The 72,089-nt window shown below is 32.1% G+C and overlaps 4 protein-coding genes across 4 annotated transcripts; 3 read left to right on the forward strand and 1 right to left on the reverse strand.

Annotated features, from left to right (window-relative positions):
- Window positions 1-27,559: 27,559 nt before the first annotated feature.
- Window positions 27,560-29,283, forward strand: LOC133790693 (phosphoenolpyruvate carboxylase kinase 1-like). Its single transcript, XM_062228432.1, has 2 exons — window positions 27,560-28,388; window positions 28,679-29,283. Exons 1-2 carry the CDS (start codon window positions 27,611-27,613, stop codon window positions 28,723-28,725), a joined length of 825 nt encoding a protein of 274 aa, XP_062084416.1. The 5' UTR covers window positions 27,560-27,610; the 3' UTR covers window positions 28,726-29,283.
- Window positions 29,284-40,227: 10,944 nt separating this feature from the next.
- LOC133790694 (serine/threonine-protein phosphatase PP1-like) lies at window positions 40,228-44,733 on the reverse strand. Its single transcript, XM_062228434.1, has 4 exons — window positions 44,228-44,733; window positions 42,069-42,628; window positions 41,221-41,496; window positions 40,228-40,572 (listed from the first exon to the last, which is right to left on the reverse strand). Exons 1-4 carry the CDS (start codon window positions 44,400-44,402, stop codon window positions 40,549-40,551), a joined length of 1,035 nt encoding a protein of 344 aa, XP_062084418.1. The 5' UTR covers window positions 44,403-44,733; the 3' UTR covers window positions 40,228-40,548.
- A 3,392-nt stretch (window positions 44,734-48,125) lies between these two features.
- Window positions 48,126-51,109, forward strand: LOC133790695 (uncharacterized). Its single transcript, XM_062228435.1, has 7 exons — window positions 48,126-48,460; window positions 48,750-48,893; window positions 49,486-49,553; window positions 49,654-49,704; window positions 49,794-49,853; window positions 49,951-50,400; window positions 50,773-51,109. Exons 1-7 carry the CDS (start codon window positions 48,301-48,303, stop codon window positions 50,809-50,811), a joined length of 972 nt encoding a protein of 323 aa, XP_062084419.1. The 5' UTR covers window positions 48,126-48,300; the 3' UTR covers window positions 50,812-51,109.
- Window positions 51,110-53,513: 2,404 nt separating this feature from the next.
- Window positions 53,514-53,843, forward strand: LOC133791377 (pollen-specific leucine-rich repeat extensin-like protein 2). The gene has a single exon (XM_062229305.1). The coding sequence runs from the start codon at window positions 53,514-53,516 to the stop codon at window positions 53,841-53,843; it is 330 nt and encodes a 109-aa protein (XP_062085289.1).
- Window positions 53,844-72,089: the final 18,246 nt, after the last annotated feature.

The raw sequence follows: 72,089 nt of genomic DNA on the forward strand, positions 1-72,089 counted from the left end.
CTTTTCTTTTTATATACTTTAATGAAAAATAATGAACATAATAATGGTTTACAAAAGTGATATAATTAAACTAAACACATAATCCTCACCAAAAAGAAAAAAGAAAAAGAGGTCATTTCCCTCCATAACAAACCTATATGAGACACAACATCTCTTACTTTACTAATCTAAAATTAGGCCATTTTGCCATGTCACAAATTCACTATCATTGAACAAGTCTTTTTAATTAAAATCTAATGTGACATTAGTGTTTGACAGAAGAATCTTAATTTTTTATTAAGAAGCAACTTAACACAAGAATCTTAATAATTGATTCTAGCCTGACACATAATCAAATACTTAAACAAAATTAATTAATTTGATACCTAGGATTAGTATCCTAACACATAATAATGTGTAACATGACGTTTATGACATCTATACTATGCATGCGCAAGTAAGATAAAGAAAAAAAAATATTTATATATATATATATAACCTTGTGGATGAAAAACAAAATCCAAGTGCTTAGTCATCCTCTAAATTAATTGCATCTATATATTATATTAATATTTTTTTAAGATAAAATTAAATATACAATTAATTCTTGCATGATTGTGAGATTATTAATTTTTTTGTAAAAAAAACAATGGAAAAAGACGGGTTATGTTTCACGGAATTTGTCTCATTTGATCTAAGAAAATTATACATATTTAATTATTTATATTATATATGTGTAAAAAAAAGTTCATAATTAAGTTGGAGATGATGTGACTATTAATATACATATTTTATAGCTCTACCGATCTATGAAGTCTGTGTCACACATTTTGTACATATTCTATAATAATATATATTTTTTATGATAGTCGGTTAGCATTATACATAATGGAGATAATATAGTGTTGCATGCAATTCTACTATATATACATAATACGTATATATTAATAAAACCAAATAATGAAAAAAAAAAAAAACTATTCTACTATAAGAAAACAATAAGAATCATGCTTTTTTATATTTGTTATGTTATATTATTTTATATAATATAATATTATATTAAATAATATCACAAAATATGATTTGTCACGATTTGTAACATAATATTGAGAGTGTTGACATGTGAAATTGACTAACAATCATATGTACGATATACGATACATTTTGAACGAAATAAATATAAATATACGACAGAGTACAAATATCTAAACAAAACACACATAAATTTATAGTGGTTCAATCATGTTCTGATAAACAGTAATAACCTAATCCACTTAGTATGTAATATTGAATCACATAATTGACAATTACAAAGATGAACTAAAGAGTTCACTCGTCACACAAGGATGTAGGAAAAACTCATTGCATGATCTTTATTTATTTTCATGCAATTTACATATTATCAAGCAAACATGCTAATTCCTAAAACATGCTCCTATGAAATTGATACAAATACAGAGTAAAGTAAAAACTTACATTACGCAGCGGAACTGGAACAACTCCATCCTTCAATCTCTCTAACTCTTGATTCCTTTCTGTAGCAGAGTATTATCAAGAGATTGAACAAGATCAGCAACACAGTCTTCCTCACCAAGCCTTCGATCAACCTAGAACTAGTGTGTGCTGGTTCTCAACACATGAGATAGAGATCTAGAAAAGAAGAAAAGATTGTGGCTAAGAAATGATTAGAGTGTCTAGGTTTTCACTTACCCAAATCAACTGAGACTGACTTGCTTATAAAACCCTAGATATCATATTCTTTATATAGGCAACTTAATGAGATTTATTTAAATTTAAATTAATTAAAAATAATAAACAAAAATAAAAGCCTTGGGTTGCCATAAATAGACTTGGGCTCAATCTCTTTGTTTTGAATTTAAATCCCAACTGGGCCTAAATTCAAAGTCTTTTATTTATTTATTTATTTTTAATTAATTAATTAAATCCTTATTCAAACTAACTAATTATAATTTGAAACTTGATTTAATATTATTTATTTATATTGATACAAATTTATCAATATTAATAAATTTACCCAAAGATTCTCATTTATTCTCTAAATCTCATATCTCTATAAATTTTCCAAAATTGACCTAGTCAACTTTTAAAATCCTAATTGATAATTAAATCAATTAATTGAGACATTCTAGATGATTTACTCAAAGGTGATGCGGGGACCATGGATCCATGAAATCAAGCTCCAACAAGTTACCGTAAATTTATTTACGAATAATTTCACTACCTTATTAATTCATCGTGACTCCACTATAGACTCGAAATTGAACTCTTGAATTCATAGAACGTATTTTCAAAACCATAAATATGTTATCCATTGTTATAACCATTTCAATCAGTCAATCCTCTATCGATGACTTACTAACGAGCTTGGTGCAAATTACCGTTTTACCCCTCATCAGTATTTTATCCTTAACTCCCACTAAGTTCCTTATAAATGATATTTCTGTGAACTTAATCACAGAAATGAGATCTCAATCACTTAACCTTTTGAACAAAGCAATTAAGGAAATCATCTTTTCACTTCTCATACAGAAGTTATAGATTTTGTTTCTATGAATAATACTGTCACTCAATTACACTAATAAATCTCCAAGATGTAAGTATGGGCTAGACCGTAGGGTAAGCTGGTAACGAACAAGTCAAAAGATTTAAATAATATAATTAGCAGAATATTATCACTCAGAATTAAGATCGACTTAATATATGGTCAACGTTGTGACATTGATTAGATTTGATAACAACGATACTTATTTATCAATTAATAATCAATATCGGTCCTAGTCCGATGTAACTGAATACATCCGATCTTATCTACTTGGTCGATGCCTTGGACATGACATTACACCCTGAATGTGTAAGTAGACCATATCGTAGATTGCCTAATCAGTGAAAATCCAATGCACTGATCTAATTTTGGGACTCGTTCTTTTGAACATATAATTACAACTATAATTCACTGTGACCTAGTCACTATAATTGTAACTATCCATATGTTCAAGATTTTATAAATGTTTGTATTATTTCAATAATCATGTAATAAAACAAGCAAGCAACACGGTTGTCAAACTAAATGATTTCTACTACTTTCATTGATAATATGAAATCGTGCTACATGTCCGACATGGTTTTATAAGGGCATAAAACCCAACAACAGATTTGCCCAAAAGTTAATTCAAATGATTGATCCCAAAGTCTCTCAATCCGTCCAAAAAATTCCCCCAAACGAAGCTCTGGGTCCTCTATTTATAGTACCCAAGGGCTGTTACATGATCAACAAGACTGGGGATCGTGGTTTGGTACACAACCATGATTATGAGATCCTGGGTCTTCTCGCCGTTTCTCTGGATCGTGGTTGACCATGATTGAAACCTTCGGGAAAACGCTAAATCTTTGTTGGTCCATGAGACTTAGGTGCTAGGCCTGATGGCCCTTTAGAGATTGGGTGCTAGGCATGTTGATCTTCTGGATGCTAGGCCTGTTGATTTTTTGGGTGCTATGCTTATTGATTTCAGCTTGAACGAACGTGAACTTTATCCAACGAAGTGTATTTGGGAGTTTAGGCTGACCACCCTATGAAGAATAAGGTGGGTCGACCACCCCGTGTGGTTCTTAGGCATGCTAAGCCGACCACCCCTAAGGGTTGGGGTCAGGTCGACCACCACTAGGGGCTAGGTCCAGACCGACTACAAAAAGGGGGTTTAGGCCTGGTCAACTTCCCTATAGGTATTGGACCTATCCATCTTTATTCATCGTTCTTTTTCAATACTTGTCGCTTTTTCCATGACTTGTGATGCCACGTGTCGCTTTCTCATTTGCCACGTCATCTTTATAATTTTGAGGGATAACATTTGCCCCCCAAGTTTATCGTATTGTGTCAAACATTACGGTAAACTTGATCTAGCCCGAGAAACATATCGTAGCAGTACTCTAACCACAAAGTCTCTCGGGACATTTCATTGTACTTTATCAACTATCGATAATTTTCTCAGAACGTATTTTTCAAGGATTCTAATCCTAAAAATAACTAGTTTTTCAAAGAATTCAACTCCTAAAACACATATTATGTTTTTTAAGGAATTTTTTTCATTCTTAGAAACGATAATATTTTTCAAGGAAAATTGTAATTCCTAAAAATAATCATATTTTTCAAGGAAAATTAATTTCCTAAAAATCTAATATTTTTTTCAAGGAATTTTGAATTCTTAAAAATGTAATATATTTTTCAAGGATATTAATTCATCAAAATACAAAATATTTTTCAAGGAATTTGAATTCCTAAAAATACAAGAAGGAACTTGAATTCCTAAAAATATGGTTAGCCTGAGAAGCTATAAGTAGGGACTCACTCATCATATCCCTAACCTATGCGCACACTTCAGGGAAATTCTGAGCAGTGAAATTCTCCAACTCTTCATCAACTTTGCGTATCTTCTCTTGGGTAAGTATTCTCTCCCAATCTTCACGTCTTTGATGAATTTGTTTGAATTTCCTTGCTTTGCTCTATTTTTATTTAAAACAAATGACTTATTTGAATAAAAAAACTTGTTTTTAATCAAAGATTGGCTTGATCCTTGTTTCTTTTTGCGTGATGCTTTAGGGTTTAGGGGTATGTAGGTTAAACACCCTTAGATTTTTCTTAGTCTGGGCGATTTCTAGGCCTACAAATCTCATCATAGGCCGACCACCGTAGGGTTTCCATAGCCTGGGCGATTTCCAGGCCTACACATTTCATCATGGGCCGACCACCTCTAGGGTTTCTCTAGCCTGTGCGATTTCTAGGCCTACAAATCTCATCATGGGCCGACCACCCTAGGGTTTCCAGGGTTTCAAATCTAGGCATAGGCGATTTCTAGGATTACAAATCCAGGCATATGCGATTTCCAGGGTTACAAATCCAAGCCTAGGCAACATTTCCTATGCCCTGGGCGATTTCCAGGATTCCCAGGCCTGGGTGGTCAGCCCAAAACTTAGCATAGGCTGACCACCATACTCCCTGAGCGATTTCCAGGGACCCAAAATCTAGGGTGGTCAGCCCAATCATAGGCCGACCACCTGGGACCCTAATTTTTTTTCCTTTTTTATTGATCTCCTCGGATCTTCCTTATTCTGTATGATTTATTTGAGACTTCAACCTTAGCCTTCTGAAATTTTTCTGAAGTTTGCATACTAGGGTTGTCAGCCTAAGGTGGTAAGTCGACCATCTATGACATTTCCTTCCTGTTTTGTAAGCTTAGGGCCTAGGCCAACCCTTCTTTGTGACTTCGATAAATTTTTCCTTTGATTTCTTCATTTTCTCTCCTTAGTAACGGATATTCCCCCAGAACCAACTCCAAACGAGCACTTGAGACGATTTAACTACATGCAATACTTTCTAACTATTGCAAAGCATTCCTCCAAGTCTTGAACATGACCAACATGTCATCGACATATACCTCCATATTTTTGTCGATCAAGTCTCGGAACATGTCATTCATTAAACATTGGTAGGTGGATCCTGCATTCTTCAAGCCGAATGGAATTAGCTTATAACCGTACAATCCTTGTCTGTCCAGAAATTGGTATGTTCCTCGTCAGAAGAGTGCATACTGGTCTAATTATACCGAGAATATGCATCCATCAATGAGAGTATTTCATGACCTGCAGTTGCATCAACCAGTTGGTATATTCTGGGTAGTGGGAAGCAGTCTTTAGGGAAGACCTTGTTCAAATCTGTGAAGTCCACGCATGTCCTCCACTTCCTGTTTGGTTTGGGGACCAGCACGAGGTTTGATACACAGTCTGAGTAGTAGGCCTCTCTTGTAAAACTGTTTCCTTGAGCCGCTCGACCTCCTCCTTCAGGGCTTGAGATCGGTCTTTGTCAAGCAATCTCTTATTTTGTTGCACCAGTGGGTAGTTTTTGTCCACATTAAAGACATGACTTATCACGGACGAAGAAATTCCAACCATGTCCTTTGTGACCAGGCAAAGACGTCCTGGTTCTTCTTCAAAAATTCTACCAACTGTGCCTTAATTTCCACCTTTAGTTCCTTCTCTACTTTGATTACTCTAGTCGGGTCTTCCTCATCTAGTAGGACTTCATCAAGATCTTCGACTGGTCCTACCCCCATGACGTCATCCCCAAAGTGAAGATTGATGTCGTTTCCCTCGCTTTGGGAACCTGTTACAATAACAAATCTTCGTTAAAAGGAGCCCTCAGCTCCTGTAGAGTGTTTTCTTCAACGTCAACTTCCATGTTGATAACCTCATCGGTTCCTTCATTCCCTTCGCAACAGGTCACCACCATGTTGTTTACGCATGGTCATTTCTTTACTTTGACAACTGACGCGTTATAGCATTCCCGTGCCTCCCTTTGGTTACCTTGTACGCATCCTTGCCCTGCGTGAGGAACTTCAAAGACACATGCTAGACACTATTGCGTGTAATGCCATTAGGAGGGGTCTCCCGATCACTACATTGTAAGATGATGAGCAATCTACCACCAGGAACTTTGTCATCACAATCTCGTGCCTAGAGGCATTCCCCACAGTGACTGGTAGTTTGATAATTCATGCTGGTGCTAGGCATTCTCCTGTGAACCCATATATATTACTTGGAAACAAGGTGTCAGGTCCTAGACAATGAGCTTCATCTTCTCAAGGGATGATTTGTAGATGATATATACTGAGCTTCCCGTATCCACCAAACATCTCTTCACTCGGGCATTGGAGATTTGAATGGTAAGGACCAAATTGTCATTGTGGGGGTATCTCACGTGCCTGGCATCACCCTTCGTAAAAGTGAGAGTTTCACTTTCATACTTCAGATTTTTTGGAGACCGCTCCTTGATTGCCATGCACTGGGAAGACTCCCCTACCTCATGTCTTAGGTTCCTTGCATATCGCTCACGAGCGTCGTTACGGATGCCTGCTATGTGGGCCCCCCCACATATGGTGTCCAATGTGAAGTCCACCGCCGCTGGCTCAAGGGGTGGACTCATTTGCCTTCGGAACTCTAGATTCTTGCTTGGGGTTTTAATCTTGACTCGATACCTCGAGAGTTTTCCAGATCAGAGGAGAAACTCTATCTCATCCTTCAATTGTTTGAACTTGTTTGTGTCGTGCCCCTAATCATTATGGAACCGACAAAACTTCTTCTTGTCCCTTTTTCCTTCTGAGCGCAAGGGTGGTGGCTTTCGGTATGGTACCTCCTGGTATGCTGCTAAGTAAATCTCAACCCTTGTTGTAGTCGGGATAGTGTAGTTGGTGAACTTGGGCTGGTAAGGCTGGGGCTTAGGCTGTTTGTCTGTTTCTTTCCCTTGCGAAACTGAGGGTGTAGGGGTGGTAGGTCTGCCTTGCTCTTGTCGGTACAATCCTACCCCTGAGCCTCTACTCCTACATGGCTCTGAGACTTTGAGCGACCATTTCCGTTTCTATCACGCCTCTTAGATTTCTGACCTTCCTCTCCTGTGTCGTTTCGTCTGTCCCTTTGGGATAAGGTCTTCGAGTTGGTAACACTCTTACTCCGAGAGGAAGTGTTATTCTTCTTAGTCATGGAGGAAGTAGTCTTGGACTGCACCTCTTCATCCTCTCTCTGGGAAAGTGGCTTTGAGAGCGTCCTTCGGGTTCGACTCCTCCTCTGGGACTCCCTGTTACTGCTGTCACACATCCTTGCTGCTTTGGCTTGAGCCTCCCCCATCGCCTAAGCAACAGCTTCAGCATTAGCTCAGGCTAACTAGGTAGTTGCCTCCAGGGCCACAACAGTCTCTTGGTGCCTCCGGTGAACTTCCAGCTCCCTCTGGATCATCATCTGGACTTGCTCATCTATCTCTCGTCGTTTCTATTCCATAGTCGCCCTTTGGAGGGCAATTTCTGCAGCAAAGGCCTACTGCCTTGCCAGAAATTGTGCCATCTCCTCTTGGTGAGCGTCTTGTGGACTCTCTGCATCAGGTTGATCTTCAACCTCCACCTGAGGGTTGTTAATGGGATCGACGAGATCCTGAGTGGTGGAAATCCTGAGTGTCATCTTCTTCGTCTGACTGGGTTTTGGAGGCATCGTAAAACTGATGAAAGTGTGTTTTTGATTTCGTACTCTTAATGAAAGCACCAAAATGTTGACATGTGAAATTGGCCAACAATTGTATATACGATATACGACACTTTTTTAATGATATAAATGTAAATATACGACAGAGTACAAATATCTAAACAAAACACACATAAATTTATAGTGGTTCAGCCATGTTCTTATGAACAGTAATAACCTAATCCACTTAGTATTTAGTATTGAATCACACAATTGACAATTACAAAGATGAACGGAAGAGTTCACTCGTCACATGCCCAGAAGTTAATTCAAATAATCGATCCCAAAGTCTCTCAATCCGTCCGAAAAAAATCCCCCCAAATGAAGCCCTGTGTCCTTTATTTATAGTACCCAAGGGCTGTTACATGATCAGCAATACCTGGGATCGTGGTTTGGTACATGATCATTGGGAGTGGAGATACGAGTCCACCTTCCCATGATTATGAGATTGTGGGTCTTATCGTCGTTTCTCTGGATCGTGGTTGACCATGCACGATTGAAACCTTTGGGAAAACGCTAAGTCTTGGTTGGTCCATGAGACTTAGGTGCTAGGCCCGATGACCCTTTAGAGCTTAGGTGGTAGGTTTGTTGATCTTTTGGGTCTTCTGGGTGCTAGGCTTGTTGATTTGAGCTTAAATGAGCGTGAACTATATATAGCGAAGTGTATTTGGGAGTTTAGGTTGACCACCCTATGAAGAATAGGGTGGGCCGAACACCCCATGTGGTTCTTAGGCATGTTAGGCCGTCCACCCTAGGGGTTGGGGTCAGGCCGACTTTTCCTAGGGGGCTAGGGCCAGGCTGATCACCCCAAGGGGGTTTAGGCCTGGTCGACTTCCCTATAGGTTCTGGACCTATCAATCTTTGTTCATCGGTCTTTTTTAATACTTTGTTGCTTTTTCCATGAGTTGTGATGCCACATGACACTTTCTCATTCGCCACATCATCTCTTGAATTTTGAGGGATAACAGAGAGTTACAAAATTAGACATATGTGTGTGTCAAAGTGTAACATATTTTGGAATTACAAATTTGTAACTCTCAAATATTACCCAACAATGTGTGTAGATTGAGAGTTACACATTTGAGATTGAATTTCACAAAACCATAATGTGATATGGTTGTTGAAGATATATTTTTAACCCACATAATGTGTATGAAGTTTACAAAATCAAGTGGGAAAGAGATTGGGACGTTTTGAAAAAAGTGCAAAAGTCGGAGGTTGAAAACAACCCACTAGTCGCGGCAGCTAATGACTGTGGCCGCGGCTTGGGGTCCTGGTAGCCAAATCCAATTTTGTCTTTTATCCAATTTGAATGGTTTTAACATCCTAAGTAACTCCCAAATTTTCATTTCAATTCCATAAACATCCAATTAAACACTAGTAACAACCATGGGAGTTGGTGGAATTTGAAATTCAAATGGTATCTCAAAACTCTATATATACGAGCCTAATTAATGCTCACTTGTAAGTAGGGATGGCAAAAAAATCTGGTGGATCGGGGCGAGTCGGAGCCTTGACTCGATGGGGCAACCCCCGATCCTGATATAAGTGGGACAAAAATGGAGCGGGCAAAGTTCCGACCCGACCCGCTAGCGATTGAAGCGGGTCGGATCATGACCTGATCTGGTTGTTGTTGTTTTTTTTGTAATTAAAGAATTAAAAAAAATCAATTACTACCATTGTTTAGGGTGATCCACGATCCAAATATATATATATATAATATGACAGTTTATTTAAGAGAGATAGAAGAGAAAAATAGTGTTTTGTTTTAAAGTATATTAAATTTTATTTTATTTTAGTATGCAAGACCATATTTTTAAAAATAAACTAATTTTTCTTTTATTAAATAAAAAAGAAAAAAAAAATCGTACCGGGTCGGTTCTGACCCGCTCCATCACATTCGGGGCGGGTTTGACCCGACCCACATCAAAAGCCTTAACGGGTTGGGGCGGATCTTTAGCACGGCGAGGCCGACCCGCCTCATTTACATCCCTACTTGTAAGACACATTATTTTCTATCTACAAAGCATTTGGCTGGAAAATAAATCATAGATGTTTGATAATTCTAGAGAGTTATTTCCTTGTGAGATCCCTTTGTGCTTAGAGAATACTAGGAAATAAGTTTTTGGACAAAAGTCTTTAATCTTGTTCAAGTTGGTGATCATAACTACTTTATACTTTGGTTGTATGAGTGTTCTTGTTATTTTTACTTTGTTTTCTATTTACTATTTACTATTGTTCTTATTTCTTTTTTCATGTTCTTCTTTGCTCTATATATTTACATGTACTATTTTGTTTAGAGTTTGTAATCTTCTTCTCTTCTACTTCTTCTACATCTTTTTTATTTATTTATATTTTTAGCAATTGAGTTGTAACTTTTATTTTAATCAAACACTTTATTTTTGTATTTGTTTCTTAAAATTGTATATTGATTTCTATATATTACATTGAATATTATATTCTCTAACATGTTAACCCTAAAAAAAAATAACTAGCTAGCTAGATTGTGTAGCAAAAACTATACCAAAAGAATCATGCTATCGATAAGGCATGACTCATTAAAAAATTGCATAAGATTATACCTTCCACACACCACACTTATGCGAGGAATGTTATAACTTGTGTTCATGATTCCAATTAAAAAATTATCTATATCTATAAATATATTAGTGGGATAAATTAATTAATTATATATGACATTGACATTATTTAATTGATAACTTTTCCTTATATAATCCTACTAAAATTATTTTAAAAAATATATATATAAAAATAATAGACAAGAGGAGAGCTAGAATATTTATATAGTTTCGACCTTCTTCATTTTCTTCTTTATCTATTTATTATTCTGAAATTAGTAGATAGGCCCAATTTCTGAGTTCCAATTCCTATTTACCCAATTCAATTTTTTTTTTTAAATATACTAATTTCAACGGTCCGCTAAGAATGGTATGACATATTAGGCCAATTTTTTTGTAGTGAGATTTACTAATGAAAAAGAAAAACAATTATAATCAAGTAAACTAAGAATCTTTCCACTAAGATAAAATATTTTTTTAAACCAGCATATGATAGTGATAAACAACATAATTAATGACCAAATAACCCAAAATAAGGTTATTAATATATATTGATATATTTAAACAAAACAAAACAAGCAGAAAGGTGCTTGGTGGCTGGTGTTTATAGGATACTACATTTTTCTTAGCAAAGAGAGTATCTGACTCCCAAAGGTAATAAAATAAAATAAAAAATAAGTGCTTTGTGAGCTGTTATGACCCTATTTTGCATAATTTGGGAGCTTCAGTACCTAACTGAATAACCTATTTAATTTGTTTTTGTAGTAACGTAAGTTAGGATATAATTATAAAAGCATTAACTTTAATTACTTTAAAAATATTATACATATCAACTAAATCAAGTTTTCCTTTTCCTCTACAAAGCATAGTTATTATTAAATTTCTTACTATTGGAGTGACTCCTCTTGCACAATACATAATTTATAGGCAATTTTGCACACAAATGTATATCAATTACATACATTGAGTTTTTTTTTTTAATGGGAACATACATGCATAAAATTTTCATTTCACATATACAGAATTATTACTACAATATTAATTTATTATATTTAAACTACTTAATATATCTCTTCTATATATAAAAAATGGGTAGATAACGAAAATTCTTAATAGTAACGATTTTTTATTTTTTTTTCTTATACTTAAAAATAATTTTCTTATATTTAACAGAATATTTTTATATTTAACTATAGATTATAAACATGATTTAAATTTAAATAAAAATAAAAATAAATAAATGATTTAACAAATTTAAATAAAATATTTTACAATGATATTTAAAAATAATAAAATTATACATTTTATAACTTAAATAAAATTTAATTATACTTAAATTTCACGTATTCGAATAATATTATATTAAACATATAATATAATGTAATCTACTATCAATTAGCAACAAACTTAAATTTAAAATTTACGTATAATATTAATATTATATTAAACATATAATATATAATCTCTTGTTGTCACTGCCAAATTCAGAAATTAGAACTTACATAAACTTAAACATAAATTAATTAATTAATATATGATATTTTTAAGATATTTTAAGATAATTTAAATAATTAAATCATATTTATTTAAAAATAATAAATGTATACATATTATTTTTATCTTATAAATTTGTGTGATAGTTTTTTTTTATCAAATGATTGGAGCTCTTGTTCTTCATCAAATTCACCAAAGGACATTGCGAGATACATTAAAAACTAAAAATAGTTGATGCATATATTCTACTGTCTATACTATGATTTTTTATATTTTTATTTTATTTGTATTATTATTTAAAAAAAATATTATTGTAATTTATATATATGTCAAATATATTTATACATACTATAAAACTATAATTCATTCTATTATATATATTTTTATAAAAAAAATGGTAAAACAATTTTTATTAAAATTATAAACAATATTTAAAACTTTAAAATTAAATATAAGTGACGTTGCTTCTACCTAATAATTATATATATAACTAGAGTTCCTCTATTTTTTTTTTCTTAATGTGGAGTCATACCTAACATAATTTTCATCATTTATTTTTCATGATGGGTGTGAATCATGATGATACAATTATGTAAAAATTTAAATTAAGTAATATGACACATAAATTTAATAATATACAATATATATTTTTTCTAAAAAAATATATACAACATAACTTATTTATTTTTGGGTTTATACTTTTTTGGACTCTGTGTTTTTTCCCATTGCCTGTTTGGACCCTGTGTTTTGACAAATTATTTTTTGGACCCTATATTTTGTAAAATGATTAAAATAGAACCCTAAACTTGATTTTGGTCAATGTTTTCTCAACTAAAATCACAAATAATTTACTGAACTAACAATTCAGAACAAAAATAAAATCATTCTGCTTAAAAACAGTGTTGTTATATTCAATTTTTTTTTCATCAAAATTGAGTTTAGGGTTCTATTTTAACTATTTTACAAAACATAGGGTCCAAAAAATAATTTGTCAAAACACATGGTCCAAACAAATAATAAGATAAAATACAAGGTCCAAAAATATATAAACATTTTTTTTTTTTTTTAGATAGAAGCCATCCAACATATAAAGCATAAAAGAATCAATTTATGGGCGGAATCAGCCCCTGCCCAAAAAATAGATATAACCTTCTTAATTTTTTATCATAATTGATAATTGTATGTAAAATATATTAAATTTTAAATAAAATATAATATAATTATATGTATTATCCCTTTCAAATTTAGAAGGTTCTCAATTAACACGAATAAAAATAAAATTTTAGATGATTAATTTGTAGAAAATGACTCTTCCAAACATTATTAGACTATATAATATTAGTCTTATTGAAGAAAAAAATGCCCACTAAAATAATAATAATTATCATCCTAACATAGCTATCCATTGTTTAAAGAAGTGATAAGAATTAAGAATCTATTGATCACACAATATTATAATATGTTGAAATAAAAGTGGAAAGTACTAGTTCTTGTACCCACACCTATGTAAAATATCACATGAATATAATGTTCCTATTTAGGGTGGCTAAAGTGATAATTGTCCTAGTTTTGTACCTTGCCTCGTCCGGTAATTAGTCACTCATCAAAGCCAATTCCACTAACTTTAAAATAACTAATTTAAGGGCTCATATCTTTAAAAAAGTTAGGTTTCTATAGAATCATATCTCTTATTTTATATCTTCATATATATATATATATAATTATTTTATATTAACTTCACTTTAAGCCTTATCGGTGGGGCTCTTAGTGTTTCTCGACCCGTGAATATTTTTCGACGCGATTTTTTTTATGACGGTGTATACTGTAGTTATTTAGAGCTTCCTGTAAATTTTTCAGAAAATTCCGAATAGTTTACAGTACCGAAAACTAGATTCAAACATATTGCTTTCCACACATATAAAAAAAAGTAGTCACTCATACAACAACATATTTGAACCTAATTTTCGGTATTGTAAACTATTCATAATTTTCTAAAAATCGCGTTGTTGCTCTAAATAGCTAAAATATACACGGTTATAAAAAAAAATCGCGCCGAAAACTGTTCAAAAGTCAAGAATACCAAGAACCCTATCGATAGGACTTAAAGTGAAACTCCTATAAAAAAAAATCTCATATATATATATATATATATATCTATTTACAAGATGGCAATGCTTTTGGTTCTATTGCCACTCTGTTCTCTTCAACTAAACATCATATATAAAGTTATAATCTCATAAAGAATAACAAAAGGTTAAAGAAAAAGGTTTAAAGGTTTTTGCTAAAGCAATTATTGTGGAAATACAATTGGCAATGATAATGAGTAAGTGCCCCACAAAGACTCACTTTTTACTCAACTCTTTCGTAATTGTATCACATCTATCTCATTCATATATACATATATGCCATGAAAGGACTTTGTCATTATCTTTTTTGCTTTCTCATCATGTAATTCTACCAATATTATGTCATATATAGCTAGGGCTATACAAATTTGAATTCAATATTCATGGTCGGGAAAATTATGAATTTATATTCGTGGTTATAGTTTTTTCTTCAAATTTTTATTCTTTTAATTAATAACATCCATTTCCCAAAAAACACATTAATTAATAACAAGAGTTTCATTAGATCAATACACCACTATCAATATCATCGGTAACTCGAGTTGACTAGCTACTCTGTAATCTATGTGCTATAACACTACTTAATATGACTTGTTTATCACTCATTTAATACTAATATGATTTGTTTATGACTCAAATATTATATATTTTTTAAATTAAATATAATAAAGTAGTTGTTATCGTATCATTTTTGAGGTTATGTAAGCCAATCTAAAGACGAGAAAATTAATAAACGAGTTAGGCATATCAACTTAAAAATAACTCAATCACTTCCAGGATAAATTAATAAACTTAAAACTTATTTGTTTTATTCTAAATTTTAATATCGTGTCTAACTAATTTTGCCGCCCTACTTGTAAAATTGTTGCAATACGGAACAATGAAATAATGGCATTTTCATGATAAAGGATTGAAAGCTTTTGCTTTTAATTTTGGAAAGAGAAAAGGCAAACAGAAATAACATAATAGAGTTATTATTGCTCATTATTACTAGACTGTGTCACGAGAGACACAGACTTTGTCATTATCGTTTAGAACAATAATAAACCTAGAAAAACAGCCCTGGTTTGGACCACCACAAAACTCCACCACCATATTTACAGTGACTAATCACTATTATAACATACTTATATATATACACTAGGTGCAATCAAAGCAACTTACAATGCATATTTTTTTTGTTTTATTTAGAAAATTTATTAATTTTTAATAATTTTTATATAAATTTTTAATAAATAAACGTTATTACACTACAAGAAAGAACACTGTTGCCGGCACAATTTGGAATTGCGTTGGTAAAATATACTTTTACCGGCGTATTTAGTGAAATAGTTACCTTTGCCGGCGCAACCCCAAATTGCGCCGGCAAAGGTCTATCAATTTTTTTTTTTAAAAATGAAACACTCTTGCCGGCGCATTTCACCTAACGCGGCGGCAAAAGTCAAACATGTATTTTAACAAAATGCACGTTTTCAAGAAGGTTGGTGGGTGGGACTTTTGCCGACGCGTTTCGTTGCGCCGAAAAAAGTCTAATTTTGCATCGGCAAAAGTTGGACTTATTAAAACAGTGTCGTTTTGACCTAGGGTTTTAATACTGACTTCTGCCGGCGCACTTTTAGACTTTTGTCGGTGCAACGAAACGCGCCGGCAAAAGTCATAACGATATCGGCAGCCGCCCAAGCCCTTCTTCCCCATTTTTTTTCTTCCTTTTCTTTTTACTCTCTTTCTTCTTCTCTTCTCTCTTTCTTCAATCCTCCACCAGCCGCACCCCGAGCCCACCCACCTCGAAGGCACCCTACCTCAACGGCCACCTCACCCCACCCGAGCCCACCCACCCCGACACCCACCCCACCCGGGCCCCCACCTCACCCTACCCGAGCCCCACCGCGAGCCACCACTGCCGCCCCCCTCCTCCTTTAAGTTGTCCATTGTAAGTTTTATAATATAATTTTGTATTTTATTTTATTTTATTTATGTATTGAATTTTTTTTTTTGTTTCTATGGAGTCCTCGAGCCACTGCTGGAGCAGTCAGAGAGGAACCACTGTCGGAGCGGAGCCATTTCACTCACTGTAATATTTTTATTTTTGCTTGTTAATATTTATTATATTGTATTTTGTGATATATGTATTTTAGTTAAAGTATGAACTTAAAACAAAATCAGATTAATAATGTATGTTTATATTTTTAAATTATTTTATATTAAATGTGATATGTTTGTAAATATGTACTTAATAATTTTTTTTGTATTAATAAAAAAATCAGTTTTTGTATATGTTTTTTTGTGGTTAAATATTTTTATATGTAAATTGATGTATTTGTTAATGTATATATATATGTGTTGTATGATATGGGAGTATTCTGGTTATATATGTGTTTAATTTGTAGGTTTTTAAATTTTTGGGATAGTTTGAAATACAGTCGTTATGCTGCCCAAATTTTGTTAGAGTTAGTAAAATTAATAAAAGTTTAATAATTAATTAAATAAAGGTTTAAGTATAATTAAAAAAATATATCAAACAAATATTTTTTAACTATAATTTAAATAAAATAAAATTACCAATCATAATAATTAATAATTAATTTTAACATTAATATTAGATGTTTTGTAATTGAAAAAAGTTTAAAATATAAATATAATAGAATTGTTATTAATTTAGTAAATAATCAAATACAAATTGAAGAATTTAATAAAATATTACAAAATGAAATTAATGTATAATTAAATTAATTTTAAAATAAAAGTAATAAATAAGTAAATGATTTTAAAAATTGTAATGATTAATAATTAGCTACATTTTATTTGGTAAATATAAATAATTATTTTTGGCAGAGATAGGATATTATTATCACTTAGTGATAGTTAGGGAGACAAACAGTCATGAAATATTTTGACTATCATTTCCCTCATTTTAAGACAATTATTAATATTTATTTCTGAATTATTTTTCTTAAAGATGGCGAGCGACAGAAGCTGGATGAGTGCGAGGAATCGTTGGTCTCTGGAGTATAGAAATGGTGTTAAGGAGTTCTTCGAGATCGCTAAAAATCAGGTGAACGATCGGGGTTTGGTTCGTTGTCCGTGCAAGAAATGTGGGAATGTTAAGTTCCAGCCTATAAATGCAATTTCGATGCATTTATTCAACAATGGCATCATACAGTCCTACAAAGTGTGGCATTACCATGGAGAGGCGCTGCCGCCGCCACCAGATGTGGTACGAGATCAGGATAGAGATGAGATAGCGGATATCCTGGAGGATGTTTACGCCGAAGATGACGTTCCCGCTGGAAACTATAATGATCCTCCCCAAGATGATGTTCAACATCGCAACAAGTATGACTATTTATTTAAGGAGATGTCAAGTGAACTATACCCGGAGTATTCCGCATTGAACTTCTTGGTGAAGCTGATGCATCTGAAAGTTATTAACAAGTGCAGCAATCATTACTTTGATGGTTTGCTGGAATTGTTAGTCAACGCTATGCCTGACGGAACAATTTTACCTAAGTCTAACTATGAGGCGAAGGCAAAGTTGCGGAGTATTGGATTGAGATATGAGTCCATCGATGCTTGCAAGCATGACTGTGCACTGTTTTGGAAGAAGAATGCGAATTTGGAATTTTGTCCCGTTTGTGGTGAGTGTCGCTGGCAAGATAATCGTGGGAACGAAAAGAAAGTGGGTCATAAGGTCATGCGGTACTTTCCGTTGACGCCGAGATTGAAAATGTTGTACAGTTTGAGATATACTGCAGAGGATATGAGATGACACTATTCTAAAAGGCCAAAGGAAGATAGTGTGATGAGGCACCCCGCTGACAGTAAGGTGTGGAAGCACCTTGATGAGTTGTACCCATCTTTCGCAGCCGAACCTCGAAATGTTAGGCTTGGGTTGGCTAGAGATGGTTTCAATCCTTTTGGGAACATGAGCAACTCTTACAGCATGTGGCCTGTGATACTTTTCCCATACAACTTACCGCTGTGGAAGTGCATGAAGCCACAGTCATTAATGTTGTCTATTCTAATTCCAGATCATTCTTCACCTGGAAAAGATATCGATATCTATATGAGACCTTTGCTTGACGAGTTGAAGGAGTTATGGGTGAATGGTGTCGTTACACGAAATGCATACAATAGTACCTTGTTCAATATGCGTGCAGCAATCTTGTGGACCATTAACGACTACCTAGCTTATGCTATGATGTCTGGGAGGAGCACAAAAGGGTACAAGGCGTGCCCCACATGCAATGAAGAAACTCCCTCTGTAGGGATTAGAAGTAAATTTGCATACATTGGCCATAGAAGGTTTCTTGATATGGATCATGAATGGAGGAGTAAACGAGCACTATTCGACTGTAACAAAGAACTCAGGCCACCACCGAAAGATTACTCCGGTGATGATGTGTTGAAGCAATTAGAGAATTTGTAGATTAGACATCCTGGGAAACACAATGAATTTGGTGGTGTGAAACGTAGAATGGCTCCAATTGAACTTAATATTAAAATCGAAATTTATTAATTAATATTAATATATTGAAAATAAAATTAGTAATATTATCAAAAAATTTATTTAGAAAATACTTTTACCGGTGCAAAATTACGCGGCAAAAGTCTCAACCTTTATTGGTGCAAAAATGCGTCACTACATATATCCACCTTTCCCAGCGCAAAAACTTGCCACTAAAAGACACATTTTTCGCCGGCGCAATTTTGCGCCACTAAAAAAATCATCTTTTGCTGGCGCATTTTTTCGTCGCCAAAAGATACAATTGCCGGCGCATTACGTTTTGCGTCGACAAAAATGCCATTATCGACGGGGCTATGTCGTGACTTTTTGCTGACGCAAAATTACATTGGCAAAACCCAAAGGGCTCTTGCCGGCTCAATTCCTGACTTTTGCTGGCGCAAATTTGCACCGACAAAAGTACGATTTTTTTGTAATGTTAAGGGATAGCAAAAAAATCTAGTGGATTGGGGCGGGTCAAAGCCCCGACCCGACGGGGCAATCCCCGATCCGGATATAAGTGGGGCGAAAACGGAGCGGGGCGAGATCCGACCTGACCCGCTATCAATTGAAGTGGGTCGGATCATGATCCAACCTAGTTGTTTTTTTGTTTTTTGTTTCTTGTTTTTTTTTTGTAATTAAAGATTTAAAAAAAGATCAATTACTATCATTATTTATGGCGATTCCCGATCCAAATATATATAATAAGACAAAGTATATTTAAGAGAGACAGATGAGAAAATTAATATTTTGTTTTGAAGTATATAAATTTTTATTTTATTTTAGTATGCAAGACTATTTATAAAAAAATTTGGACAACTCATTTCTGTCTATTATGACATATTTTTTTTGCCATTTATTTTTATATTGTAACATTTAAAAAATAAATAAACTAATTTTTCTTCTATTAAAAGAGAAAAAAACCTTACCGGGTCGGGTCTGACCCGCTCCATCACATCCGGGGCGGGTCTGACCCGACTCGCATCAAAAGCCTTGGCGGGTTGGGTCGGGAGCTTAGCGAGTCGGGGTGGGGCCGATTCACCCCATTTACATCCCTATATTATATATAAAAGAATGATATAAATATATTGAAAGAAAAATTAAATCAAAATCTTGTTTATGATTTTTTTTAAATAATACGATAACTTTTTAGATCACAAATGACCTTATTTAAGATACAAAATATTTATGATATTATTCAAATCACACCTCAATAATTGAAAAAAGAACTTATTTATTCTTGATAGAAGATAAATGTTATTTTAATTTTTTATTTACTTACACAGTCATATTATCTATACACATACGACACTTATATATAATGTATTTATTATATATTATATATTATTGTAATAATAATATGTGAATATATATTAATATAATTATTAAATATATAATTTTATATTAAATATTATTAATAAAATTAATAATATTTAAATTTATATTAATATAATTACTAAATATTTATTATAGCAAAATTTTATAAAAATTAGGATTATATACTATATGTTATATATTATTAGAATAATATATTTGATAGCATTTGAATTTATATTGATATAATTTTTAAATATTTAGTTTTGTATTATATATTATTATAATATTGGTATTTTATCACATTTGAATTTATATTGCTATAATTAATAAATATTTATTTTTTAATTGGTTTTGAAAGTATATTCCGTTAAAATCAAGAGTTTTTGTTCACACTTTTACATAGAAGAAATATATAATCATATGGGGCGACTACAATGGGGGCATGCCTTTTGCCCCCACCAGTACGGACATCTCTGTTTTTGGTACGTGGAAAAATTATAATCGATTTTTTTATATGATAGTGTATATTTTAGTTATTTAGGACCTTTCACCCGTTTTTATAAAATTTTAAATAATTTACGATACCAAAAGCAAACTTCAAAACAATATATTTTTTTATTTTCAGTACTATAAATTATTTAAAATGTCTAAAAAAATTGTGCGAGATTCAAAATAACTACATTGTATATCGTCATATAAAAAAAATTGAATTGTAATCTATCCATATACCGATAATACAAGTGATGAAACAAATTATTTTAAAGTCTTTTTCGATATTATAAATTATTCAAAATTTTTTAAAAATTAGTGAAAAGTTTACTATAACTATAAAATACACTGTCATATAAAATATTTAGATTACAATTTATTGACAAAAATAAAAAAAACGTCTTTATTGGTTGGGACAAAATGCATGACTATGTATAAGTATAGGTGTATATGTGTAGAGAATTTTCCAATAATTATATGTATATGTGTAGAGACATCTTTCCGCTATCACTAAGCTAAGCTTTACAACTTGGACCAATAATTTCTTATTCTTCCAAATATAATGATGTCACATCCATCCCTACCTTTTGGAAAACGTACGGAATATTTATACTTTTTAAAAATAAAATTAAGAAAAATGTGAAAATTCATATATTCATGTCGATATGCTTTTTTGGAATTTGATTCGTGGCAAAATATCCATGATTCTTTATATGAAGAAAATTAAACTGGGTATATATTAATTTAATGTGGAGAAAGAATAAATAGTGTGGCTTGTTTTGTTCTCTTTTGTTTTAATTAGCTTGTCCCCACATGGTACATTGGTACGACTTGAAATTTATGCTACTTTGCTTGTTAGAAAATTAGTGGCTCAAAGATGATTGTGGATATATACATACATATATATTTAAAGATATGTCTGTGTGGATATCCTTAGAATTATACTATTAAATAAAATTATACATATATATTTAAAGATATGTCTGTGTGGATATCCTTAGAATTATACTATTAAATAAAATTAAAAGTTATTCTACTTCATTTGATTTGTTTTTGTTTATATCATAATAATATAATGTTAAGAGAATATCTTCCTATATATCTGAAACTGCATTTCCCTTTTATTTTCCATTTCTTTGATTTGTACGTGTACAATTTTACTTCTATTTTTTTAACCTTTTTGCTTTAACTACTGTTGATGTCGAAAAATTTGACTGGATATTTATAGAAATTGATTTTTCTTCTCTTCTCATTTAGCTTTCTTCTATGATTGGATTTTTGTATCTTCGAAGTAAACAAAGCTTTTAGGAGGGTTACTTGTAAGAAAACTCCCTATTGCTTAAGTCAGATGAATATTTATTCAAACAGAATAATATTGCAAGAAAAATCAGATGCCTCTGTTGTTCACAACATCGACTATTTATAGATATTTCAAGAAGAGATTTGAAGCCAGTGAGAGTAAGTGATTGGTTAAAAAGTAACCAACTTTCCCGCCTCTACCTTCTCCTCATCTCGTAGAGGTCAAACATATTAATTATTAATGATACATTTTACCGCTTCTGCTGATGGGTTATATGTTACCTTCCGCGCTGATGCCTGGTTTTTGAGTTCTCGTGAACTCATTTACTTAAACCCTCAGTATTGATCGCAGTAAAAATAGGCCACTTGGGCCGGCCAAAAGCTTTGCGCCTGATTACTATGTTTAAATCAAGTTCTGGCGAGGCAGAGTATTTTTTAGCCTAACAACTACCAAATATTGCTATTTGGTAAAAAAAGAAAAAAGAAAAAGATACTACCAAATATTGGTTTATGCTATGTGTAGTATGTGTTAATTTGCACGTTCTCTTTTCATCAATTTTAAATTATTTTTATTTTATTATAGTTAATTACTTGTACTATTGGATCTTCATTTATTTCTATTTAAGTGATTTTTTCAAGTTAATTAAAATATTTATATTTTTTTGGATCTTGTATTTTATTTCATTACTTATTTGGACTTTGTGTTTTGATAAAATATTTTTTAGATTATATTTTGTAAAGTGATTCAAATAAAAAACATTAAACCCCATTTTGATCAAGATTTTTTGAACTAAAGTAATAAATAATCCATTAAACTAACAATTTATAACAAAAATACAACTATTCTACTTAACAATTGTGTCATTATATTTAATTTTTTGTTCATCAAAATTGGGTCAGAGATCTATTTGAACAGTTTTATAAAATATAGAGTCCAAAAAATAATTTGTCAAAACATAAGATCTAAACAAGTAATAGAACAAAACACATTATTTAAAAATGTATAAACCTTAATTAAATATTGATATAAAAATAAAATTATATCGTTGATTTTATTTTTTGGTTGCCAATGGAAGGATAAGTGGTATGCTCACATTCTCAATTTATTGTCATTTTAGAAATTTATTAGATACATGTGAGATAGAAAGAGATATTTGGCCCAAGCTTTCTTTTCCATATATAAAAATATCCAATAGTATCAAGATCCATTCGAATAAAAAACACTTGGGTGAAGGGATGGAAACGAGATGCGTAATTGGGAGAGGGTGCTTCCCCACCCCCTCCCAGCATATTTCCCGTCGGGAGTGGGGTGGGGAATCCCCGTAGGTAATTATTTATTTAAAACTAAAATAAAGGCAGAGTACATAAAATTAATATATATTACACTATATTAATCACTAAAAGTATTAAATATGTCCAAAATAAAATTTAAAATATTTAAAAGGCAACTAATATGGTACAAAACCAGATAAGGAAACATGTAAAATAAATAAAAAAAATTAAACAGGGCTTCGTCGAAGCGGGAGTTCTATCCCCATCCCCGCCCCGTATAACATTCGGAGTTTACAAAATGACATTTGTCCCCGTTCTGTTCCCCGTTTAGGTAGGGAATCCCGCCCCATTAGGGGTGGGTCCCCGCAAGATCCTGTTCCTGTGGGGAAAATTTACATCCCTAATTGGGAGAGACAATATTATTAGTTTCTTATTAATATAAAAGTCATAATAGACTACCTTCTTATCATCATGCCACTACCACCACCAGTGGTTATTTATGTTATAATTTTATGCACTAATCAGTAAAAGTGATTATTTTTTAATATTATTTTACAAAAAAATATTATATTAATAATTTTTTTTATAAAATAGTGTTTAAAATTGTAATTTACAAGTAACTATTAAAACTAAACTATTACACAAAATAACTATTAAATAGAATTATTTTGTCAAACACTCCTAATTTAATTTTATGTGCCACAAGTGTAAGTCAAAGTTCAAACATTTTATTAGAATAAAAAGATTTTGTCTCTAACGATTTAGTAAAACCTCGGAAAATTAATGCAATTGATCTCATGCGTGATTCAAGCCATCACACGTAAACTTATAGACTTAGTTAAACAAATAATTCAAATTTCATCATTATATTAACACTAAAGAAAATGGTTGACTTCACAAGTAACTCTAATATGTGATTTTTAAAAAAAAATCTAAAATAGGGTATAGCTTGCTATAACGTATATTTATGCTTAATTTTTAAACTTTAGCACTAATTCATATTTAACAGGAATATAAGTATTATATTTAGCAAATACAGAAAACCAAATAATTATAATATTAATTTTCTAACCTTGCCAAAAATTCAACATATATATAGAGGACAATTTTTTTAGAAGAGTTTCATTTTAAGCCCTATTGGTGGGGCTTTCAGTGTTTCTTGACCTATGAACAGTTCTCGGCGTGATTTTTTTTTATGACCGTGTATATTGTAGTAGTTTAGAGCATCCTGCAAATTTTCAGAAAATTCTGAATAGTTTACAGTACCGAAAACTAGGTTCTAACATGTTGCTTTCCACGCGCATAAAAAAATAGTCACGCGTGCAACATGTTTGAACTTAGTTTTCGGTACTGTAAACTATTCAGAATTTTATGAAAATTTGCAGGATGCTCTAAATAGCTACAATATACACGGTCACAAAAAAAAATCGCGCCGAAAAATATTCACGGGTCGAAAACATTGAGAGTCCCACCGGTAAGGCTTAAAGTAAAGTCTCTATAGAAGAATTCTCATATATATATATTTCATTTAATTCTGTTCATTGTTGTTATAACAAATCTCCTACAAGTTTTTAAGAAATTCCGAATAATTTACAATGTCGAAAACAAAGTTCAAATAGTTTGTTGCACTCGTGCTTATTTTTTTTATACACGCGTAAAATCAACTGTTTAAACTCTGTTTTTGATACTATAAATTATTCGATATTTTTTTAAAACTTGCAGAATTTTTGATATAACTATAACGAATAATGTTATGAAAAAACATTAGAATAAAAACACTCATACATGTCCATTTAAGGGGTGTGTAATAACGGTAGGGTAAAAAGTACTACCATAGACATCCTTATGAAAGTAAACTATAAAATAAACTAAATCTAGTAAGAGTGTTGTTATTTGACATCTTAAGGTGTCCAATACTACATGAGGTCTCACCTTATAATTATTTAGTAATACCCTATAATACTTATTAAAATCAAATATATGAGACTCGATATTGAATTGCTAGTAATATGTCACTTTCTTGTAGTATTGGATACCACTGATGCCCCTTACAACATCAATAATGCTAGTGCAAATAACGTTGCCTTATATTCATGTGAGTCTTAGTCAACATAATGCTAAATATTTAACTCTATTTTTTTTAGCAATGTTGCCCACTACTAACAAAGTTGCTTTGTTTTTTTAGTTAAGTTTGTACTAATTAAATAAAATATAATATTTAACATTTCTTCTTAAATTAGTTGCCATTGGAGATGCACTTAGGGGCACCATTCTCATCTAGTAATAACAAGTGATTAATTAATTTGCCACTTGGCATAAGCTAACATGGTGTCCTCAAACTGACCTTTAGCAGATAATAATAAGTTGAAGGAAAGGTCGGTTGTAACTTTTTTTTTACCTAACTCTATTCCTACCATAATAAACCACCATAACTTCATACCAGAAATAATGCTACCTTTTTCCTACCTTAACAGATAAAATAAAATAAAATAAAAATAAAAGTGTAAATTACACTTCATTAACATCCTCCTTTCAAATTCATTTTTTTTTATTTCTTTTTTTCAATGGTTTCAAATTAAAGTTTGATATCTGTCTTTATTTATCTTTGATTTAACTTTAGAAATAATATATATATATATATATACTTTCTTAATTTAAAATGAAATTTGAGAAAAGTTAAGTAATTTTATTAAATCAAGAGATCCCATTATTTAGTTTTGACCATATTCCAAGGTCATGTAGGGTAATTATTATAATGCTCACTTTTCTTTCTTAAATTAGTTTACATTATCAAATATAATTTTATTTTTAGAATCCTAAGCTATAAAGTAGGTTCCACAAATTGTGGTTTCCCTAAATTTTGCATACCATTTTTTCTTCTTCCCTATTTTAGTAAAAAATAACAAATTATATGTCATTTCAAAAAGAATATTACTCTCTAACAAATATATATTTTTTATTTTAACAAATTTTTTTATTTACTTTGACAGAGTATTTCAAATATTTAATAGAATATACTTTTAAAACTAATTAATTAAAAATAAATATTTATTAATTACATTAATATAATATTAAATATTATAAAATATCATTAGATATATATTTATTATATTAATATAAATTCAAATGTTATAATATATCATTATTATAATAATATTTAATATCAAAATATTTATTAATTATATTAATATAAATTCAGATGTTATAAAATATCATTATTATAATAATATATAATACAATACTAGATATTTAATATAAATTCAAATATTATAAAGTATTATTATTATAATATATAACATATAATACATAATCCCATTTTTTTATAAAATTTTACTATAATAAATATTTAGTTATTATATATAAGTGTTGCGTGTACAAATAATATGACTGTAATTAAATAAGAAATTAGAATAACATTTCTTATCCAATTATTAAAGTGAATAATGTCATAAATATATTTTATCTTAAATATGATAATTTGTGATTTAAAATGTTATCGTATTATTTAAAAAAAAAACATAAAAATATTTTGGTTTAATTTTTCTTTTAATATATTTATATCATTCTTTTATATATATAACACTTTTTATTTATTTAAATTTTATATAACAATCATACAAACTTAATAAAAACAATTAATAATTTTTTAAAATTAAACTAACCAAACATTTATAAAAGGTGTTCACTTTTTTTTTTAAAGATAAAAACAGGCGTTAACTTTAAAACATCCAAATTTCATGAAGTTTGTTTTTGTGGCTTTTAATTAGGAGAGTTAGTTAAAATGAATTAGTTATGAAAAAATATATATCATTTTAGTTTTTTCAGTTATAGTGAAATTTCAAAAGTTAGATTTTTTTTTCATTATTTTGATATGACTTATTTCTGTTACATTACGATAATTATTTCTAATTACAGAATGAATATTAAAACGAATTTGACCCATATTGAAAATAAAATAACATTAATGAATTTGATAAAAAAAATAATTAAATTTAATATTTAGTTAAAAAATAATAAGAAGCCCAAACAGAATCTTCTATAAAAAAAGTAATAAATAAATAAATACGTAGAAGTGTGGCGGTGTAAGCAAAGAAAAATAAATAAATAAATAAAATTAAATTAGAAAAGGAAACCGAGTAAGGAAAGAAAAGAGAGTGCGAAAATGGTTAGTTCAGTTGCCAGCTGGAGTTGGATACCGTACAAAAAACGATGATCAAAACCCATCCAACGGTCCAGAAGCACCGATCTTTACTCAATTCTTAAGAAAAAAAAAATGAACGTGTAGAATCTTTAACTGGCTTTCTTTCGAATATTCCTTTTATCAAATTCCACTCTGTTTTTATTTTTTATTTAAAAAAATAAAAAATGAAAATTGTACCAAACAAGCTCTTCTTTCATCTTCTTCTATATTAACTCACAAACACCTAAAAAAAACACAACTCAAACAACCTAAAAATAAAAACTCTTTCTCTCAAATGTGTGAAGCACCTAAAAACGCATACCAACTGTTCGAAGAAATTGGCCGCGGACGCTTCGGCACCATCGTCCGAGCCTTCAGCCCAGTTCTTGACGACTTCGTCGCCTGTAAGATCATCGACAAAAGGGTTCTCGCCGATGACACTGACAGAGCTTGTCTCGAGAAGGAGCCAAAGATCATGACCCTTTTGGCTTCTCATCCCAACATTCTCCAAATCTTTGATGTCTTTGAAAACGAAGATTTTCTCACTGTCGTCCTCGAGCTCTGCGAATCCGCTACTCTCTACGACCGCATCGTCGGCCGGACTCTTTCCGAGTCTGAATCTGCTTCTTTGATCAAGCAGCTTCTCGAAGCTTTGGCTCATTGTCACCGTCTCGGCGTTGTTCACAGAGACCTTAAGCCGGAGAACGTTCTGTTCGACTCCATGGGGAACCTCAAGCTCGCTGATTTCGGCTCCGCTGAGTGGCTTAACGAGGACGGTTTGATCGAAGGAGTGGTGGGTACGCCGTACTATGTGGCGCCGGAGGTTCTTTTGGGCAGAGAGTACAACGAGAAGGCCGATGTGTGGAGTGCCGGCGTTATTCTGTACATTATGTTGGCTGGGATTCCGCCGTTTCACGGCGAGTCCGCCACCGAGATTTTCCAGTCTGTTTTGAGGGGAAACTTGAGATTTCCGACTAGACTTTTCCGATCGGTTTCTCCATCGGCTAAGGATTTGTTGAGAAAAATGATCTGTAAGGATGCCTCCCGAAGATTAACAGCAGAACAAGCACTTAGTAAGTTTCTCTCTTTTTTCCTCGTTTTTAATTATTACTATGGTCTTAATTTCTCGGTAAAAGGTTGATTTTTTCTTGGATCTAAATCTGGTATCACCCTTTCTAGAAGTCTTTCATAGAAAAAGTCACAGAATATACAGAACTTTCTTTGACTTCAAGTCTAGTTCATCAAGATTGTTCTTTTTAAAAAAAAATCCCTTTGAACCTTTGCATGCAAAGTTTATCAAAACTTGGTTTTGGAGTTTAGATTTCCAGTGACTGACCTCTGTTTTGTTCATTGTATAATGCAGGACACCCATGGATTCTAAGTGGAGGAGAGACAAATTCAATGGACTGATATGAAGACAAAAGAAGAGGGTTTTTACTTCCCAACTCAACAAGAAAAAGCCAGTTAGTATCATTGTACATACATAAATGCCGTGCTATGCCATACCAGGCTATAGTAGCCTTCGTATGGCGACCAATAAAAAGATTCCCACTTTTTCTTTGCCAAAACCACAGGGAAGAACATCATGGATGGTTCCAAAAACATCCCCAATTTTCTACTCAAGATCAGAATCAGAGTTCGATGAGAAGTTACACATGAGGCTCTTTCCAAAGGTTTTTTTTTTTACTTTTTCTGTCTTTCTTTTGTTTAACTCGAGAAAATCTGAGACTGTAGATATACTACTGTACGTATGTATGTAGAGAGAGTGAGAATCTTGGTCTTTCCCCGCCTGTTCTTTTTTTTGGGGGGTTATAGAAAAAGATGAGGAAGGTGAGAGAGGAAAAGTTTCGGTCGCTGCTATTATATGATGCTGTAACTTTGGTTTTCTTTTTTTGAGTATAATAGTCTTGTTCTGTAAATGATCAATCCTGATATATGGAAGGGATTTGCTTAGTTTAAGAATCTTAATCTTTTTGCCATCTTGTATTTATTTAGAAAATATGCTCTTATATTTTGATAAAAAAAAAATGCTCTTATATACTTTTACTAGTGCCACCTGTGAGAATTAAGAAGTATGAGTGTACAACGAAAATTCGATCCAAAGAGATTGAATTGAAATATCTAAAATTCTTATTTGTGCTAACATAAAAATAAAAAGGGGAACACGCAAAAGCCTCAATTACCCATAGTGTCAAACATCATATATTTAGTATTCACAAACAGTGTATAAACATAAACTAAACAAAAACAAACACTTGAACTTAAAGCAACCCAAATCCAATACAAAAGTGTTGACCACAACCACTTCCGACCCGACCCGACCCATCCCAGCTAGGAACCACCAGTGCCTCGCCAGCCACACCCAGACCCATACCAGCCCTCCACCGTTCGCACACCCCTAACAGCCGCACTCGCCAGCACCCACAAAGCCCTTCAGCCTGAGCGCTTGTTAGGCTAAACTACAATGTTATAGTGTGTAATATTTGAGTACATATTTTGAATGAACATATAATTATTTTTCTTATTATTTATGAATTTTAATGATTTTTAATATATAATTTAACATTAAAAAAAATAAGGAACCAATATGCACTATTATGGATTAGAATGGAATGGATTGACTTGGTTTTGAACTAAAATAGGGTTTTGCACTTTGGATTGATAGTGAAAGTGTAAGAACGTGTTCCTTACACATTGCAAAATATTTGCTCCATACAAAAGCATATCCTTAGATATATACCATTCCTTGTATATTTAGAAGATTAAAATAGAAGGAACCATGCTTTTGGCATAGTTATAATGTTATATACTGGTCAAGGTGTTCAAGTTAGGTCTACATGAAATACCAAAAAGTTTATGAAATAGTCTTTTATTCAAGCAAGAAGTATTCCATTTGAATAATCACTCTCACTTACAATTTTTCTCCATTTGCCTTCTTCAACCTCTAATTTGTGAACACGAAAGTTAGCAAAGTTTGATACATGTCACTTACTACAGTGCCCTTGTTAAAACAAAACGACAGATTATTGATCAACTCAAACTATTTTTGTGTGTTAAAAAAAGAGGAGAATCAAACATAACAGCTGGCCCTAGCTTGTTCTGTTCTTCAACCACTGCATATGTTTATGAGTTGAATCAAATCAATTGATATGAGCTCCCACTTACATCACATACAGTGGTAAAGTTTCTCCAAGTGGCTCAATTGTGGTCATAAATCATTATTTACTAGTACTAAAAAATACTTACTAAAAAACTCTAGGTTCCAAATGTCAATACCAGAGGAAACCATCTCCATGTGGGTTTGTTTTGTTCAGTGGATTGAGTTAGTAGTAGAGTGACTTATTATCCACTTCTTGAGGACCCAAAAAATTTGAGCCAAAAAAAATTATATATAAAAACAGTGATATTTTTATGATATCATAAGGAAAAAATAATATCAGCCACCAAATTCCAAAACCTTGTTGATGATGATGAGCCTAGCATAATTGTTAGTGGGGTAACATTTTCTTTTAGATTTATAACAAGTAGGACCATGCACCTATAGCTTGGTGGCATGCAATAATAGGAGTAGGACCATAATAAATATATATATGGACAATTCTCGTATACGATGTTTACTTTAAGCTCTATCGATGAGATTCTTCAGTGTTCTCGACCCGTGAACAGTTTTCGACACGATTTTTTTTATGACCGTGTATATTGTAGTTGTTTAGAGCATCCTGCAGTTTTTTAGAAAATTCCGAATAGTTTACAGTACTGAAAACTAGGTTCAAATATGCTTTCCACGCGCATAAAAAAAATTAGTCATGCGTGCAACAACATGTATGAATTTAGATTTCGGTACTGTAAACTATTTGGAATTTTCTGAAAATTTGCATGATGCTCTAAATAGCTATAATATACACGGTCATAAAAAAATCATGCCAAAAACTGTTCACAGATCGAGAACACTAAAAGCCCGGCTGATAGGGCTTAAAAAGTAAATCTCTTATAAGAGAATTGCCCCATATGTATAGATAAAATAAAATTATATAACAGTCGGTAGAGTTAAAAAGTGGTTAGAACTCTCAAGAAAAAGACAGTGAAAGAGAGTTTAATAATTAGTGTTGTTATTTAAGAATCTAACGTGCCCTAAGGGTAAGAGTGTTTGAACTTGGAAGGGGTGAGATGAATTTTCTGATAAGATATTAAAAAAAAAAGAGGTGTTTTTGACCGATTCTAAATAGTCAAACAAATGGTCCCCATTCCATGAGTTGGGGCAAGAGCAATGGAGAATCTATATAAGCAAAGTTGATTTGATAAGTTAACTATGGAACTTTTTTCTGCCTACCCAAACTCAACCCCTAAATTTGTTAGGCTGCTCTAGTAACATTGTTTCTAGAAATTTATGATTGGGACCCATTCCAATACCTAATTAATTACCAATACCAATTCAACTTTTCTTATTGTTGAGTATGACCCAATATCTAATTAATTACCAATACCAATTCACTTTGTTTGGAAAGAAAGATGAAATGCATTAAGTATGGATTGTATACGAGGTGAGGAAAAGATGAAATGAAACGAGAGGAAAGATTGTGTCTACTTAAAACTTGTTTGGTAAGTTGAAAGGAAAGAAAATAATATTAATAAATAATTGTTAAGGAATATATACTAAATTTATACTTCCCTTTCTCGATCCATCTTATTAAGGAATGATAGTTTTTGGTGGATTAAAGTGGATTGACAATCCACACCCTTCCTTATTCCTCGACTCTTTCCTCCCTAACAAACAAATGAAACCTAAGAATGGATCAACCCGATTCATAGTCTTCAATCCATTCTTCCTCTAACGCCTCCTACCAAACAAATGGTAAATACTAAAGAATATCAGCGGTGTTCGACACTACCTGAAAAAAATCATTATTTATATAATTTAATATTGAGTCTAGTACCTTATACTAAATTATACTAATAAAAAAAAGTAATTTACAACAATGTATATTTTGAAATTGAGTTTAGAATTTAAAAAAATAAAAAATACTATTCCTTTTCGTCTCGAGCACCGGACTCTATATATATATATATAAATATATATATATTTATATATATTAGATCTCGTGTTACACTTATTACTATTTCTTAGTTCTCTATTTAATTAAAAAAAAAACTCATTTGGTCCCCTCGGTTACGCCAAGTGACAATTATGAGTTTTTGTTACATTTGAAAAGTAATTTTATTTTTAATATTGTCATAAAATCATTTATATTAAAAAAATAACATGGTTCAAGTTCAAATGACTATGTATTCTTAAATAGGAATCAAAAGAGAATCAATTGCCGATCTTACTAGATTATCTCTAACTGTAATGAATGTATTAAATATAATATCAAATTTGACAAAAATAAATCTATATTTGACAGATATTTTAACATTATGTTTCAATGTATTTTGTCATTTTTCAATTAAAACTTATCTTTAATAATTAGATATCGACAAATATTTTAATCATAATATGGTAATTAAAAATATACATTCATATAGATGCCACATATATTAATTATATCATTTTTAATAATAATAAAGGTTATTTACGGTGAAAGTATTTAAATTATTATGTTTGCAGCACTTAAGTTTATAAGTTATTTTTTTGGCGGTGAAAATACATTTTGTTTATGTTTTGGTGCAGTTTGGTACAACTGTCAATTCTTACCATTAAGTTCGCCTATAAAACTTAGGCAAAAGTGTCTAATTAAAATGACATTTGCGGCGAAAGTACTTAATCTAAAAGATGTTTTCGGTGAAAGTATATAATTTAAGAGATGTTTGCAGTGAAATTACTTAAGGTATAAACAAATTTCACACCATATAGGCAAACTTCATTATGAAACTGACAGTTATACTAAACTGTACCAAAATATGAATGAAAGGTACTTTTGTCACAAAAAAAAAACTTTAGTACTTAAGTATTACAAATACAATAATTTAAATAGTTTTACCGCAAATATCTCTAACAGTAATATATATTTATTGAATGAAATGTGAGTTTTACTTTCAAAAGAAAAAGGTCAATGAGCAATCGGGTAATAATTTTTAACCACGAATTATTACTATTATAGTAACTAATTTGTTGATAAAAAAGTAAAGTTAATTTTCATTGGCTTTACGTAAAAAACACGTCGGTACGAACAAGACTCAACATTAAAGATTGCGACTACGTTTCTAAAAGCACTTGTAAACAAAGAATTGGACAATTGGTTTCAACCCAAATTTCAGCTCAATTTGTCTCTATCTATCTGGTTTCTCCAGACATTTTCCACGTTAATATCTATAAAAAAAAAACACTAATTTAATCAAAGAGTGAATACTCAAGAAGAGTGAGAGAGTAGACTTTTCTTCTCATCTTTTCGATCTCTTTCTCTTTCTCTTTATTAATATTCTTGTCTTTTTTGTGTACAAACAAATAAGTTATGGACCATCCATCTCTAAACATTGGTCACCGCTTACGTTTCACAAATATGTATGTATGTTATTGTTAGTGCAAAACTAATCATTTTTTTATTATTTTGAATTTTGTCTTTTTTAAATACCAATAATTTACTATAATAATAATAATAATAATAATGATGATGATTACACAATTTCAGCTATCTTAAAAATTTAATTTATAAAAGTCAATTTTTTCATTTTTTTGGGATTTTAAGTTGCGTTGTCATTCCTCATGGCGCTTTATTTTATATACATGCATGCGTGAATTCTCCCAAAAAGTCTTTCCTTAAAAACGACAATTCATTTGAGTGGCACTTATTAAGTCTTTCATTTATTTTTATTTGGGCATATTCCATCAAACTGTGCCAATTGTTTTGAAATATATAAATTTTAAAATGAGATATTTATTGAGCATTTTGAAACTTTTCACATGAAACACGGCAACTCTTGACTAAATAATAATAATAATAATAATAGTAATTATTTAAACTATGTTTCACTCATAAAAATTATATTTTAGTACTTAAATTTTTTTTTTGCGATAATAATACATAAATATAAAATTTTTGTACAACTATTAATATTCATTATTAACTGTCTCTTAAGTATTCATACAATATATTTTTATATTTGTAAATATAAGTATTATAGTGAAATTTTCCAATATTCATAAATTCTTTAAATACTATAAAAATTATTTTAAATTTTAAAAAATCTAAAAGATTATTAAAAATTAATTAATAAAAACTGCGAATTCGAAACAACCAAAATTAGATTTGAAATTCAAAATCATCCCAAAATCCATATTATTAATTAGTTTTTAATAATATTTAAAGAATTTAGTCTAAAATTATCCCGAATTCATATGTTCCACCTGAATACTTAATGAGCAGTTAACGATGATTACTAACAGTTGCATTGAAATTGTAAATTTATGTATTACCACAAAAAATTTGAGTATTAAAGTGTAACTTTAAAAAAATTTAGATATTGTCACCGCTAATTAAACTAATAAAAATGTACCAACATAGATAATTAACAGATAGCTAAGAGTGAGTTCTAACGATTATATGTATTATTAACTAAAAAAAAGATCCCTTTCTCTTGTAAATTATTTATATATAGATTTATTTATGTGTGAGTATAATTTAAAAACCTGAGCCAAGAATCTGATAAGTAGTGACATTTTATTATATTTTCAATATAGTTTGATTTTTTATGAAGGAACATTCATTAATAAGTAGTAGTTTTTTTTAGAGAGAGAAGTAGTAGTGCTTATATTTGTTTAATTAATAAATATATAGGAATTGGAGTAAGTGAACTGAATTTGGTGTTGGTATTTGGAATAAGAGATTTATAAGGTTGTAAGTATCCATGTGCTGTGTTTCATTTCATTCATGGCATCTCTGACTTTTACTTTTGTTTTTAATTAATAATTACAATTAATTAATATATGTTAGCTTATTATAATATTTATTGTACAATTTAAAATGTATAATTGTAGTACTAGTACCCATGTAACCAACCACCAACCAACTAGGCAGATCCATGTGATACACCTAATACTTTAAATTCAACTATGTATTTCATAATTTTTTTATAAGCTGACTAAAGATTCTCTCTCTATATTTAAAAAAAAAATTGAAAAATTATAATAGTTTCAGGCAATGATTTTCAACTATGAATTTGTTACCAATAATACTCCCAGCAATGTCTATATTTTATCTTTTAAAATATATTATTAAAATTCTACTTTTTATTTTATTTTATTTTATATTACACTATATATATATCTTTAAATATTATATCTTTAAACAATTTTATTAATTAAAATAATAAAAAAACATAAAAAATTAATAAATTTAGAAGGAGAAAGAAAGAAAAAGGCAAAAAAAATATATATTTAAAGGAGTTGTATATATTCTATTAATGTAGAGAAGCAATATTTGGATTTAAAAAAATGTAAAATAAAGTATTGTTTAAAGGAGCTGTTGGATGATTTAAAATGATCCATTCTCCAATTTTTTTTTAAAGAAAATAGCTTGTAAAGAGATAATGTGAGTATTGTAAGAATTGAAATTTGCTATATAAATCTTGTGAAGAAAATTTGTTATATACCCCTCTAAAAATAATAGATAAAAATATAAAATATATATTTTTAAAAACGGTTCTCAATGTTTTGGAATAAAAATAGTTTTAAAATTAAATGGAACATGTATTTTCATTAATATTTTTTTTCACCATAATGTTAAATCCCAATAGGTTAGGTGTAATATAAGGATTTCATGATTGGTTTTCTAATAATGAAATAATTTTTGGTAGGTTTGGAGAATTTGTCATGGTTCAGATCACAACTAATAATTTAAAGAATATATATATATATATAAATATATTTGGGAGGGTGAATTCAATAACTACTAAACCAAGACTTCAACAAATTCCCACCCACCCTATGACCTAGAAAAAAAGGTTTAATTTTTAGGTCAAAAAAAGTATGATATGTAGAGTGACATATCATTTGAGTATCAGATTTATTATATTTTGTAAGAGAAGAAGGTGACAGTGTCACAGTGGTTTGGGATATTCATTACATTAAACTACACTCTAAAAAAACAAAGACAAAAGTGTTGTGATAGTACTGAGTTGAGGTCCTTGAATCGTGATCAACTCACTCACCTATCTCATACTACTTATCATATATGATATGATATGGTACGGGACCACTGTTCACTCTGTACTATACTCCTCTTTTTTCGTGGTTTCCCACTATCACAAACTTTTTTTATTTTATTTTATTTTTCTTGAAATTATGGTTGTTGTTATTCTTAAAATTTTAGAGACATAGTGTGTGAGTGTGAGTCTGAGCCAGCTCAGGCAGTATTCATTGACTTAGAAAAAATAAAATGAAACTAGCATTTTGGCTAGTTGAAGTTGATTACTAAGTTTAATTATGATTCAACCAAAAAAAAAAAAAACTTTTGATTGAAATAGATCCAGGGTGAACCTTTTTTAAAAGATAAAAATACTGTCATTTAAACTACATTAATATAGTGATGATTAAATTAGCAAATTAACAAATTAAATCAAAATCTATATATATATAAATTAATTAGAAATAGACTTAAGAGACCTATTCTATGTTTGACAAAATTGAGTGGATGATAAATTGATGTCTAAAATGGTAATTATTCAGTAAATTATTTTGGTCAAAACTGAGATTATCATTATATTGTGTGATTAATTCTGATTGATTTTCAGTAAATTATTTTGGTCAAAGCTGATACCACTAAAATAATGTGTGATTAATTCTAATTGATTTTCAAAAATTAAGATCCTAGATTTTGTGGGATATTTGGGCATTGATGTACTTGATTTCATATATATTTTCAACCCTCTATGAAGCCTATAAAAAGATGTTTCTCCTCTCATTCTATTACACACAAATGCAGAGTATCATAGGCAAAGTCTTAGTCTTTTTCTCTTCGAGTTCGCCTGAGCATATATGTTTTCGTCCTACTTGATAGCTGTTGTATTTTGAGAAGTGGAATCTCACGATTCCTCTAGCATCGTTTAGGTAGATGAGACAAATCTGCTTTAAGAAAAACGTGTTTCGCGTGCCTCAGCTTTGATTTATTCTTTGTATTGTATTTTCACATTTATGTTCTTCAATCAAATATTTTTTTTTATATGTTTCGTTTTTTTTCTGTTGTATTATTTCTAACATTCTGTATCAACTATATAAAACAACAAAAAAATATTTTTAATTTTTGTTTTTTAATAATCTAAATTTATAGTTGGTATTGAACTTAAACCATACTTTAAAAGCTCTCTTCCAATAATAATAATCTTGATGTGTAAGAATTTGTTTAATAGAATAGATTAGAATATTTGCGGCAAAAATCTGAATGTGGTTTGAAAGATTGCAATTAAAATATTGAATATTATACTTAAGTTACTAATTAGTTTTTTAGTGGTAAAAGTTACATTTTGAAAGTACAACAAAAACTCTTAGGGGGTGTTTGGTATGAGAGTTTGGTTTGGTAGGAATGAGAATGTCAAATCTAACCCATGTTTGTTAAATTTATTTTTAATGGTTTGGGGTTTTTATTTCCAAGTGGGTCCAATTTTTTAGCTTGATTTTAGAGTAATCTTAACCTTTTTAAATATTTGAGTTTCACATCCCCTTAATCTAAACCCCCTTTAACTCTACTCCCACAAACCCAAACCTCATACCAAACAACTCCTTAAGAGTAACATGTAATGAATCAATTCATCACAGATACGATAAGACTATCAAGCGACGGTATACCAAAACCGAATCGAAAACACCTCAATAAGACACCAAAGGTCCATAAGAGGAGAAAAAAGACTCCACCAACAAGGGCAAAAGCCAAGGTCCCAAATGACATAGTTAATCTACTTTGAGCATGAACATAAACATACTCGGATAAATACCAACAAACCAAGGAATGAAGATAACAAAAAAACACATTAAAAACAACATTTGAAGAAAACATCTTTGGATGTGCTACACTTGGTGACTGGACCACTTCGAGCCAACCCAAACCACCACTTGGACCACCACCTCACCCATCGGCACCCGTAGGTACGTACGAGAGACCCGACCACCCTCCCACCAATAAGAGAGCTCGCACCAATGTCGACTCGACTGCGACAATACATTGGCTCAACTGACAGGGCTATTCTAACAAACAAAAATTGGGACAAGGAACTGATATGAAACGTAGTCATTAGAACTATATAATTATATATGTGTACGACGTGAACATAATAATTAGAAATGACAAATAGCTTATTTATTATGTCAGAGACTTCAAATTATAATAAGGCAGTTGACAACATGGGCCTCACCTATTTTTTGTTTCATTTAACAACTTGTATTAGTATATATCTATTATATGATATGAGAGAAGAGAGACTGAGCGAGTGAGTGTTGTGTTATAACTTATAAGGGCCAAAAATGAAAAGTCCCCACCCACGTGACACTGCAATTTATTCTCCTCAGTTCACAAAACTCTAAACTATACTGTTTATATAATTATGAACTTAGGTTGGATTTTGGAAGAAGTGGTCCTCTTATCTGTTTTCTTAAAGCTACTTTAGTGGCCGCCCATGGTAACCATGACACCACCAAACTACTACTATAGTACTACTAATAAATAATAGTGTCTACACACACATATGTATATTTATACATATATAAATCATGGATTTGTCACCATAACATATACATATAAAATCTTGTTTGGAAGTTGGGTGTGGTTATCTGTCACTTTACCTAACTTCTTGTTCTTTCACTAGCTACATTAAAAAGAGAGGTGAGTTTTACTATTATGTTTGCCTTGCCATAATCACATTATTATAATTAGAGAAAAACAAAATGTAATAGAAAGTATGGGATGAAATCATGAAAAGATAAAGATTTGTTGTGGAAGTGGTGAACAAGTACCACTTGTCACATGGTATTTTTTGAGCTTTGTGGAAACAATTTTCTATAATGGATGCATAATATATATGCACCCATTATCTCATTTTGTAATCTACTCCAACATAGCTAGTCAAATTCCATCATTGGTTTTTTCCCACTTAAGATACAGTAAAACATTTTTGTACTCACATGCAGATATAACTAGGGCGACCCAAAAGTTTAATTTAGGATTAGGAGTCATAATTTTTTGTTATACATATATTTTTAATGAAAAGTTTATAAACTGAGCCCACTATGGACTATAAATTGAGGCCCTGGATACAACAATAAATTTTTGGGCTTCTTATCTATGCAGTCAAGTCAAGTTATTATGTTTCCCTATGTTTAACGATTTAATAAAAGTTCTAAAGAATAAATCATTGTCTCAAGCTATTTTATTTTACTTCAAACTTTTAAAGCAATATAAGTTTTATCTTTTTTAGCAAAGTTTAAATAATTGTAACTAGATAATGCAAATTATTTAGAAAGGAAACTTGAGAAACATAACTTATTATAATATAGAATTTATTTTTATTTATATGTTATAATTATAATTTTGTATGACTATATAAAGATTATTCAAATATAAAATACCACATTAATAAAATTTTGAAAAGTTATAAAGGGACTTGCTTTAATTATTATTTTTATTTAAAAAAAAAAACTATGACAATATTTAAGTACCTAAAAAAAACTCCAACCTCAAAGTGTCTGATCCACTATTAGATCACCTTACATCACATAGACCTAAAGGTTAAACTCAGATAAGTATTCACAATCAATAGGGACATTAATCAAGCAAGTCACATAATTAAAAAAAAAACAAAATGAGGACCATGTAAAAGTTTATATTGAGACTTCTCTTTATGTTTTTATCAACTTATAACAATTATATAGACAAGGAAGGTTTAGACATTTTGTTTTTTGTTTTTTTTTTTTGTGGTCCCAAAGCAAAGTGATATGCAATAATCCATAGCAACAACAAAGGTAGCAAGCAGCTATTAGTAGTAGTGTACAGAGAAGGAAGAGAAAAATAGAAGAAGATTACAGAACCTTTTCTATCTTCAAGCCCAATTTTTATATTAGGGGGAGACAAGCTTTGCATTAGTTTCTAAAAAAAAAGACATTTTTCCTTTCCAATTTTACAATTTTAACATATTACAAGTAAAATTAAAAACTAATGGGGGGTCTCAAACTCTTGTCATGAACCTTGACCATTTCATGAAGCCAAAATGGGCTAATGGTAAATCCTCTCTGACCTGCCAAGAGCCCAAATCTCATACCTTGGCACCAAGGAAGGACTGCAAGCCAAAAAGAAAATGTAACTCAGAATCATCAGACTCAACAAAACATTCAAATACTTTCTACCCTGATTTATAAACCTTTCTCTTTTTGAGGATATGGACACCATTTATAAAGAAATTGGAAAATTCTCAAACACAATAATACAAAATAAAGTCAAAAAATACTTTTCATACCCCAGCTAAATTTGACATTTAAACCTCATCTTATGTCCACAAAAAATATAAGCATTTATATATAAAATCCTTGTTTTATAAATACTACAAAAAGTATCATTTTGACTATTTTTCTTTTCCATGGATCAAAATATTCAAAAATATAACCTCGTTTGATCATAAATGACAACCTTTTTTTCTTGTCCCGCCTAACCCTACAATATTTAAGGGCAGGAAACTATAGCATTAGCTATGTAAGTGCCCAGGAGAGACTTGAACCTCAGACTTTATGGAAGCAAACCACATGGCTGACACTTTAAGCTATCTCTTTTAGATTAGGAAAACTTTTTTTTTAATCTTTATAAAAACAAATAAGAGTTTTCTTAATTTCGAAGAACAGAGAATCTAATCTCAAATTTAGGTTGAATACATAGTGCGCATTTGGGATTGACCTTCTGAAGTCTGAATATAGTGAAATCTTAGTGCATTTACCTTGACTCCTGCTGGACTGCTTCCAGGTTTAGCTGTAGTTGTGCTCCCAAAAACATTTACTGCAGTTGAAGCGTTTCCGGGATTCGTTGTGGTTGTGCTGCCAAAGTTTAATTTTGATTTTTTATCTGAAGGCTTTAATATTTGAAAGGAGCACATTAATGTATCATCTACACTCATCATTGCGCCAGCATTGTCGAATTCTCCACAGTAGTTGGGTGCTGAAAATATAGTTACAAGTTGTCGGTTGGCAAAGAATTCATAGCCATCCTCCACAACCTGCAAAGAGTTACATATGAGTATAGCTACATTAATCACATGGAAATAAGCATAAACTAAGAGTAAGTGGTGAAAATAAACCCTTTTAAAATGTCTTAAAAAAATGGCCTACTTTTGATCATTTTTTGCAAAATGACCTTCTCAACAACCTACAATGTCAAGAAACTATTTTGCAAAATAAAAAAGTGTTCATTGTGCAAAGTGACTATAAAAAGAAACTATTTTGCCAAATACTTCAAACTAAGATAATGTTTTTGCCAATCAGGAATAAGTGTGGTAACTAGTTCAACAACAATTTCTGACACCTCTATAACTACAGTGTTTGCATGGAATTTGGAACAAGGAAATGCGGGGAATTGAATCTTATGCTGCATGGATGCAAAGTGCCATAGGTTTTTCAATACACAAAGGTAAACCAAATTTCAACAAAGTTTACAATGGCAGTTCCGGAGGCTAAGATTATGATATTTCAATGCATAAGGTAAGCGGGATGTTTCTATTCTAAACACACATTCAAAAGAATCATACTACATATTACCAATTACAAATTGAAATTACTGAAGGATGTTTACCTGGTGAGCACGACAAATGAGATCCAAATCATGCTTCTGAAGGAACTCATTGACCTTATCAGCACCAAAAGTATATGAAACTCCCCTGTCATTCATTCCCCAACCTGGAACATCTTTACTTGGATCAGACCATAAAAGATCACATAGCAATCCTGTATCTGGTACATCAGTTGGTCGGTTCAGACTTCTTATTTGATCCAAATGATTAAGGTCTGGAGAAAGGCCACCATGCATACAGAGGATCTTCTCATCAATTAAAGCTGCCACTGGTAGGCAGTTAAAACAATCTGTAAATGTTTTCCAGATCCTTATATTGAATCTTCTCTTACACTCATCGTAAAATCCATAAATGCGATTTATCGAAGCACATTCATGATTTCCCCTTAAGAGGAAAAAATTCTCAGGGTATTTTATTTTATAAGCAAGGAGTAGGCATATTGTTTCTAGACTCTGTTTGCCTCGATCCACATAATCCCCCAAGAATAAATAGTTGGATTTAGGAGGTAATCCACCATACTCAAAAAGCCTCAATAGATCTGAGTATTGACCATGTATATCACCTGAAAAACAATAAAAGGCAGATATTCAACACAACAAAAGATTACTGAAGCAAAGCAAACAAAAATCTCAGTTATAGATAAGCCTTAAAATTGAAAACATTTTTACTAATTTTACAACAGGACGGGGTTCCAAGGAAATCAAAGTAACAAAAAGATTTTAGTCTCATAATTAATAGCATCTAGCTCAACTGCAACTCTCCAAGTATTCAACGAAAGCAGCTACAGACCCATCCCAAGAATTAATATACATGTCATTAATATAGCTCTTGAAGGTACCAACAATTAAACCATCCAAAAATTCCTAAAGTAATCTAAGAACCAGAAGAGATGAAATCAGTTGTCACTTATTTCATTGTTGAACCCAAGTGAAGGAATACTTAATCTTTGTCACATTGCTAAAGTGAGATGCCTATGGATGAACATTTAACAAGAAATTAACCATTTTAATTGGGTAAAATCAGGCGGCTGCTATAACATTTGGTACATGTTTCATTTTTACATCACCAGACCTTTCACGTGTATTCTATTACAACAAATCGTGCAAGTGGAACATTCTCAATTCCCATCCTACTGTCTGTGTTAAATTGCAAATATTAGGTCAGGCATTACATATCATGTCGACAACAAAAGACGCTGATAACCAAGACCGACCACACAACACAATATACTCATGACAATAACTAAGTCCTGGTTTCCCACAAAAAAAGAAAAGTCATAATAAGTCCAATATTCATTATACTGCAAAAAAAAAAAAAAAAGGTTATAGTCCAAATGACTGACAAAAGCTTTCAAAGTGCTGCAATTCATACATGCCCGTGACATAGACTGAGAAAAATGGACCCCCCCATCTAAAAAAAGGGCATGACAGATTCTATTAATTGGATTTTGTACATCAAATAACAAATTTGGGACAAGAAATTCATATCAGGAAACCCTGAACAGAAGCCATACCAGGAAAATTTGGGATAGAATATTCATGTTCACAAAGGGCACAGTGGAGATTACCAAATGCTAAATATGACCATAGAAAATAAACTTAAGCATCCTCTACTAAAACATAATGCTCCACCGGTCTTCAAATTTGTGTCCTACCATATCAGTCAGGCAATCAAACCATCACATACAGTCAATTAAAGCCATTTGCCAACTCCAATTTACAAACTTAATGAAAATACAAGAAACAAACATACTTTTCCTATTTCAATTAAGGTCTTATAATCAAGCTTTGCAAGATGAATAAATCAATTCAATACTAAACAACAACAAATCAGGTCAAAACACAACCACAATTCACAGCATGGAATTCAAAGAGTATCATAAAAGAAATACAACCACGTTCCCAAAAGCAACTAAAATGCCCCAAGCTCAGCTAATTAAATCCTACCCAAAACCCAAAAAATTGAAACAAAGAGAAAACATTAAAAAAAAAAAGAAACAAAATTCATACATAAAATAAAAAGTTCATCCGGTCAATGACCTGGGTTCAAAATAAAACTACAGAATACTTAAAAAAAAATTGAATCAAAATCGAACCCATTACAAAGTTTAATAGGGAGTGAAATAAAAATTGAAAAAAAAAGGTGGGTTTCGTATAAATACCGCAAATCTTGATGGGTGCTTCAAGGTCCAACAAATTGGGCTGTTGTAAGAAAATTTCTTTAGAGGAAGAACAAAGCTGGCGGATCTCCGACTCGGATAACTGAACCTGCTTCCCGGGTCGACCTCGGACTTCAAGAAGGCGATTGATTATGTCGTCGAGAAGCGATTGGTCCATTATCTGGGTCTCACCGATAGCACGACCGAAAAGTCAACGGCTTTATTTGGTGTGACTGCGAGACAGGAACCCAGAAAAAGAAGAAGAAGAGGGTATGGCGAAAAGCATGCCTTTGAGTAGAGCTGGGGCTGGGGCTTGTAGTAGGAGTAGGGATGATAGAGATTGAAAGAGAGATGGGCTCGTTTCGTTGTCGTTTGCCTCAGAAAGTTGTCGTTTTTGCTTTTGGAATGGAGCGTTTGGAGTTAAAAAAGAGAGAAAGTGGGCGTTACTCGCTATTCTCTTAATTTTTAGGCTTTTTATGCTTTTGCTTAGCTCAGCTGAGTTTTTTGTTTTGAATTAGAAAGAAGGTAACCATTTAGCCAAAACTTTTGTTTTTATTTCATTTTTTTTTCTGAATAAAACAAATCATAATTATGTTTTTATTTTTAGGAAGTTACTAGACTAAAGTCTAGACCAATAGCTCATAAATACTTTATTTTATTTTATTTAAAATAATGGTTACCTTACTCTCCTTTCTGATGTCACATTTATTAATAGTACTATCATGTGTAGTCTTCTTTTTTGAAAAGTCAAATATGTTCAAAAGCAAAAGCTAACACAAACACAATAATAATAGTAGTAGCAACACATTCACATTCACATTTTTAATTTTTTAATTTTATAAAATGGACAACACATTCACATTTGATTTGACTAATTCAAAACATGTTATGTTGAAATTTTTAAACAAATTCACTTTTGGGTGAAAATCAACAAAAAAAAAATACAAAAGTAACGAATGCTATCAGGCCTGATTGAAATTTTATCTAGGGTTAAATGTTTAATTATTGAGTGGGTCACATCATGATTTCAACCCCTAATCAACTATTTGCTATAATATTTAGCATTAATAATTTTTTGACATTTGGATCGAGAGCCTAATTCAATCTAGATGGAAAGGAGTTTTGATACTACAAGTATATTTACTCAACATTTAAATCAATATTAAAAAATACATTTTGTGCATTTATTTTGTTTAAATTTTGATTCGAATTTGGCTTTGAATCTCAATGATGATTTCAATTTTTTTGTTTTCAAAAGAAAAAAAATGTTAAAGATGAAGTGAAGTGTATAAAGCGTGGTAATTTAAAATACATTATATTTTTAAGGATTCTAATTTTTGATTGGAACAATAATGACAAGATTAAAGTTGTAAATGGAAGTTAAATTTTTTGGCATGTGATGAGCACGAGTGGTACGAACATAACACCACATTAAAAATATGGCTATGAGCTAGATACAACATTGTACGTCTAGTCGGGCCTAAATATCAAGTATGAAGATACAACACGAAAACATGAAAATGTTAAAAATACAAATTAAGCACAATAATTTTACATAATAAACATATTAAATATTTATTTATGAATTATATTATAATTAAAATGATTATAAAAATATGATATAATTTTGAGTATTTGTAGTTATGTAATTAAAATAGTTGTAAAATATAAAATAAAAATTATATTAATTTGTTTTTGGATTTGTGAGCTACAAATTTAAAATTTATGGGTAGGTATTAAAATTATAATAATTGATCCATACAATAATTAATAATTAGAAATATATCTTTTAATATAAATGTGTGTAAAATATTGTTAAAAAACATATAAAAAATAAATAAAACTATAATTAAATAAAAAAATATTTAGTTTAGTGGTTAGTATTAAGTACTAAAAAAAAAGTTGGAGGTTTAAACTTTAAATCCATCCTTGTATTTTTTTAGGCAATAACGTACAAGTTTGGAAGTGGGCCAAACTCGGCCACCATTCTACACTGTGTCCCAACCAATTATCTTTTACAAGTACGAAAATGTGAGTCGCGTCGGCCCACATTTACAACAATGACATTTCTAGGTGGAAAGTAAAACAAAAAGGGAATTTTTCAAATATATGACTTTTATGTGGTTACTGTGCAAAAATATAAGGATTATATTTTTCCTAATTTGTATGGAAAAATTTAATAAAGAAAAAAACAAAGTATGAGAAACACAATTATTAGCTAACTAAATATGGAAGCTAAATTTAAAACAAAAACACATCAGTCAAACATGGGTACTATAGTAAATTAGCATTCTACTATTCTCTCTCTCAAACCCCAGCCACACAAACCCTTTCTCCCTCCAAACCCAGCCGCACCATCCCCTCCAGCTCTGGCCGACGCAAATCCCCTCCAACTTCGGTGATCCCATCCAGCACTAGCGACTCCATTTGCGACCCTCCGTTCGAGAACCCAGCTTCGCTCAAGCCCTAGCATTCGAACCTCGGTGAGATTTCGCATCTCCTCCGTACGAGTGCGGACGTAACTCCGAGCCCATCCCCACGACAACCCGCACCCAAATGCAAACCACCCCCTCACCTCCATCTCCGTCGCTGGGCCTATCCAAGAGTCTCATCGATCCCGAGATCCATCGCCACCCCTCTGCAACTCATATCCAGAACCGTGAACCCATCACTCCAAGCCGAGAACCTAGAACCCAAAAGCTCCACCCTAGTCTCGTCGCACCCAGGCGAGTCCCAGCCTTGACTCAGCCCGCTGCACGAGGCCTTGCCTTGATTCCCTCTCTTTGAGCTCTAGTTCTGCCTTGGGTCGGTTCTTGGATTACCTCCATTTTCGGTGTCGGGCATTTTTCAGATCATAATATTTTTTATGTTTTCGAGGTGATGCAGGGAGGTGGTCGAAGTGGAGGGTTGGCAATGAGAGACAGGCGACGACTAAGGGTTCTTGGTGAGGGAAGAAAAGAAGATGGGAGAAAGAGAAGGGAGGTGGATATGTTTTTTTTCCTATCTTTAGGTCTGTGGTAACTTGTTACCTTCACGTTTTTTGTGTGTATATTTCTGGGAGTAACTGATTACCTTTACGTTCTGATATGCATGTATATTTATGAGTTCTTTATGATAATTGGTTACCTATGTTACTAAAATCATGGTTACTTCTTCTTCCTTTTTTAATAAAGTATTGTTTATTTTTTTCCCTCAAATTTGATGTTTCTTTTCATATTTAATATGAGTAACTCGTCACTCCTTTTGTGGTAACTAGTTACATCTTTTATGACAGAATGTTACTTCTCTTAGGGTAACTGGTTACGACTCTTGGTACATGTTATTTAACATGACTCTAGTATTTTTTTTTACATAACTGTGAAAGATATGTAAAAAAATGTAACTAATTACCTTTATAAGGTTTTAAAAAAAATGTACAATCTAAAAATTAGGAAAAATATGTTTATAATAAATAAAAATAATAATAAACACAATTCATATTAAAAAAAATTATAAAACAACCAAATAAAAATTTAATATAAAAATAGTTATATAAAATTAATATAAAAAAATCAAATAAGCTAAAAATATTCTTCTAAATTAATAAAATTTGATTAAGAGTATAATTATGGTAAATAATTTTTATACAAAAATACGACAAACTAAATCATAAAAGTGAAAAATTCTTAAAAAAAAAGGAGCTATAGAATAATTTTTTTTTTTTCAAACTTTATTAGAAATCCCATATAAAATATAATTTTCTAAAAAAAAAAAAAGGGGTTTTCAATAATCATAATAATTTTAGCAAAATAATTATATCTTATGATATGGCAGCTTATTTATAGTTTTACAATAAATTTATTTTTACAGGAGCAAAGATCTATTATTAATCAGGAATAGGATTCTGCTAAGATTATCGAACGACTATAAAGATAGATCAGTGCACTTTTTACTGTTTAAAAAAACAAATAACCTTCCGGCATAGTAATTTCCAAGCTAGTTAGTAGTTATTTGTATTATCTGGGTGAGTCAGTGACTCGGTAAGGGTAACTAAACTGAGCCGCAGGGAAAGCCCTGGCTGAGTCGAGTTTTGTGAGATGAGAGGAGTAGGAGGAGGAAGAGGAGGAGGAGGAAGAGGAAGCAATTTTCATGGGAACTATACAAACCCATGTTTGACTATGCATCAACCTTGGGCTTCTTTGCTAGTTTATGGAATTAAGCGCATTGAGGGTAGATCATGGCCTGCTCCCATTAGAGGTACCCAACCCTACCCAACCCTTTGTATCTAATTTTTTGGCAAAACCCTTTATACCCTTTTCATTTTTTGGCGTATGGGATTTGTTTTTGTTGGTTTAATTGAATTGAATGCATACCAAAGTGCTTAATCAAATCGGGTTTGGTGTGGAGTGAGTTTGTCTTTTGTTTACTTTTTTGGGTATGAATTGGTTTGTATCACCTGTTCAATTAATATTTTTAATGGATTAAAGTGATTGTTGGTGTTAGAGATTTAATGGGTAAGTTTCACTAAGTGATCGTGTATTTTAAGGTCGATTGTGGATTCATGCTGCAAGTAAAGTTCCTGATGAAGCAACTATTAAAGCTATGGAGGACTTTTACAGGGAAATTTATGCACTGAATGGAGTTAATGATCTGAAATTTCCAGAACATTATCCTGTTTCAAGGCTTATAGGTACTCTTTGTTTTGGACAATCATGTTATGTTTGTACTTCTCTGATGGTTTCTTAATTGAATGTTTCCACTTTTTTCTATCAGTGGCAATGATCAGTGTTGGCAAATTGTACGAAGATGCTATCCTAATCCTTAGCTTGTTTATATTGCTACAAAACTTTTTAGTATACTTAGAAAAACAGGAAAATAGTGTAACAGCTATAAAACTTTGCTTCTGATCAGGCATGGTCCCACTGTACAATTGTTAGACTTTTTGGTTGTGAGATCAGTAAGTGTACTGTGGTTTTCTGTTATGGGATAAGGAACCTCTTAAATGATAGTGAAGTCTCCAAAGGAAAATAGATGATAGGAATTTTTTTTTCCTGTATCGAGAGAGAGGAAGTTGACATTTTGGGATAAAGTTTTATTTAACTATGCTAGTTTGAAGCCACTTATGGCTAGTTCAAGTTGTTCGGTGTGTGTGTGAGTGTGTATGGGGCGAGGCCTTCAAACTTCAGACCCCAGTTATATAAAAAACAAAGAAAAAAAAACTATACTAGTTTGAATGGTTTTCTCTTCTCTAACAGTTATATGTGGGTTCACTAACAATACAGGTTGTGTTGAAGTGGTCGGATGTCTTGAACGCGAAGAATTAAGTGGCTGGGAGTTGGTACCTGAAGGGGTTAGATAAAGTTTTTCTCTGAGATATTGTTTTGACACATAAAGAAAACATTGTTTTTTTAGTACTGTTGTGTTGACTGATATTTTTGTCTTCAATGCAGGTGAGACTGGAAGCACAAACTGATATGTGTTGGCTCTGTGAGCAGCCACAGGTGAATTATCACTGTATTGTGATTTTTTTTTCTTCACATCAATAGTCAATGTGAGTAGACCTTTTATGTTTATAATGTGGTTCATGCAGAAATTGTTAATTCCATTTGAAATGCGTGGTTATCAAGGCGTTTATAATTTGGAGAAAAAGGTGAATGTTATGCTAAACATACTCTGTATATGCGTCTGATATGATATTTTTTTACCACCTAATTATTATTGTGGGCTAAATTACAAACTTGTTTTAGATATATGAGGCTGCAATGAGAGGTCTTACACCAGTTGAATGCCCATTTCCAGTAAAGTTTCCTATTCCAGATCCAAGGGATCGATTTTCCCTAAAACCTGGATCTATTGCTGTACACTATCCTAGATCAAAAGGAGCTGAAGTGCTGAAGTCGTCAAATCTTGATGCTGCAATAGCTGGTGCACGAGCTGCGGCTACACAGTTCACAAAGAAGAATCAAACATCCCAAACCACACAGAGTACCTCACCCAATGGAGTAATGACAAGACAGATGACAAACCGATCAATTGAAGAAGAAGAAACACGCACCACAAACTTTGATACACAATCTACTTCGGATTTGACATCTGATAATGAAAGGAAACCAAACCAGATTATGCTTGAGGGAAGCAGTAGTGATGTTCAACCACCTTGTGCAGATTCCAGACCTCGCTCTGGAGCACCTTCAAAGGTAAGAGATTTCTGTGGTCAAAGGGTTCGAGTAACTTTGCTAGATTACAAAGAATACCAATCACAAATATAGTTAAAATTTCATTTGGGTTTGGTGTCGTTTTGACTCAATGGTTGTTGTGTGTCAACATATGCACCTTAAAACCCTCAGCATTGGACATAAAAATTGTAAGTATCTTGTGGAAATTAATCAGTCTTAAGCATATTTTGGAGTCATAACAACTGCTACTTGGAGAGTTTTGTACTTAACTTGATCAAATTCTTGAAAATGATGTTGAAAAGAATTGTCAAACTAATTTAATTATAACAATTTGAAATTGTTGGAGGATAGTTATTATGAATTTCTTATAAAAGGGTTTTAATGAATTTTTAGATTTTTGCTGCGGCGCTGAGAGGGCTGAAGCCACCATGAGTCTTCCCATTTCTTCTTTGGATCACGTAACTCTGTAAATAAACCAGTATCAGCAAGTTATTCAACTTTCATGGCAGGAGAAGATTCGAGTATGAACCTTCAATCTTGATTTAACATTTTTTTTCATGGGGATTTGTTTTAGAGTTTGGTTGTAGTTTTCTCTGTTTTAACAAGAATAATTGCTAAATCTTGTAATATTAATCACTGATCCATTAATAATCTCTGTACCCTTTGGAGTGAAGTTCATTGAACATTATTTTCCTTGGTAATTAACAAGTATTTGTGATGATACTATTCACTTCTCTGATTGACCTTGTCTGTTTTTTTTTCTCCTTAGTCTTTAAATACCTTTCATTTAATGTTTATAATTTTTTTTATAGACTTTGAAAGTAAGCGTTCCCCGCTCCCTCAGTTTGAACACCTGTCATCTGATGACGTTTGAGGCTATTAGTTAATTGAAACTTGTTCATCCATACAATTCCTACGCTAGTCCTTATAGCAAGCAACCGAGAATAGTATAGTTAGGTCTGCTCCAATATAACTAAAAATTAGGTAAAAGTGCTTAGTTTTTATTTAGAAAATATATCAATTATTTTATTATGTTTTTTTCTTTCAATTATCATATAAAATTTAAATAAATAAATAATCATATATATATCTCTTCTATATAAAAAATGGTAGATATCAGAAATTTTTTATTTTAACGAGTTTTTATTTTATTTTCGTTAACTTTAACATAATATTATTTTATATTTTTCTATTTAACGGTAGATTAAACTTAGATAAAATTAAATAAATAAATAATTAAACAAATTAAAATAAGATAGTTTACAATGATAATTATTTAAAAATAATAAAACTATACGTTTTATAACTTAAATAAAATTTAATTAAACTTAAATTTCACCTATTAGAATAATGTCATATTAAATATATAATATAATATAATCTATTATCAACTAGCAACAAACTTAAATATAAAATCCACATATACATTATATTAAACATATAATATATAATCTCTTGTTGTCACTGCCAAATTAAAAAATTAGAACAAACATAAACTTAAACAAAAATTAATTAATTAAAATAGGATATTTTAAAATTAAAATATGATATTTTAAATATATTTCATGATAATTTAAATAATTAAATCATATTTATTTAAAAATAATAAAGACATACATATCATTTTTTTTATCTTATAAATCTGTATGATAGTTTGTTTTTTTATCAAGTGATTGGAGTTATTTTTCTTCATCAAATTCACCAAAAGAGATTGAGAGATACATTGAAAACTAAAAATAGTTAATGCATATATACAAGTCTCTACACTATGATTTTTTCTATTATTATTTTATTTATATTATTAATTTCTTTTTAAATATTATTGTAATTTATATATGTGTCATGTAGTCATATAAATATATATCTATATCAATGTTGTGTTTAGATGTATATATGCAGAGATTATTAATATAAATATTTATATATACTGTAAAACTATAATTCATTATATTATATATATATATATTTAAAAAAACAGTGAACCAATTTTATCAAAATTATAGACAGTGTTTATAACTTTAAAACTAAGTAAATGTGCATTGCATGTTGCTTCTACATAGTATATAAAAATATGGTACATTCTAATTTTAAATACATTTTTTAAATTTTCTTTTAGAAAAAATATCTGTTTCAATATAATAAAATATTAAAAAAAATTCTAAATTAAAATTACAAGGTTATCATATTATATATATTTTAAAAAATTATAAACAATGTTTTAGTTTAATTTTTCATTTAGTATGTTTATGTCATTTTTTTATGTATAATATTATTTATTTATTTGAAATTTACATGACAATTATACAAATTTAATAAATTCTATAAATAAAACTAAGCAAAAATTCATTGTAAGTTGCTTGTATCTAACAATGTATGTCATTATATTCTTTTAAATTGGAAAAAAAATGTATCACTCATAAAAAAATTATCTTTAAAGATGACCAAAATGTTCTTGAATTGAATTGTAGACTATATAATAAAAATAAATAAATAATTGATGGGAGTAGAGTAACGACCACACCAAACATTATATTATTTTTTTATAAATTATATTTTAGAAAATATTGCCATGTGGCACCATACAATACCCAACACCCTTGGTGCTAGGCCTCATAGGGTGCCCAATAATAAATGATCTAACTTAAAAATAAGAGTATGGTATTCGATATGGTGTTCAATATTATTGACACAATGTAAGAGATTAAATTTAATGATTTTAATATATTTAACAAATTACAAAATATCCTATCAAATGACGTTGTACTATATATGATGCTTGACACCACTTAATTTAATTTGTCATGCATATTAAAATAAAATCTATAAACGTTATATAAATATATTTTACATGAGTGTAAATGTGTAATAAAAGAAGATTACAATATTTAAACCCTTTAATGACATAGTAAACCATCGCTTTAACATTGCAAACCGCGTGTGTCGACAGAGATTGGACCTGTTCTGCATTACGTTAGATTTTTGACAAAATTTAAATTATTAGAAGATTACTTAGATTAGTACCACTGTCACAACTATATATATATAAATATAAAGAAAGGTAGAGAGCTTCATTTGAGTTTTCCAAACAAAAAAAAGTAAGTTAAGAGAAGAGATATAATAGCGTTTATATCAAAATGAGTATTAGAGTTGCATACTTGTTTAGTTTAGTGGTATTGATCCATGGATTAGTACTCCTTTCAAGCCCTTGCTATGGAGGTAGGGATCATGGAGTATTTTTAGTCTCTGATTATTCTGATGATCATGATCATCATCATCATGTTTTCTCTTCTCCAACTCCAACTCCAACTCCATCATTGAGAGTGGTAGTACATAAAGTAGGTGAGCGATCTCCACCACCACCTCCACATCGTAATCCCCCAAAGATATTCATAAGTCCTCAACCAGCACCGCAACAGCAGCCGCAGCCGCCTTCTTCGCCACCAACGCCACCGCTCACTTATTAGCATCAACATGGGATTTCCCAGACAGTTGACAACAATTTTATCCCATATATGGTCATTCAATAGAGATATATATTGTCTATAGGTTTAATGAGAATATATATTTTCTTTTTGTATTTAGCTCTTTTATTAGTTTCTGATTTTTTATTTATTATAAGACAAATTGGTGAAAATATATATATATTTTTAAGTGATTTTGCACTCTGATCTATTTTTGATAATTTTTTACAAAATAATTTTTGTCTAAAATTTGATCAGTTGTCTAAATTTTTCGACTACCTATCTAAATTTTCGACTAGTTGTCTAAATTATGAGAGACCATTTTGCAAAAAATTATTAAAATTAGGCTAGAATGCAAAATAACTTTAAAAAATAAGTCATTTTGCCAAAATACCCTTACTTATATTTAAATACAGATTACGTACATTATTTAGTTATGAGGAGACCGATCTGGGTTTTGTTGAATATGTGTTCTTGGGTTTAAATCACATCTATTTTAGGTGTTACAACAAAGAAGAAAGAAAGTTTAGTTATAACTTTTTTTTTTACTTAATTTTTAAATCACATTGATTTTATTTTAGAAACAAAATTAATTATTTATCTTTAATTTTAAGATTTTTAAAATGAATAAAATTGATTTTAAATATTTTTCCCCATTTTTTGTCTATTTTTATATTAATTAAAATACATTTTTATTTTAAAATTAATTTAAATAAATTTTTTATAAAAATTTTGAGGTTAACCAATGAAAATCAGATATATGTGTGTACACAGTCAGATTTTAACGGATTTAATAAGAGTACCAACGGAGACCTGTTAAGAAAATGAATAACTTATTTAGATAATCCAATATTTAGATTTCTTAATATAGTTTTACTAAATTAAGAAAATGTTTATATTAATTATTGTGCGGTTCATATGGTTTAGAGGTATAGTTTTCTCTCTTATACATCCCAAAATAAAAGAGAAAAAAAAGCTTAGTTAAAAAGCTTAAAAAGAGAGAAGCTTTTGAGAGAATTTTTGTGAGAAAGATTCTTGAGTGTAATTTGGGTATGAGTTGTGAGTTATAAGTGTTGTAAATACTTTGTATATATTTCGAATTCTGCTATCAAATTTGTGTGTGTATTATTTCCCACTAAGGGCTTCTCCAATGTGTCACTAAAATGACATATATGCAGTAGGAGGCTCTCCAATGAAGCAGCATATATATATCAAATTTGCTGTCTTGGCTACAGTACACAATATATATGCTGTGTACTGTAGCACACGGCATACTTTTCTTTTTTCTTTCATTATTTTATTATATTTAATTATTATTATATATATTTATATTATTATTTATATATATATTTATATTATTATATATAATTTAGAATTTAGTTTATTAGGTAGAAATTAAATTGTATATACCACAAATTATTTTTTTTAATTATAATTTAAATAAAACATTATTAAATATTTGTATTTTTTTAATATTACACAATAGAAACATTACAAATTTAAAAACACATTAAAAAAATTAAAATTGAACACATTAAATATCACATTATCATTATAATTAATAGTACACATTCTCAACATTCACAATCACATTACAATTTTTTTTTTTTAATATTAATCATAGTAATGTATACGAAACATACTCAAAATTATACAATAAAACATTATAAACTTAAATCATAATCAATATTACACAATAAAAACGTTACAAACTTAAACATACATTGGAAAATTAAAATTAAACACGCCAAAATCAAACGGAAAGCAATAACATAGAAATGAACCTTATGAGATACAAAGACAACAATTCAAAATTAAAATACATATTTTCAAGTGTGTCTTTTAGGTTTAATTTAATCTAATGTATTGTAATATTTTTTTTTCTATGAATGTAATATTTTTTCTCTAGTGATGCAATCTTTATGTTACTACATGCAATATGATTTTTTAATTTATCAAGTTTTAATTATTTATATAGTATTATTGTCATGTAATTAATGAGTAGTTTTATTTAAAATATTAATTAGATATAATAATTGTGATGATTTTGATAAATTAATATAATAATAAAAATAATATTCAATTTATTTAAAAAAATAATATAATAATAAAGAATATATTTTTTTGTGTAGTTTTTAGTATTGTGATTGGAGTGAAAATAGTTTTTGACACCAAATTTGATGTTGGTGTGACACCAAATAAGGTGTCAAGGTTGGAGATGCTCTAATCTGATTCATAAAGGAAGTTGCTTAATTTTCCTAACAAGACCAATGGAACTAGACATTGAGTATTTTTCTTACAAAAAAATACTCGGTACTAAATCACAAGTTTTGAAAATATTGAGTAATTTTGCTGTCAATATCTTAAATATCTTAAATAAAATAATATTATGTAAGCATTACACAATAAGTGTTTTATCTTACAAAACAATTTACCATGTAGATATTGTCAATAAGTATATTTTATTATGACAATTTTTAATCTTTTAGTTTTGATGCAAACTAACACCATTGAAAACTTGCCTTAGAACTTCATACGTGGATCACTTTCACCGGTATCTCAACTCAAATTTTAATATTTTGGTGTTAATTTTTCAAATCCTCATCAGACTTGTATTTTCCAAGATCCAGAACATCCCTTTTAAAGAAAACTGTTATCTTCTCTTAATTATTAACTACCCAAAATAATAAATATAAAGCTAAATATTATGAAACTTTCTGTATTTTGTGAATTAATAATGAACAGATAAGACTAAGCTTTCATATATATATATATATATATATATAAATAAATAGGCAGGTAAGGTAGTCTTGATTAATTACAATGCAAAACACAAAGCATGTGAATCGAATCTAACAACACCTTTAGATTTTAGGAACAAATTAACTCTACAGAGCTATAGCAACTGGCATAACTAAACAGCTCAAACGGTTTAACAACCTTGTATATATACTCAGAGTCATTACAGTGCTCAATAAAATATGTTAATATATATAAAAATTTCTGGTTATTTTATATACAGGTTCGAGAGTAATACGAAGTGAGAGTTTTACACTGAGAAAGAAGACAACTGATCAGAGTTGCCCTTGAGTGATATGATGATGGGGTGTAAGAGGATTTGGATGAGTGGATTCAAGTGTCTGTGTTTGAGAGTTAATTTGTACTTCTGAGAGTCTGATGAGAATGAGTTCTTCAATTGTTTGAGAGTATAATACTGTTCTTGATCACAGGGGATAGCCATTTATGTAGGCTCATTATAACTGGACTAAACTAGTATAATTTCTTTTAATTGCTTATTATAATTAAGCTGTCGTTACATTCTATTGTTTATATCACGTAATCAGTGTAATTGTACCATGTATTTATTGCCATGTTTACATGTCAGATAATTTAAAAAAGGGAATATACTTATTTGGTACCTGTGTTTTATTAAAATGTAACTTTAGCACCCTCTAATACAAAAAATTCCTAACAGGTACCTTGTATTTGTAAAATCAGTAAAAAAAGTACCTTCCACACAATTTTGGTAAATAATTTTTCAATAATACCCATATTACCCTCTATTTTAATTAATCAAATAATTTTTATTTATTTTTCATATTTTCAAATGTTTTAATATTATTTTCTAAAATAAAAAAAACAGAAACACTAATTAAAAATAATACTTTAATTTGTGTTCTCTATGAGAAGTTGTCTCATTCTTTTTTTCTATCAAAAAAAAAAAAAAACTCTGAAACGCTCACACTTCTCCATGGTGCTAAGCTTGAAGACAAGTGAATTTCTTCATCTTCTTCCCATGCCTTAGGGATGAATCTCTCTTTCGTAATCTTCTCCATGCTCTAGGGCTGAATCTCTCTCCATTATTTATGTCTATGCCCTTCAAGTCTATGCCCTAGGTTGTGTTAATACAGTATATGACCATTGATCGCATCAAATAGGGTGAAAGAATGCAGCTATTTTGCTTGGTGGAACAAAGATTATTGGAATGAAGGAAATGAGAAGAAGATTGGGAGCAACAAGAATCTAGGGGATTCAAAGATGGTAGAACAGAGTAGAAAACTTGGAGGAAAAATTCCTTAGAATTTTTATGCTTAAGAGTGTATATGTATTTTGTCTGTTTTTGATGTTTTTGCTATAGTTTATAGCCTTGAAGATGTAAAGTTCAGTTCAGAATTATGTTTGTAACGTTGAAATTATTAATTTGGTTTGGTTTGGTTTGTTTTGTTTTTTTCTTTTTTTTTTACTGGAAGAATCCCATCAAACACAGGACCCAAATTCATTAGCAAAGGAAAATAAAGAGTTGAAAGCAGGACAGCAAAGCAAATCAAAGTAAACAAAATAAACTCCATTATGGCTTTGTATTTTACAGAAAAGCTTAGAAGTAATTTTAACATATGTAATTTCAAATTGAGAAGAAGTTGCAATTTTGGTTTGGATCTGTTTGTGTTTCAGCATATGTAATTGATTGTTTCCAAAACTCCCCCATGATCAATGAATAAACAATTACAAAAGAAGAGATATGGAAAATGAACAAAAAAAATTGTAAAATTGTAAAATTGCAAAATCACATTCATTGCTTCATTGTAATTTCCATGGATCACAACCGATTGTCATATTAGTCTGTCAAAAATCCAGTAGTGTAGCTAGTCAAAATACAAAATAAATACTGCATCCAATATTTTTTGATTTACAAAATGAATTTAGTCAACTAGAACAACAAAAAATAGTGTAAACTGTAGTCAACTTGTGTTCAAAAGGTGTTGTGGTTGGTTGTAGATCTATTGAGTATCATGTGTTGAGAATAGGCCTATTGGTGCTGCAGTGGTGTGCATTTCTTCAGCAAGATGTTGCTCAAAGTTGGTCATTGGAACCTGACAATAATGTAATGTAGTTGAATACCCCATATGAAAAATAAAAAATTAACATCAGGATCTGAATATTTTACCTTAAATGATGTTGACCTTCCTCTGCCTTGGCCTCTCCCCCTACCTCTGCCTCGACCCCTGCCTCTTGTTGGCGATGCTTGTGGTTGAGATGGGCCATTAGATGATTGTGTTTATTCTGCATTTCCTCTGCCTTGACCAGTGCTCTTGCCTTTGCTTTTTCCTTTGCCTTTGCCCCTGCCTCTTATTGGTTGTGCTTGTGGTTGAGATGGGCATGGTGATGGTTTCTTTCATGACCTACTATTGTGGCCAAATTCATGGCAATTCTTACACTTTTTAGTGCTAGAAACACCCATTCTAGTTGGCTGCCTCTCTGACATAGGTGGCAAAGGCCTCTCCTCTCCTGCAACCCTTCTTCTACGATGCTTTTTAGGTCTCCCTGGTGGTTTTCTTACAAAAGGTGGTAATAACTCCTCATCATCAAATTGAGGCCACATCGATTCATCAGGGATAGGATGAATAACATGCTCAAATGTCTTCCTCCACATTTCAGTAGTGAAGTATGAAGAGCAATAATTGACTATGTCAGCCCTGGTGGTGGTTATACAAGCAGCTGCATGAATACATGGTATTCCTCTTACCTGCCATTGGCCACAAATGCAAAATAATTCATTCAGTCGAATAGTACACCTTTTTTTGTCATAATCCACCTGAAATTCTTCTTTTCCAACCCTTGTTACTAATGCAAAACGTGCTCTTTTCTGGAGTTCTTGCACCTTCACATGGACTTTTGGAGTGAGCTTGTGCTCCCATTTGTCTGCTGTTGCTTTCCTTGCATCCATCATGGCCGTTTGTTGCATTCTTATACCCTCTAGCAACTCAATTGGGGCCTTGTATCGATGGTCTTCTATCCAATCATTGAATGACTCAACAAAGTTATTGGTGAGATGTTCTACCTTCACATTTGGATCAAACTTGCTCATTGTCCAATGCTTGAAGTCAATATTGCTCAGCCAGACATGTGCCTCATGGTTGAATTCCTTAATCCGCTCCATTATTCGCTTGAAATTCTCAAAATTGGCTGTCTCAGCTGCTACCCAAAAGAGACCTTGAAGGTGTGATGTGCCAAACTTTTTTACCATGTTGTTTTCCAAATGAAAACAACAAAAACGATGCCCTGCATCTGGGATGTCTGTGATAGCCTCAATTAAACCCTACAAATATTTCCAATCAGTTGTAAGATTATGCATCTACTAAAAGCATTTACAATAGAAAAAAATATGTACACAAAAGAATTTGAAAGAGAACACTAACCTTTTGTCTGTCACTCATGATACACCATAGTTGGCCTTTATTAGTATCTCCAATTTCGTTTCTCAACAAGTCCAAAAACCATTTCCAACTAGAGTTATTCTCGGCTTCTACAATTGCATAAGCAATTGGATAGAAGTGAAGATTGGCATCAAGCCTCACTGCAGACAATAAGATGCCCTTGTATGGCCCTTTAAGATGACAACCATCTAAGCCAAAAAATGGTCTACAGGCTGCTAAGAAACCAGTTTTTACACCTGAGTAGCAAATGAAAATTCTGTTGAACTGAGACTTCATTATTGGGGCTGCCAAATTATCACCCTCCAAATTCTCATCATCTAGATTTTGCTCAACTGGAACTAGATTACTCTGTATAATAGCAGTACTCCCAGGGTTAGTTTTGTGAATCATAGCAGCATAATGCCTCAAATTGCCATATGAGTGAGCATAATCATAGCCCCCATCTTCTCTAGCTTTCTGTCTAGCTTTCCAAAGTTTCCTGTTTGTAGCTTCAATTCCAAAATGGTCTTTCAACTCTAGCCTCATCCTTTGCAAACTCATGTCAGGAGTTTTAGTTAAGGTACTAGAAAGCTTTTTGGCAATCCACCCTGATGTGGCTATCCTATTCTTCACAACACATTGACATTTGTGCTCTGGATTGTAGGTCTTGATTATAAATTGTCGTCCATCTGGTGATAAGGAAGCATGGATTCGCCATGTGCAACCTTCAGCTCTACAAACTAAAGTGATTCTATGTGAAGCATGTCTCACTTTACGAAGCTCGAATCCTTCTTGAATGGCAAAGTCTTTCAATACTGCCCCAAAGGCCTTGTGATCTTTGAATCTTTGCCACTGTCGAAGTAGTATTTTTCCATTCTCATATATGTCCTCATTCTCTGGTCTTGGCAATTTACTATTAGGATCCACCAAATTTTCATTCCTTGACAATCCCTTGTAATTCATGTGCTCAGCCTCATCACTGTCATAGTACTCTCCAAACCATGTCTCAATGTCAGATTTGTCACAATATTTCTCTAAGTCAAAACTGTCCTCATCATCAGATGAAGTCTTATTCCTTTCTTTTCTCCACTCCAAGTCACTGTCATCTGTTGGACTTGACAGAGATTCCTCATTCGCTTCACCTATGCTCATCTCATTTGGCATGCTAGATGCCCTTCGAGTTTCATATTTGAGCCTCCTAGGGGCAGCACTTGATGATGCACCTAAGGTGAAATTTCCATATGGTGGAACCCCTGATGTGTCAATGTCCCCAAGGTCATATTGAATGAAATCATCATCTATTGTGTCAATTTCTGCCAATTGATATTCATATGTATCAAATTCTAGGGCAACAAGGGGCATTGGTTCATTTTCATTAACTTCTGGTACAACAGGGGTCTGATGTTGAATTTCAGGTGGTGTTGGTTCATTTTCAAGTGCTTCTGGTGGTGGTGTTGGATCTGCTATTGTAGAAGCAGAAGCAACTGAATGCACTATCATGTCCCTAGTTCAAAGCACAAATAAACACAATCACAAAGAAAAAATCAAATAAAAAACATGAACTTTATTTATAAATAAAGACATTTGAAGCTACACTTCAGAAACCCAAATGCAGAGAAAAGATCAAATTTAAAAAAACAAAAAAGAACTTTTTTCATATACTGAGACAATGAAAGCTATATATCAAAATCCCAAACAAACCAAATCATTAAATTATATTAAACAAAAGATATGGAGTACAGTGAAGATATAAAATGTTAAATTATGATATATATTCTATTTAAAAATACATAACATATTGAACTTATTAGCATGCAGTATTACGTGTATGACAATAATTTTTGTAATACTTTAGATGCTATATATCTACTATATATGTTTAGATTAGCACCACTAAGATGGAATAGTTTATTAGTCTTCTCCATCTCTATAGTATTATTATATAATACAGTAAACTATAAATGTATCATTTGTTGGATTAAACTAACCAAATCATTAAACTATATTAAACAAAAACTCTTGGCCTATTAATAAATGAAAATTATGTAAGCATTATCATGCCTTGACAGTTGAACAATGATGAAATCATATCAGTACATTCCTCTTTCAATTTGCTTATTCCCTAAGCCCTTCAAGTAATATACATACATATACATATATGATATATACAACATATATATTCCCTAAACCCCTGAAACAATATATATATATGCATACATATATCCCATATACACATACACATATACGACATTTTTTTACCCATATTAGAAATAATTACTATTAGGATCCACCATTCAAATTCATGATTCCATTGACAAAATAAATACCCAAAAACCATAAGAAAGTATTAGAAAACAACCAATATGATATAGAGAAGAGGAAAAAATGAAAACACCAACTAACCTCTTGAAGACGACCACTGCTATGACAGAGTGGTGGCGATGGGTTTGGTGTCCGGTGGCCTTCTTCGCAAGCCCAGGTGGGTTTCTCTGTTTGTCTTCTCTCTTAGAGGTCACCACTGAGTTTCTCTCACTAACTTGCCTTGTAGGAGACGAAAAGGCTTGACTCTAGAAAATGCTTAGTTTAAATGTATATTTTATCAAGTATTATTTTTAATATGTGTTTCTGTTTTTTATTTTAGAAAATAATATTAAAACTTTTGAAAATAAAAAAATATTGATGAAAAAGGTTAATTTGGGTATTAATGAAAAATTATTGACTAAAATTGGGTGGAAGGTACCTTTTTTTTACTGATTTTACAAATACAGGGTACTTGTTAGGAGTTTTTTGTATTAGAGGGTACCAAAATTACATTTTAATGAAACACAGGGTACCAAATGAGTATATTCCCTTTAAAAAAAAATGACAAATTTCTTTTAAAAACGACAATATTTAAGAAAAAACGACAATACTCTGTATATGCATCTGATATGATTCATTTTCCTGCCTAATTATTGTACTGGGCTGGGCTAGCTTGGCTGGTTGTAGTTTTATGTATTTATTTGTTATCAAGAATAATTGCTTCAAAAAATTACTGAAAAGCTGAGGGGACGGGTTGCTCCCTTCCATGGGGAAGCGGAAGAAGCTGATTCGTAAGCCTGATATTCTCACTGATGATCGGCCTGAGACTGTTCAACAGAAGGTTGGGCTCGGTTCTGAGGGAGGTGCTGTTGCCGATCTTGAGCAGGGCAAGGAAGTGCCTAGGTCTGGGTTTGTGCAGGATGGTTTGATAGATCGACAGGGTAAGGTCTCCCAGCCTTCTGAGGTGGAGGACGATGGATTGGGTGCCGAGAAGGGCAATGTGACTTGGGCGGATAGGAGTGAAGAAGATGACAGAGTTACGGAAGGGGCGTTTTAGTCTGAATCACAGCTTCGCTGGCAGCAATTCCGTTCGAACACGCTTTCCTTTTCTGAGCCGAAGCTAGAATTCACTGAACCTCTCTATAGGAATGGGCAGAAATTGGCTCAAGTGGATGTTGAAGAGGTGCGGATTCAGTCTGCGAACTGGAGCTCTGTAGTGGTTTGTATGGTTCTTGGAGCAAATCCTCCAATGGCAGTGTTTGAAGGCTTCATCAAGAGGGTTTGGGGTCATCTAGGGATAGCCTAAATCTCTAGGATGACTTTGAGGCTTACTTTGGTGAAATTCAATGATGAAGCAACAAGAGACCATGTGCTTGAGCATGGCATTCTTCAATTTGATAGGAAACCTGTCATTGTGAGGCCATGGACAGCAGATCTTAGTGCGATTCGCTTGATTCGTTCGGTTCCGCTGTGGATTCGTCTTCATGATCTTGGTTTGCAATATTGGGGGAGTAAGTGTATCAGTGCTTTGGTTAGCAAGATTGGTAAACCTCTTTTGGTTGATAAATTTACCAAGGAGCGTTCTCGTGTTCAGTTTGCGAGGGTGTTGGTAGAGATGGAAATTACTGATAATCCCCCTCGTAGCTTTCAATTCATCAACGAACATGGTCAGGTGGTCGAACAAGGAATAGAGTATGAGTGGTTACCTACAAAATGTAAGAGCTGCTCTGGTTTTGGGGATACAATGGCTGGGTGTCAAAAGGATCATAAGGCAGTATGGGTGGAGAAAATAGTTCATTCTAATGTTGAGAAACCTCTGGATATGTAGGATCTTGGAATTTAAATCTAGATGCATGCTTCCTATTATTTTTCCAAACACATAATAGAAACATAGAATAACACGACATACATATGAACATTAGATTCGTAAATTAACATAAACACAATGATGTAGAAACTTACGAATACGCAGCGGAACTGGAACAACTCCTTCCTTCAATCTCTCTAACCCTTGATTCCTTTCTGTAGCAGAGTATTATCAAGAGATTGAACTAGATCAGCAACACAGTCTTCCTCACCAATCCTTTGATCAATCTAGAACTAGTGTGGGCTGGTTCTCAACACATGAGATAGAGATCTAGAAAAGAAGAAGAGAAAGTGGCTAAGAAATGATTAGAGTGTCTAGGTTTTCACTTACCCAATAAATCAACTGAGACTGACTTCTGACAACCCTAGATATCATATTCCTTATATAGACAACTTAATGGGCTTTATTTAAATTTAAATTTTGAATTAATTAAACTAATAAACAAAAAGATAAAAGCCTTGGGCTCCCACAAAAGGACTTGGGCCCAATACTTTTATTTTGAATTTAAATCCCAATTGGGCCTAAATTCAAAAACTTTTATTTATTTATTTATTTTAATTAATTAACTAAATCCTTATTCAAATTAACTAATTATAATTTGAAACTTGATTTAATTTTTATTTATTTATATTGACACCAATTTATCAATATTAATAAATTTACCCAAAGATTCTCTTTTATTCTCTAAATCTCATATCTCTATAAATTTTCCAAAATTGACCTAGTCAACTTTAAAAAATCCTAATTGATAATTAAATCAATTAATTGAGACATTCTAGATGATTTACTCAAAGGTGATGCGGGGACCATGGATCCATGAAATCAAGCTCCAATAAGTTACCGTGAATTTATTTACGAATAATTTCACTACCTTATTAATTCCTCGTGACTCCACTATAGACTTGGAATTGAACTCTTGAATTCATAGAACGTATTTTCCAAACCATAAATACGTTATCCATTGTTATAACCATTACAGTTAGTCAATCCTCTATCGATGACTTACTAACAAGCTGGGTGAAAATTACCGTTTTACCCCTCATCAGTATTTTATCCTTAACTCCCACTAAGTTCCTTATAAATGATATTTCCGTGAACTTAATCACAGAAATGAGATCTCAATCATTTAACCTTTTGAACAAAGCAATTAAGGAAATCATCTTTTCACTTCTCATACAGAAGTTATAGATTTCATATCTATGAATAATACTCCCACTCAATTTCATTACTAAATCTCCAAGATGTAAGTATGGGCTAGACCGTAGGGTAAGCTGGTAACGAACAATTCAAAAGATTTAAATAATATAGTTAGCAGAATATTATCACTCAGAATTAAGATCGACTTAACCTATGGTCAACGTTGTGATATTGATTAGATTCGATAACAACGATACTTATTTATCAATCAATAATCAATATCGGTCCTAGTCCGATGTAACCAAATACATCCGATCATATCTACTTGGTCAATGCCTTGGACAAGACATCACACTCCTAATGTGTAAGTAGATCATATCGTAGATTTCCTAATCAGTGAAAATCCAATGCACTGATCTAATCTAGGACTTGTTCTTTTGAACATATAATTACAACTATAATCCACTGTGACCTAGTCACCATAATTGTAACTATCCATATGTTCAGGATTTTATGAATGTTTGTATTAATTGAATAAACATGTAATAAAACAAGCGAACAATGCAATTGAATAAACAAAATGATTTCTACTTCTTTTATTGATAATAATAATGTGTTACATAAGAAAAATGGTTTTATTAAGGGCATAAAACCCAACAGGATAAACAAGATAATTCAGAGGGAGCTAAGGAAGGGATTACTGGGGAGGCAACGGAGGGGTCTAAACATACTGAAGATTTAGAGAAAGGCGAGGGTGATATGACTCTTTCAGTGGAGACTGATTCTGGGCTGGTTATGGAGCGGAATAAGGAAGTGAAGTGGCAAACTCCTCAGCGAGTTATCTCTCAGAGACAGGGTCATGTTGCTGGTAGTTCCTCTAATGTGGCTGTTGCGGTTCATCATCAGAAGAACCAATATGGTATTCTGCAAGAGCAGGAATTGGGTAGTAAGGTTGGGCATCTTGATGACAACTCTTCTAATGGATAATTACTCTATTTTGAGTTGGAATGTTAGGGGGCTGAATAGGGTGAATAAACAGTGTTCAGTTCAAGAAGTTTTTAGGAAGAATAAGTTTGGTGTTAGTGGTTTATTGGAAACTAAATTACGTGGGAATAAACTTGATGAATTTATGGATCATAAATTCCCTAACTGGGAGTTTTACTCTAGTCCAATAACTGAGGGTAGACTGTTAATTCTTTGGCGGAAAGGGATAGCCAATTTGAGTATTTTGGAAGACTCTCCTCAGCTGGTTCATTGTCAGGTTAATTGGGTTGGTCACCAGGATGTTTTTTATGTCTCTTTTGTGTATGGGTTCAATTAAGTGGAAAATAGAAGGAGCCTTTGGCGAGACTTAACTCGCATTTCATTTTCAGTCAAAGCTTGGATGGTTCTTGGAGATTTTAATGCTCCTTTTTCAGGAGGAGATAGGTCTGGAGGAAGTGCTATAACTAGTTCTGAATTGGCTGATCCTATTGAATGGAGGACTAATGCTAAAACTGAAGCTATTAAGAGCATAGGATCTTTTTTCACTTGGACAAATAACCAAGCAGGCTTAGCAAGGATCTATTCTAAAATTGATCATGCCTTTATTAATGAGGAGTGGCTGGACATGTTCCCTCAGTGTATGGCTGTTTTTCAATAGGAGGTGGTGTCAGATCATTGCTCCTGCTTAGTTTCTAACTTCCCTTTGAAGTTTATGGGGACTAAGTTGTTCAGATTTTTTAATTTCTGGGCTGATCACCCTGATTTCAATCAACTGGTTTTGAAGAGTTGGAGAGCCCCTGTGAATGCTGCTGGTTTAAAGGCAATATTTACCAGGTTAATTCGGCTGAAGCACCAGCTTAAGAAGCTTAATAGGGACTATTTTGGAGACGTTGGTTCTAGTTACCAGTTGGCGCTGGAGGCTTTTCAAACAGCCCAGTTAAAAGCTCAAGAGAATCCTCAAGATTTTCAGTTGCAAGAAGTGGTCAAGGATAGGGCTTCCGAATATTACTATCAAGAACATATTTATCATAGCTTCCTTGTCTAGCGAAGTAAAATCAACTGGATTAGGAAAGGAGATGTGAATTCATCTTTCTTTCATTCTTTTCTGAAGAAGAGGAAAGCTGACAATTCCATTGTTTCATTTATCAATGAGCAAGGTATGCTGATAGATAATATTAAGGAGGTGGTGGACCATTTTGTTGAGCATTTCAAGAACCATCTTGGTAGTTAAAGCACGGCTACAGGGACTGTGAATCTGAACTGTATAGCTACAGGCACTAAGCTATCAGTAGAGCAGCAACTTTATCTCCTTAAACCTTTCACTGTTAAGGAAATAAAAGCTGCTATGTTTAGTATCCCAAGTACTAAATCACTTGGTCCTGATGGATATGGTTCCGGCTTCTTTAAGTCTATGTGGAAGGATATTGGTCAAGATATTTGCTCAACAATTATTCATGGTTTTTCTACTGGTCAGTTCCCAAAGGAGCTTCATGAAACAACTTTATCCCTGATCCCTAAAGTCGCTAACCCAGCTAGAGCTTCCGATTACAGACCTATTGCGTGTTGCTCGACCTTGTATAAGGTCATGGCTAAGTTGTTATGTTCTCGGTTAGCAGTGGTGCTTCCCTTTCTCATTCAATCTAACCAAGGTGCGTTTGTTTGAGGTAGATCTATTGCGCATAATATCATGATTCTTCAGGACTTAATTAAGAATTATGGTAGAGCTCTTACTTCTCCTCGCTGTGCGATCAAAATTGATCTTAGCAAGGCATATGATACGGTAGACTGGTATTTTTTGGAAAATCTCTTGAAGGCCTACTGTTTTCCAATGAAGTTTATAGGCTGGGTTATGAATTGCATCAGGAGTACTTCTTATTCCTTATTGATTAATGGTCGGGTTCAAAGTAGTTTCAAGGGGGAAAAAGGTCTGCGTCAAGGGGATCCGATGTCCCCTCTTCTCTTTGTTCTCATTATGGAATACATAACCAGATGTTTGCAACTGGATGCCAGATCTCCTTCTTTTCGGTTTCATCCTATGTGTAAGAGCCCGAAACTTATAAATTTGTGTTTTGCAGATGATGTAATTCTATTTTGAAAAGGCTCTAGTGCGGCTGTTATTATTCTTAAGGACTCTCTTAGGAATTTTAGTGAAGAATCTGGGTTGTCTATTAACACCAAAAAGTCTCAGATCTATTTTGGAGGGGTTTCTGCAGATGCTAAGACTGAGATATTGCAGGTGCTTCAAGTTCCAGCAGGGTCATTTCCTCTTCATTATCTTGGGGTGCCTTTGAGGCCTACCAAATGGAAGCATGTGGACTGTGAAGTTATAATCCAAAAGATGAGATCTAAGCTTTTTTCCTGGTCCAGTAAACACCTATCTTATGCTGGCCGTTTACTGCTCATACAATCTATGCTATTTGGCTTGAGAAACTACTGGATGTCAGTGTTCATTTGACCTCAAAGCATAATTAAGGAGGTTGAGAAGTTGTGTAGACAGTTTCTGTGGGGGGCCTCTGGAACTCGTAGCAAGCTGCATTTAGCTTCTTGGCATCAAGTTTGCATGCCTAAGGCTTATGGAGGGCTTGGGCTAAGGGATGGAGCTAGCTGGAATAGAGCACTTCTTGCAAAGTATGTTTGGGCTGTCTTAACTAAGCAAGACTCTCTTTGGGTTAAATGGATTCAACATGTGTATCTTAAGGGGGCTAACTTTTGGGACTATGTTATGAAGCAAGACATTAGCTAGTATTGGCGTAAACTATGCCATCTTAGGAAAAGATTCAGTGAAAGCGAAGTCTTGGCTGCTGGTTCTTCTGGGATTTTCAGGCCATCTAAGCTGTATAACAACTCCCTAAACCAACATCTTGTAGCCTATAAAAATGCGGTTTGGTGTCGTACTACTCTCCCAAAACACAGGTTTCTATTATGGATGGTGATTAACTCATTTCTCCTAACTAGAGACAACTTGACCAAGTGTAACATTCCTCTTGAGAGCACTCTCTGCCCGGTTTGTGAAGACCAGTGGGAGAGCCATGGCCATTTGTTTTTTGAGTGCTGCCTGTCCAAGAAAATATTGTCCTGCATTTTCTCTTGGCTTGGATTTCATGCCTGGGCCACCAGTTTCTCGGACTGAACCTTAAGGCTCAGTTTTGGGCATAATGATAGTATGAGCATGGTTATTAACATGATCCTTGCAGCTGTGGTTTACCAAATTTGGAGAAATAGAAACAGATGCATCTATGATGGGTTTTCTCTAACAGCAAACTGTATAGCTAAAGATATTATTTCCTTAGTTTAAATCAGATTAGTCAATGTTAATAGTAGGAAGGCTCTTCCTCGTGTCAAGCTTTTATTAAGGAAGCTTTCTTGTATGTAATTTGAGGTTGTAGCTGGTTGGTGTTCTCTGGTTTTTGGGCAGATTGCTCTTGTTTGTACTTGCTTGTTTGTTCAATGAAGGTTATTTCTTCTTGACCAAAAAAAAAAAAGAAAAGAATAATTGCTTCGAATCTTGTAATGTTAATAACTGTTCCATTAATATTCAATCTCTGTACCCTCTGGAGTGAAGTTCAGTGAACATTATTTTCCTTGGTAATTAATAAGTCTATGCGATGATTTTATTCACTTCTTATATTAACCTTGTCTGTTGTTATTTTCTTAGTCTTTAAATACCTTTCTGAATAGGTGACAAGATTTGAATGTTTATTTGTAACTTTTCATAGAGTTTGAAAATAAGGGATCCCACTTCCTCAGTATGAATACCTGTCATCTGCTGACTTTTGAGGCTATTATTATTAGTTAATTGAAACTTGTTCATCCATATAACTCCTAGGCTAGTCCTTAGAGCAAGCAACCCAGAAGAGTTAGGTATGTTCCAACATAATCAAGAAAATTTGCTATTTTATTCTATTAATTTGACAAGAAAACTATATCATTGGTCAGAATTTATCTTTAAATGACCAAAATGTTATTGAAATAAACTGTAGAATATAAATAAAAAAATAATAATTGGTGAAAGTAGAGGAAAGCAAATTTCACATTATTTTCTATGACTTATATTCTATATTTTTAACTTAAAATTATTTATTCCTATACAGCACATAACACCACTTAAATTGTAATATTATGAGTGGTTGAATTTAAAATAAGGTCCTACTTATCATAATTTGAAATATATTAAAAATATTACATAGGGGTTGGGTACCATATGTTCCCTTATGGCAGTGTTCTTTTAAAAAAAAAGTTTAATATAAAGGGTATATTTTTGACATGTTTTAGAGTGTGTACGAAATTTCTGATGATAACATAAGATTACAATAAATGTTGGAACTTATAGATATATGTGTGAATTGATAAAAAATAGAAAATGTGCTTTATTGTCTCTGTAACGCCCTACTTCTTTAGAGCCGTCACTAAGTGAGTTTGAAAATAAGCAATTAACTTGTTAACCGAGGATTTTAGGACAAAAGTGTGATTAAAGCATAAACAGAGTTATGTACTTTGAAAATAGTTCCATTCATTAAAAATCACAAAACATTTAACATTTGGGATCCCAAAACATTGTTTAGAAATATTTACAACTCAAAAATATAATTAAAGTCAGCTAAACGACAAAATCTAGGTTTAGTACAACCATCTCCCAAAATACCCCTGACCGTGGCAGCCAGGCAGGCTAAACATGTACGCGCCACTTCACGCTCTCCGTACTCATGGTTGGTCGACTTTCCCCTTGCCCTTACCTGCACCACAGAGCACCCGTGAGCCGAAGCCCAGCAAGAAAACCCTCACAAGCAGATAACATAAGCATATTTCACATTCAACATATAATCATGCCATCACCAGGCTAAACACGTATGACCATGCCGTCCCAGGCGCTTTACTAGGCCCTCGGTTCGCGGTCCACACTGTGAGGATAACCCAGGTATCCTTTAGGGTCTCACCCTGGCAACTCGCACTGCGCGTGCTAAACGCTGCTCCCGGCCCCTTGCCGTTCTTAGCCTTCACCGCTCCCGGCCCTCGCCGTTCCCGAATCTTGCCGTTCATTCACATATATGCACACATAGCATAATTAAGCAGATACTTAAACATGTATAAACTCAATCAAAGGGGCTATGCCCTGCAACACAATCATATAGGGCCGAGCCCCACAACATAATCATATGGGGCCATGCCCTGCAACACAAGCTCTACGGGAACAACAGTTTTCTTACTTGTGTCCCGAGCTTTCCAAGCACCGATGTCCCGAGCACAGTCCCCTAGTCCGAGCCTCGCTGAAACCCTAGTCACAATGCACCAAAAATATCCATCCATCAATTTCTAATCCATTAAATAACTTTGGGTCATAGTTATAGTCTTCGGGACCTTGAATTCTATCAATCCGGGTGATAAAATCTATCCTGAGCCTTAACTTTTGGATTCCCAAGCCTAAAACCTCTTTAAGGCCCAAAAATGCACTAAGTGTCGCGGCCCCATGAGGCCATGCCGCGGCCCGCCCCCAACCAGAAAACTCCAACCCCAGAACAGGGCAGGTGCACCGCAGCCCTAGCTAGGGCATGCCGTGGCCCGCCCTTCTTCCTGGCCTCCAATCTGTTCTAGAGGGCCGCGTCTCAGCAAGAACAATGTCGTGGCCCAACCCTTCGAACCCAGAAAAATCCTCCATTTTTACCATAAAAACCCAGCCAATTTACCCAAAAATCAATCCAAAAATTCAAACTAATCATCACAGAAGTTCAACCACCATCTCAGCAACAAAACTTAACAAGAGTTAATCCC

This window comes from Humulus lupulus, chromosome 7 (assembly GCF_963169125.1).
Source record: "Humulus lupulus chromosome 7, drHumLupu1.1, whole genome shotgun sequence".
NCBI classification, from domain to species: Eukaryota; Viridiplantae; Streptophyta; class Magnoliopsida; order Rosales; family Cannabaceae; genus Humulus; species Humulus lupulus.

Bases quoted from the DNA above. Each gene is read 5' to 3' on its own strand.
- LOC133790693 (XM_062228432.1), top strand. From the start codon at position 27,611: ATGTGTGAAGCACCTAAAAACGCATACCAACTGTTCGAAGAAATTGGC. The intron at 28,389-28,678 runs GTAAGTTTCTCT...TGTATAATGCAG, and splicing joins AACAGCAGAACAAGCACTTA to GACACCCATGGATTCTAAGT.
- LOC133790694 (XM_062228434.1), bottom strand. From the start codon at position 44,402: ATGGACCAATCGCTTCTCGACGACATAATCAATCGCCTTCTTGAAGTC. The intron at 42,629-44,227 runs GTATTTATACGA...ATTGTTTTTCAG, and splicing joins AGCACCCATCAAGATTTGCG to GTGATATACATGGTCAATAC. The intron at 41,497-42,068 runs GTAAACATCCTT...AACTCTTTGCAG, and splicing joins TCATTTGTCGTGCTCACCAG to GTTGTGGAGGATGGCTATGA.
- LOC133790695 (XM_062228435.1), top strand. From the start codon at position 48,301: ATGAGAGGAGTAGGAGGAGGAAGAGGAGGAGGAGGAAGAGGAAGCAAT. The intron at 49,554-49,653 runs GTTAGATAAAGT...TCTTCAATGCAG, and splicing joins GGGAGTTGGTACCTGAAGGG to GTGAGACTGGAAGCACAAAC. The intron at 49,705-49,793 runs GTGAATTATCAC...TGGTTCATGCAG, and splicing joins GGCTCTGTGAGCAGCCACAG to AAATTGTTAATTCCATTTGA.
- LOC133791377 (XM_062229305.1), top strand. From the start codon at position 53,514: ATGAGTATTAGAGTTGCATACTTGTTTAGTTTAGTGGTATTGATCCAT.